This window comes from Dendrobates tinctorius, unplaced genomic scaffold (assembly GCF_039654945.1).
Source record: "Dendrobates tinctorius isolate UK_male_01 unplaced genomic scaffold, ASM3965494v1 ptg000040l, whole genome shotgun sequence".
Classification (NCBI taxonomy): Eukaryota; Metazoa; Chordata; class Amphibia; order Anura; family Dendrobatidae; genus Dendrobates; species Dendrobates tinctorius.
The window spans coordinates 35,431,415-35,497,433 of NW_027361708.1; the positions used below are offsets into that span (position 1 = coordinate 35,431,415).

At 45.1% G+C, this 66,019-nt stretch overlaps 1 protein-coding gene across 1 annotated transcript; it reads right to left on the reverse strand.

Annotated features, from left to right (window-relative positions):
* Positions 1-24,971: 24,971 nt before the first annotated feature.
* Positions 24,972-60,017, reverse strand: PSAP (prosaposin). The gene is made up of 12 exons (XM_073574907.1): positions 59,862-60,017; positions 47,657-47,782; positions 47,329-47,523; positions 46,131-46,268; positions 45,475-45,531; positions 41,147-41,266; positions 40,953-41,048; positions 27,701-27,881; positions 27,103-27,266; positions 26,328-26,408; positions 26,124-26,231; positions 24,972-25,666 (listed from the first exon to the last, which is right to left on the reverse strand). Exons 1-12 carry the CDS (start codon positions 59,904-59,906, stop codon positions 25,631-25,633), a joined length of 1,347 nt encoding a protein of 448 aa, XP_073431008.1. The 5' UTR covers positions 59,907-60,017; the 3' UTR covers positions 24,972-25,630.
* Between the last annotated feature and the right edge of the window lie 6,002 nt (positions 60,018-66,019).

The following is a 66,019-nucleotide window of genomic DNA, read 5'->3' on the forward strand; positions in this document are numbered from 1 at the left end:
TGCCACTGTTGCACACGAGGTGTCCCCCTATCAAGCAGCTAGTGGAAAGCGTCAGCAGGCTGTGTTGCAGATGATGTGTTTGGGTGACAGACACACCGCCGAGGTGCTGGCCGAGTACTTGAAGCGACAAACTGAGTCATGGCTGGGCAGTGTACATCTTGAGGCAGGCAAGGTAGTTAGTGATAACGGCCGTAATTTTGTGGCAGCCATAGCCCTTTCAAAACTCAGCCACATACCTTGCTTGGCTCACACCTTGAACCTGGTGGTGCAGTGCTTCCTCAAAAATTATCCGGAGTTAACAGCCCTGCTCCATAAGGTGCGAAGACTGTGCGCGCACATCCGCCGGTCGCCTGTACACTCCGTTCGTATGCAGAAGGTGCAGCGATTGCTCCACCTTCCCAACCACCGCCTCATTATCGACATTGCAACAAGGTGGAACTCCACCCTGCACATGGTGGAGCGGCTGTGCGAGCAGAGGCAGGCCATAATGCATTTGTGGGAGGATACACGGCCAGGCACTTTGAGAGCAGACATGGAGTTGACCGGTGTGCAGTGGTCGAAGCTGAAAGACCTCTGTAAAGTCCTTCAGTGTTTTGAGGAATGCACACGGCTGGTAAGTGCAGACGACGCCATCCTAAGCATGAGCATCCCACTTATGCGTCTGCTCATGCAAACTTTGACGCACCTTAAGGAGCAGGCTTCTGCAGCCAATGTTGATGAGGAGGAAGAGGAGGAGGGAATCCTTGATGACATTCAGCCATTGTCTGCTCAGGGACCTCTCCTGGACGAGGTGGAGGAAGAAGAGGAGGAGGAGGAGGATGATGGGGATGATTACTTAGGGGAGGAGGATGCATCTCGTGGGGCAAGTGAAAATGTTGGCGTGGCAAGGTCTGATACAGGGTTTGTGCGTGACTGGAGGGATGTGGATTTGCCAGAAAGTGCTCCTCCAACCAGCACTCGCAGTGCATCATTGACACCGGGAACATTGGCCCACATGTCAGATTATGCCTTGCAGATCCTAAAAAGGGACCCCCGCATTGCCAAAATGATGAACGATGACGACTACTGGTTGGCCAGCATCCTGGATCCACGCTATAAAGGCAAATTACAAAACATCATGCCACAGGAGAACCTTGACCTAATATTGGCTAATAAACAAGCAACTCTGGTAAATCGGTTGCTTGAGGCATTCCCAGCACACAGCAGCGGTGATGGTTCTCACACGAGCCGTACGGGCCGGGGTCAGCTTGGCAGAGGTGTTCGTGGTGCACACAGCAGAAGTGGCGTTGGAGACAGGGGTTTCATGACAATGTTGTGGACTGATTTTTCAAGTACCGCTCACACAACTGGTAATACTGCATCGATGGAAAGTGACAGGAGACAGCAGTTGTCAACTATGGTTACAAACTACTTTTCCTCCCATATCGATGTTCTCCCACACAGGTCATTCCCCTTTGACTATTGGGCCGCTAAACTGGACACCTGGCCTGAATTGGCACAATATGCCTTACAGGAGCTCGCTTGCCCAGCTGCAAGTGTGCTATCGGAAAGAGTCTTCAGTGCAGCTGGATCAATCCTGACAGAAAAAAGGACCCGTCTGTCAACCCAAAATGTGGATGATCTAACCTTCATTAAAATGAACCACGCATGGATTTCCAAGGATTTTGTCCCACCTTCCCCTGATGACACATAGGGTGACAGAAAAATGGCTTGCTTTGGTCCACCTCTTCCTGGGACTTGACCTATTTCACCTTTTGCATCAGCTGAATGTCCAACATCAACATATGCCACTTTCTAAAACTCCTTAACTGTGCTGCCTCCCCCCCCATGGCCGGGGTCACCACCTAGCGCACGACACCATGCGAGTGCCGTTGCCCTGGACAGGTGGGTAGGCTGACTCTTGGGCGCGGGCACTGGCACAGGGTCCCTCATAGTGCAATCAAGTGTCTCTGACGGTGGTGGTGCACACCCGTCGTCAGACACACCGCCGTACTATGAGGGGCCCAGTGCCAGTACCGATGCCCACGAGTGGGCCCCCCTTGCTTGGGCAGGGCCCCAGCATTTGCAATCTTTACCTCTCCCTGCTCCTCCGCTGTGTAGTCTGGGCCGTCAAATCCATACTGGGCCTAACACCGTCTGAGCCTGCCTCCTGATGTATAGACATATATTTTGAATGTGCACGCTATACATACATGTTATCTGGGGATACGGTACCCTTTCTCACCTTTGTGCAATCACGTGCAATCCATACTGGGCCTAACACCGTCTGAGCCTGCCTCCTGATGTATAGACATATATTTTGAATGTGTACGCTATCCATACATGTTATCTGGGGATACGGAACCCTTTCTCACCTTTGTGCAATCACGTGCAATCCATACTGGGCCTGACACCGTCTGAGCCTGCCTCCTGATGTATAGACATATATTTTGAATGTGTACGCAATCCATACATGTTATCTGGGGATACGGAACCCTTTCTCACCTTTGTGCAATCACGTGCAATCCATACTGGGCCTGACACCGTCTGAGCCTGCCTCCTGATGTATAGACATATATTTTGAATGTGTACGCTATCCATACATGTTATCTTGGGATACGGAACCCTTTCTCACCTTTGTGCAATCACGTGCAATCCATACTGGGCCTAACACCGTCTGAGCCTGCCTCCTGATGTATAGACATATATTTTGAATGTGTACGCTATCCATACATGTTATCTGGGGATACGGAACCCTTTCTCACCTTTGTGCAATCACGTGCAATCCATACTGGGCCTAACACCGTCTGAGCCTGCCTCCTGATGTATAGACATATATTTTGAATGTGTACACTATGCTATCCATACATGTTATCCGGGGATACGGTACCCTTTCTCAACTTTGTGCAATCATGTGTAATCCATACTGGGCGTGAGAACGGCTGGCGAGCTGTTAAGCAAGCTACAGCACCTGTGGTTTGCACACGTAAGTTTTTCATTTTTTCAGGAATGACGGTTAGGCCTAATTCCGGAACTGCGGTTGACCTGCACTTACTGGGAAATCATCGTTCGCGGGTAATAATTGTAATCACAGATCCCCATCACTAACGTTGTTCAGCGGGTTATCTGCACCTGTAAGCGACAAACGCTGGCCTTTTCAGTGTAGCGCACATGAAGCCACGGACATGTAAGGGCATGACACACCAGTTATTGGCCAATCTCATGTGCCAGAGCCTCACGTGTCCCTCTAGTAAGCCGGACTCGGACCGCGGGGCATGACGGAGTCTCGTTCGTTAACGGAATTAAGCTTGCAATGTGTGCATCTGTTCTGTAGCTTGCATGGTTGAGGTTTCCCAGGTGGAGTCGAATTAAACCGTAGGCTCCACTCCTGGTGGTGCCCTTCTGGACATTCCTTTAAGGTTCAGCTTTGCAACCATACTGCCCACGTAAAACAAACACTTTGCCTTCATGAACGCTGTTTGGAGGGTCATGACTCATGGGAATAACGCCGCTCAATCAGTTAACCTGCTAGAGAGATCCTTCGTTGCTCCCAAGCATGACATCACACTCCCTAGGAGGAAGGTAATGCCACTGTGGCGACCGTACTCCTGGGGGCGACACAAGTGCACTGATGCCCAGCCACTGCTTGATGAATCTGCTGGTACATTGACCCAGACCACTACATTCCCCTCGCACGCTACACGGCCTGAATCTGACCCTGATGAAACTCAGGTTACCCTTCCCATATACAGTTCCATCTTACACGGTGACAAAGAGGAAGCTGCAGATGAAAGTGCAGGTTCGGCCCTCCTGCCATCAGACACACCACCGTACTATCAGGGGCCCTGTGCCAGTGCCGTCGCCAACGAGTGGGCCCCCCCTGCTTGCTCAGGATCACAGCACTTGCAAGGTTGAAATACTGTGCAGTGAGATGGAAGATGGGAACGACGAGGAGTCCAGACTAGTACAGGGATTCCCTAGCGAGGAGACTTATTTCATTGTTTTCAATGTTGGGACAGCAATTTTTGGGGAGCACTATACTCTGGAGAATGATAGATGGGGCCCACCATACACTGGAACATTCCAAAGGTGAACATCAGACACTGGAGCAGCATTTACAGGGCCCATTATACACTAGAGCATTAGAAATGGGGCCCATTATGTTTGGAGCATTATTTGGGCCCATAAGACAGTGGAGCTTCATCCATGGGGACCAACATATACTGTAGCATTATGTGGAGCTCATCATATACTGTTTCAAACATTATATGGGACCAATGATTCTGTATGGAGAAATAGATGGGCCTTGTCATGAGCTGTAAAAAGTGAAGTATTTTCATTAATAATAATTTTTAATAATAATTTTTATTTATATAGCGCCAACATATTCCGCAGCACTTTACAATTAAGCGGGGACATGTACAGACAATAAATTCAATACAAGTTAAGACAATTCAAACAGTGACATTAGGAGTGAGGTCCCTGCTCTCAAGCTTACAATCTACAAGATACATTTTCTACATTTTCATTGTACTATACCGCTATTTCTCTGCCGTATCGGAGCATGATGAGTTGTGGTATGTGTTAAAAGGGCGCTCTTTCGCCCAGGGCACATGAAAACCTGGATCCAGCCCTCCCCCCCCCACCACTGTAGCCAAATAACCCCCATTTTTCAGTGCGTTACTTGTATTATGAAGTTAATTAAGGTTGACAAGCTTAAGTAAGAAGAATTGATGCTTTTGGCATTCAAATGGGCACTGTTGGTGTGTTTCCTGTCCTCCTCTCACTGCCGACTTTTATTCCCCATTGACTTATATTGGGTTTCGTGTTTCGGGATGACCCCGACTTTTCCCTATAATCGGACGATCTTGCTCGACCCGACTTTTGGAAAAGTCGGGTTTCACGAAACGAAACGCGACCCTAAAAAACCAAAAGTCGCTCAACTCTAATAAGAAGTATTTACTCAGCAGACATACCCAAAAGAGACAGGTACATAGTGTGGGGTCCTGACTCCTGCCGTGACTAACTGCCGTTGTAATAACTGCATCATCAAGATACTTTTGCTGCAGTGATACTTATGCTGCAGGGAGACACGTGCCAGACCACACACGTGCCCTCCATGGGATGCTGCTAAATATATAGGACTGAGTAGAGGATCAGGTGAGAGGAATTGTGGGAACTAGTTTTGGATAAATAAGCAATTCGCTAGCACACCAGGGGAGGTAACACAATCAAAGGCACAGGGCCTGGCTACATCCATAGAATCATAGAATCGTAGAGTTGGAAGGGACCTCCTGGGCCATCTGGTCCAACCCCCTGCTCAAAGCAGGATTCGCTAAATCATCCCAGACAGATGTCTGTCCAGCCTCTGTTTGAAGACTTCTATTGAAGGAGAACTCACCACCTCTCGTGGCAGCCTGTTCCACTCATTGATCACTCTAACGTCAAAAAGTTTTTTCTAATGTCTAATCTGTGTCTCCTCCCATTCAGTTTCATTCCATTGCTTCTAGTCTTTCCTTGCGCAAATCAGAATAAAGATGATCTTTCTACAATGTGACAGCCCTTGAGATATTTGTAGACAGCTATTAAGTCTCCTCTCAGTCTTCTCTACTGTAAGCTAAACATTCCCAAATCCTGCAACCTTTCCTCATAAGACAGGGTTTGCAGACCGGTCACCTTTCTGGTCGCTCTTTTCTGAACTTGCTCTAGTTTGTTAATGTCTTTTTTAAAATGTGGTGCCCAAAACTGGACACAGTATTCCAGATGAGGTCCATATGCTAGTAACACCTTGCACCTGATAACATCTCTACTGGCCCCAACATGGATATACAGCAGTAAGTATTGAGTGCAATGCAACAGATGAATTTAGAAACATTCAATAGGCACTGGTATATACCATTAAAGAAAATGTTGCAGTAGATGACAGCAAGCAGGGATTGTAGCAGAGATTGAACCATTAAAGGAAATGTTGCAGTAGATGACAGCAAGCAGGGATTGTAGCAGAGATTGTACTATTAAAGGAAATGTTGCAGTAGATGACAGCAGTCAGGAATTGCAGCAGAGATTGTACCTGTGTGAAGAGAGGAGAGGAGCTGAATGTTATTTCTCAGCCGTTGGAATAACTGCATCGTCAAGATACTTTATCTGCAGTGTACTTATGCCACTTCTCTGGGCTCCCATTCTGGGTCCTGCCTGCCACATCTCTGCATGGATGATCTCATTTTGGTAACCCCTTTTCTGCTGCTACCATGCCTTGCACATTTGGGGCTGTCTTTTGGAGCTACACTTTGCCCATTCATCCTGGGCTAGGATTGGTTTTCTAATATATCCTGCACTTGGCCTTATAAGTTGTTTCAGTCCTAGTATATCATCTTTTATTATTATGTCATAATTTTGACTCCATTGCAACCCTTCAGTTATATCCATACAGGACTTTTGATATGTGGTCTTGACCCAAACTATTTATTATCGTGAGCCACATATTTACATGGCTTGTAAGGCTTTCTAGATTATGGATATTATGAGCTAAGTCTTTTTTAGGCATTGTTTATCTTATAAAATCCACCATATATGATATATTGAATTTTATATGTGTGCTCTGTTTTGTCTGTGCTTTGGCAGGTACCCGGTATTGGGTTCGCCCTTGGTTTTAATTATGTTTTATTATGCACTTGTTGGTACTGTGTGTCAATAAAGCTGTTGTTCACTTATCTTTCGTATATCATGGTGTAGTGTGCATACTTACGATAGTGCATTCCTTCCTTGTTCACTTATGCTGCAGGGAGACACGTGCCAGACCCCACACTTATTTGTGAACCATTCCATTGTAGATTTTGCTTTATGTCTGGGATCATTGTCTTGTTGGAAGACAAATCTCCATCCCAGTCAGGTCTTTTGCAGACTCCAACAGGTTTTCTTCAAGAATGTTCCTGTATTTGGCTCCATCCATCTTCCCATCAGTTTTAACCATCTTCCCTATCCCTGCTGAAGAAAAGCAGGTCCAAATCATGATGCTGCCACCACATGTTTGACAGTGGGGATGGTGTGTTCAGGGTGATGAGCTGTGTTGCCTTTACGCCAAGCATATCGTTTGGCATTGTTGCCAAAAAGTTCGATTTTGGTTTCATCTGACCAGAGCACCTTCTTCCACATGTTTGGTGTGTCCCCCAGGTGGCTTGTTGCATACTTTAAATGACACTTTTTATGGATATCTTTTAGAAATGGCTTTCTTCTTGCCACTCTTCCATAAAGGCCAGATTTGTGCAGTGTACAACTGATTGTTGTCCTATGGACAGACTGTCCCACCTCAGCTGTAGATCTCTGCAGTTCATCCAGAGTGATCATGGGCCTCTTGACTGCATCTGTGATCAGTCTTCTCCTTGTTTGAGATGAAAGTTTAGAGGGATGGCCGGGTCTTGGTAGATTTGCAGTGGTATGATACTCCTTCCATTTCAATATGATCACTTGCACAATGCTCCTTGGGATGTTATAAAGTTTTGGAAATCATTTTGTATCCAAATCCGGCTTTAAACTTCTCCACAACAGTATCACGGACCTGCCTGTTGTGTTCCTTGGTCTTCATGATGCTCTCTGTGCTTCAAACAGAACCCTGAGACTATCACAGAGCAGGTGCATTTATACGGAGACTTGATTACACACAGGTGGATTATATTTATCATCATTAGTCATTTAGGACAACATTGGATCATTCAGAGATCCACAATGAATCTGCTGGAGTGAATTTGCTGCACTGAAAGTAAAGGGGCCGAATAATATTGCACACCCACTTTTCAGTTTTTGAATTTCCACAAAGATTTAAAATAACCAAAAAATTTTGTTCAACTTCACAATTGTGTCCCACTTGTTGATTCTTCCCAAAAATTTACATTTGGTATCTTTATGTTTGAAGCATGATAAGTGGGAAAAGGTTGAAAAGTTCCAGGGGGCCGAATACTTTCGCAAGGCACTGTATATAATTGACCTTATCATTGGTCATGCCATATAAATATATATACATATATTAGGAGCCAGTCACAGATATAACAAATCAGTTCATGATTTTCTTTATATAATTTATATGTGTGAGCTTTCTTCAAGCAATTTGTAAATGCATGTACAGAGTATTTAAGGTATACAATAGTGATCATATTTAATTATTCTCTTAAGAGTGTGTTTCCATAGTTACATATAATGCATATGCAATATGCATACGTAAAGATGTATTGTTATTAGCAATATAAAATGCAAAAGGAAAGTGCATACAGTGCAAAAATTAATTAATAACTCAAAGTAAAGAATTAAATTGCACCTGCGCTGGCTGACTAAATCCTGCAATGACCACCTAAGTGGGTCATGAATGAGTATTGTACTTACTTCCTGTGAACTGTGGGGCTGCAGATGAATCCAGCATGTGCCATGTATGAAAATGGCTGTACCCTGTACGCGCCCCCTTCCCTTTTTTTCCCCGGTGACGTCACCTGGTTCTCCTCCCCCCTTGCCGCTGCACGCCGGCGGCGCCTCTCGGCCGGAGCGCGCCGCCATCTTTTTCAGCGTGTCCAGCGGCTGTCAGCTGAAGGGACGCTCCTACACCACCGTCTACAGGAGGGACGCCTCCTTGGTGTTGCGTCTCTGGTTTCCATCGGGGTACAGCCATTTTCATACATGGCACATGCTGGATTCATCTGCAGCCCCACAGTTCACAGGAATTAAGTACAATACTCATTCATGACCCACTTAGGTGGTCATTGCAGGATTTAGTCAGCCAGCGCAGGTGCAATTTAATTCTTTACTTTTCGTTATTTACTTTTCCTTGGGTGTGCACAGACCCTGGGTATTCGCCAGCAGCGGCTGTATTGCACATATCCATTATTATTTGTACTTGGTAGCGCCGGTGTATATTTGTTATTCGTAATTAATAACTCAATTGATGATCATAGGATCAGATGTCAGGAATTATTATAGATCATGACTCACCCCATTCTTATAAGCGCAGTGAGGCTTCCATTGGGCCACTCTGCCATAAAGGCCTGACTGGTGGAGGGCTGCAGCGATAATTGACTTTGTGTAACTTTCTCCCATCTCCTTACTGCATCTGTTGGGCTCAGCCACAGTGATCTTGGGATTCTTCCTAAATTATCTCTCACCAAGGCTCTTCTCCCACATGCTCAGTTTGGCTGGATGGCCAGGTCTAGGAAGACTTCTGGTGCTCTAAAACTTCTTCTATTTAAGGATTATGGAGGCAACTGAGCTCTTAGGAACCTTGAGTACTGCAGAAAATCTTTTGTAACCTTGGCCAGATCTGTGCCTTGCCACAATTCTGTCTCTGAGCTCCTTGGCCAGTTTCTTTGACCTTATGATTCTCATTTGGTCTGACATGTACTGTGAGCTGTGAGGTCTTATATAGACAGGTGTGTGCCTTTACAAATCAAGTCCTATCAGTTTAATTAAACACAGCTGTACTCCAATGAAGGAGTAGAACCATCTCAAGGAGGATAACAAGGAAATGGACAACATGGGACTTAAATATGAGTGTCTGAGCAAAGCGTCTGAATACTTATGACCATGTGATATCTGTTTTCCTTTTTAATAAATTTGCAAATATGTCAACATTTCTGTTTTTTTCAGTCAAGATGGGGTGCAGAGGGTAATGAGAAAAAAATAACTTTTTTTGAATTTACCAAATGGCTACAATAAAAACAAAGAGATAAAAATTTAAAGAGGTTTGAATACTTTCCATACCCACTGTATATGAGATCAAAGGTGGGTATCTATATTCTTGTATCTCTGGGAGACACTTCCCCAGCATTGACTAATGTCATTTAATGATGCTAGTAATTTTCTTACGCTCCTCACAGTAGGTGGTTCAATGATTTCTTCGTCATTTTATTCAAAAGAGTTGAAAGTCCTATACTTATAACTTTATCATTCCATTTATTCAATAGAGTCTTGGGAAATTTTCTATCTATACATCTTTTTGTCATCCCTTCCAAAGAGATATCTATTGTATCTACAGCACTAACAATCCTCCTTGTCCTTAAGTAGTGCGTGGATGGTGACTATCAAATCTTAATATGTTGTTCTTATCAGTGACTTTCACAAAAAATGTTGTACTTAATCCCTCCTTGTTATTTTTAACCAACACGCCGACAAACTGTATCTCTGTTCTTGAATGTGTTAAGGTGAATTTTATATCCTTATCCAAATCATTAAAGAAGTTTTGAAAGTCCACTAGTTTATCATCAGAACCCATCCATAGGAGGAAGACATCATCTATTTATCTCCATCACCACAAATCCTTGCTAAAGTGGTGGGACACATAGATAAGGTCCTCATCCATGACCATCATTGTTAAATTTGAATAAGCGCCCATTGTGGTCCCACACTGTTGCATGTAGAAAGTGTCACCAAATAGGAAGTAGTTATACTTCCAAACCACTTCCAACAATTTCAACAGAAATTCAACTGTTTTAGATGTATAATTTGTTTTGCGCAATTTCCTCCGTACTGCTGCCATTCCTGTCTCATGATTTATTGAAGTAAACAGAGATACTACATCAAAACATGCTAAAATGATTTTATCATTCATATTTGTGGCCTTGAGTTTATACAAAAAAATCGTAAGTCCCTAATATAAATGATGTGGCTTGTTTAGCAAGTGGGCCTAATATTCTATCTAGAAAAATTCCAATGTGACTGAATATGGAATCACTCCCTGAGACTATGGGATTCTATATGGATTCTCAACTTATATATCTTAGGTAATATGTATATAACCAGAGTAACCAGATTCTCCACTTGCAAATGTTTATATAACTCTTCAGTGATAACATATTTACCTTCCTCTAGTATATTCATAACTTTTCTAGAGATCATAAATTTAGGATCCCCATTCAGTTTTTTATATACCTCCAAATCAGATAGCTGTCGTTTGATTTCTGCTACATATTTGCATGTGTCCATGATGACAACAGCACCACCTTTGTCCGCCGGCTTGATGGTGGTGATGTCGTCATCATGGACAAGAGCATCTAGAGCCATACGTTCTACATTAGTGAAATTAGGGTACTTAAAATTACCTTTTTCATGTTTTCTTAAAGGGAACTTGTCACCCCCCCAGGGCGTTTTTCAGTTAAAGAGCCACATTCAGCAGCACTAAGACTGCATTCTGTGAAGGTAGCTCTTCTTTTTCTGACCCCTAGTAACGCTGAAATATCGACTTTTATAAATAGGTCCTCATACCTGTAATGTGTCCCATAGGTATGGTGTGTCCCCCTGTATCAGCCGCTTACCATCCATCCATCATGCCTGTCCGGTGTCTCGGCGCCGCCCACCATCTGTCCATCATGATGCCCCTGTGCGTCGCTGCATCCTCTTTTGAATGCAGGCGCCTGCACTGTGACAAGAGTTCTCGGGCATGCGCAGTGCGCGCTGCCCAAGAACCGACATCAGGCTATTGCGCCTGCGTGTTGTGGAGGTCCCAGATCCCTCCCCGCAGAGTGTTTTTTGAATACCAATATTTTAATTTTACTAGTCTAAAGAATCTAAACAGTTCAGTCTCCAGATAAAACCAATGAACATGTCTATTGAGGCTGTAAGAAAATCCCTTGGATAATACATTATTTTCATGAATAGAAAGAACTTTAGAGGATAAATTTACCACTAGATCTAGTCCTTTTTCTTCTATGTTGTCTTTTTCTTTTTTCTCCATGGTGGTGTTTTCTTCCTTCTCTTCTGCTCCTCTGATGATGTCCTCTACTTCATTGGTTGGGACCTCTAAAAAATATTTTCAACATGTAAGGGTTTATAATTTGTTTGTCCAGTTCCACATGAAACTGGATAACCACTTTCTTTGGATTGATATTTTTTTTTTATCTTTCATTGCTCTTTTCCCTCTTTTTGCCAGTTGTATACATTTCCCAATCAGTAATCTTCTGCATCCCTGTTCCATTTGTATTTTATTTTTTTCTGTTTCATCCCTTGTTTTTTTAACACGTACATTTATTGTCTCTTTGAACTTATCCCATACTTGGGGACCTAATCTTTCCATTTTGTTTTCAGTGTCAACAATAGTCACATTCAAAGTAGAGATTTACTCTGGTAAAAATTCCATATTAAGAGAATGTCCATAGCATACTTACTAGATAGAGCAGAAAACCGTTCACAAAAAGTATTATTATTGGAAAAAAGATTTTGTTGAATACTTGATCTCATACCTCTAGGTATTCTTCTCTTCATAAAATGATCTTTGAGTTATTAAAAATAATTGAGGAGTAATTAAAGGTTTTCTTTCAAAACTATACTTGCTTTTCAAATCCGTCATAGAAGTCATATTCAGGAATGCTGCATTTCCTTCGACCATCCACTATATCTAGAGAAAAGGTTTCTTCCAATCACAGAGTGTTATTATCTACTGTGAAGGCAATGAGACTATGGGTTCTTAATAGAGATGAGTGAGCACAAAATGCTCTGGTGCTTGTTGCTCGAACCGAGCAATTCCGAATATTCGAATGCTCCTTTCGAGTAATGAGTATAATGGGAGTTAATGGGAAAGCAAAGCTTTTTTACGGCAGTCCCTGCAAAGAGGTCTGGGGGGCAGTGAAAATGTTCAAATGGATGGGAAAAGTGCTGAATGGAAGGATAACAGCATGGGGAATATCACTTGAAGTGGTGTCACGCTTTTACTCCACTTTAAAGAGTGACGATAAAACATTCCAAACTGACGAGAAATTGCGTTTCATAGGTAAAAAAATGTTAAGAAACATTTTTTCCTGTATAATAACTTGTATACAAGGCAAAATTTAAAAAGGAATAAAAAAAAATGTAATCTTAATAAACCTAAATTGATTTATTTGTATTAAAAAAAATAGGACATTTCAGTTTAATGTAGGAAGGAAACAAGAACAAGCAAAAATTAGGGACTCAGATACATCCTGTATTAGACAAAAAGTAGGACCTCATTGACATTGTTTGAATTATCATGTATTGGTACTCCTACACTCATACAAGCTATGCACTTTTGAGGGTTATATACCAAGGAAATGTACTTCAGACCACAGAATAGTCTATAGGTGAGCAACATGATTACAGATACATATTTGAGCAAGTTTTGTGAAGGTGCTATACCAAGGAAATGTACTCCAGATCATGGAATAGTCTATGGGTGAGCAATATACTGTATTTTTCAGACTATAAGATGCACCTAGGCTTTAGAGGAGGAAAATAGAAAAAAAAAAAAAGTGAAGAAAAAAATGTGAATTCTGTACTAATATTCCCTATCCTGGTATATACACATTCCCAATTCAGGTATACATGGTCCCATCATCCCCTTCCTGGCATGCATGACCCCTCCTCCCTATCCTGGTATGCATGGCCCCCCTCATCCCAATCTTTGTATGCATGACCCCATTCCAATCCTGGTTTTCATGGCCCTCTCATTCCTATCCTAGTATGCATGGCCCAATTATCTATATCCTAGTATGCATGGCCCCCTCATCTCAATCCTGGCATGCATGGCCCCTCATCCCTATCTTGGCATGCATGGCCCCTCATCCCTCTCCTGGTATGCATGGCCCCCTTATCTCTATCCTGGTCTACATGGCCTCATCATTCCTATCCTGTTCTGCATGGTGCCCATCCGGGTCTGCATGTGCCCCTCATCCCTATTCTGGTATGCATGGCTCCCTCATCATAAACCATTCTACTTAACTTCCCTGCTCTCCCTCACAGCTTCCTGTTCTGATGCCAATAGCTGATTTCAGCTTGTAAGCAGCTCATGGCATTGACATTATGCGCTGCTTACAAGCAAAGGACAGCTGCCTGGACTATTAGGCATGGAGAGCGTGAATATTCATTCTCTTTAATAGCGGACACACATGATCGTGTGTGTGTTAAGGGCTGGCGGAACACACCAAATAATAAGATGGTGTTTAGGTGCGTTCGCAGCCCGGGGTCCACCGTGCAGAGGTGTTAACTGCTGCTCGGTAATGGCGGACGCGATATGGTGGTGAAATAACGGCACACACGGGGTTAACCTCACCCAAGGTGTACCGAGGCGAACTCTTATGACTTAGAGCCGCACTACCGCAAATAATAGATGCCGTAGCCTGTTTTCGCTCACAGAGCTCGGCAGAGTAAGCGCTAGCATAACGTCACAGAACTGTGGCCTACAGGCTAGCCACTAGCAGGCGCTGACTCAGTCTCTAAACCCTAACAACACACGTATCAAAGGGTAGGGGTTTCATAATGAGTCAGACACCAGATACATGCATCCATCATCATACACACCAAACTATTTGAGTCTATCTTAGCGCATGGCCGAGCGGCCATGCGAACCTTTTATAGCCGCAGGTGTCCGTGATCTTCCTTGCTTCTCGGATGGGCCAATCCGAACACGAGCAAGACCTGAGCACATGACCTTTGATCTCCAATGGGAGATCACTCCTCAGGCATGCTCAGTGGCCCGACATGAGGACTTAGTCCCTGGAGGATCTTGCTGCTGAGCAGCATGCGTTGCCAAAGCTGAACCAGGGGTGGCAGCAGCAAGCAAACCCACGGAGCTGGTCTGGACAGAGCGCCGGGACCGACGAGTTTGCTGAGCAAGCTCCGCTGGGGAGGAATGGGAGACCGTCGGAGGCAAGGCTCGGGATTCCCGCTGTGCAGCGCCGGAAATCCGACGCCTAACATTACCCCCCCTCCTAGGGCCCCCTCCTCTCTGAGCCTCGCACCGCTCAAACTCTGCAATGAGAAGAGGAGCGTGGATATTCTCCACTGGCTCCCAGGTCCGGGCCTCTGGACCATGACCCTTCCAATCCACCAAGTAAAACTTTTTGCCCCGCATCACCTTGCATCCCACGATGGCATTGACCTCAAACTCGTCAGACGACAGATCTGATGTTCTGGCAGCTGGCTCAGAAAACCGGGACATGTGAACTGGCTTGAGGAGAGACACATGAAACGTGTCCGAGATAGCCAAGTGTGGTGGAAGGGCTAGACGGTAGACCACAGGATTAATCTGCTCGAGGACCTTGAAAGGACCGATGTAGCGTGGTGCGAACTTAGCGGATTCCACCCGCAGCCTGATGTTACGGGCAGAGAGCCACACTAAGTCGCCAGGGGCAAAGGTCAGAGCAGGGCGCCGGCGGGTATCAGCGGAGGACCTCATTCTCTCCTTGTAGACCCGGATAGCATCCTGCGTGCGGTCCCAAATGTCACGTGCTTCCACCGCCCAGTCTGCCACCCTAGAGTCGGTGGATGACACGGGCATGGGCACGGGGACGCGCGGATGCTGACCGTAATTTAAGAGAAATGGGGTCTGACCGGTGGAATCGGCTACCGCGTTGTTCAAGGCGAACTCCGCCCACGGCAGTAATGATGCCCAATCATCCTGCCTAGCCGAGACAAAATGTCGCAGATATGTCACCAGGGTCTGGTTGGCTCTCTCCACCAACCCATTCGTCTCGGGATGATAGGCCGAAGAGAGATTTAGCTCAATGCTGAGCAGAGAACAGAGCTCTCTCCAGAACCGAGAAGCAAACTGGGGACCCCGGTCGCTGACAATCTTATCCGGCATGCCGTGTAGGCGGAAAACATGTTTAATGAACAATGCTGCTAGGCCTCGTGCCGACGGTAGCCGAGAGAGTGGTACTAGGTGCACCATCTTGGAGAAATGATCGGTGATCACCCAGATGACGGTGCTGCCACTGGACTTGGGCAGACCCACCACAAAGTCCATACCAACCATCTCCCAGGGCCTGTCCGCAACCGGCAGAGGATAGAGTAACCCAGCGGGCCGCTGCCGAGAGGGCCGATTCTGGGCGCAAGAGACGAACGCCTGAATATAGTCCTTGACGTCACGGGCCATATGCGGCCACCAGTACGTCCTCGCCAGTAGTTCAGTGGTCCGTTTGATCCCGAAATGACCTCCCACTCTAGACGAATGAGCCCACGAGAGGACCTCCGGTCGCAGATGGACAGCGACAAAAGTCTTGCCCGGAGGTACAGACTCAAAAGCAACCGGAGCCACGGTCCTCAGGCTCTCCGATGGGACTATCAGTCGAGGCTCCTCCTCCTCTGATGACACCACAGAGCGAGAAAGAGCATCGGCTCGGACATTCTTCTCCCTGGAGAGAAAATGTAGTGTGAAATGGAACCGGGAGAAGAACAAGGACCATCTGGCCTGACGAGAATTCAGCCGCTGAGCCGTCTGCAAATAGACCAAATTTTTGTGATCGGTGAACACCTGGAAAGGATGGCGAGCCCCCTCCAGGAGATGTCTCCATTCTGAGAAGGCCAGCTTCATTGCTAGCAACTCCCTGTCCCCGATGGAATAATTCCTCTCCGCCGGTGTGAAGGTCTTGGAGAAGAAGCATGGGTGCTTCCGACCTTGCGAGTCCTTCTGGAAAAGGACCGCCCCAGCACCGACGGAGGAGGCATCCACTTCTAGAATGAATGGCTTATCTACATCAGGGCGATGTAGAATGGGAGCGCTAGCAAAATGGGACTTAATGGAGGCGAAAGCCTTGGAGACAGTCTCCGACCACAGTTTGGGGTTCGCACCCTTCTGGGTGAGGGCTACCACGGGTGCAACCAAAGTTGAGAAATGGGGAATGAATTGGCGATAGTAATTTATGAACCCCATAAAGCGCTGCACCGCTTTGAGAGAATGGGGTTCCTGCCAATCCATCACCGCCTGTAGCTTGGCAGGATCCATGGCCAAACCCTGGGCTGAGATGATGTAACCCAGGAAAGGCAAGGACTCCTGCTCAAACACACATTTCTCCAATTTGGCATAGAGGGAGTTGGCCCGCAGAAGATCGAAGATCGAAGATCGAAAACTTTGCGAACATCTCTCCGGTGGGAGTCAATATCTGGAGAAAAAATAAGAATATCATCCAGATAGACTACTAGCGAGGTGGCAAGCATATCCCGGAAGATATCGTTCACAAAATCTTGGAAGACGGCTGGGGCGTTACATAGCCCGAAGGGCATCACCAGATATTCATAGTGCCCATCTCTGGTGTTAAATGCCGTCTTCCATTCGTCCCCATCACGGATGCGAATCAGGTTATAGGCTCCCCGCAGATCAAGCTTAGTAAACACTCTCGCTCCCCGTAGCCTATCAAATTCCGATATCAGGGGCAGAGGATACTTGTTCTTAACGGTTATGGCGTTAAGTCCCCTGTAATCGATGCACGGACGTAATTCCCTTCTTCTTTTGGACAAAGAAGAATCCCGCTCCCGCCGGGGACACCGACTTCCTAATGAAACCCCTTGCCAGATTCTCCCTAACAACAGACGTATCAAAGGGTAGGGGTTTCATAATGAGTCAGACACCAGATACATGCATCCATCATCATACACACCAAACTATTTGAGTCTATCTTAGCGCATGGCCGAGCGGCCATGCGAACCTTTTATAGCCGCATGTGTCCGTGATCCTCCTTGCTTCTCGGATGGGCCAATCCGAACACGAGCAAGACCTGAGCACATGACCTTTGATCTCCAATGGGAGATCACTCCTCAGGCATGCTCAGTGGCCCGACATGAGGACTTAGTCCCTGGAGGATCTTGCTGCTGAGCAGCATGCGTTGCCAAAGCTGAACCAGGGGTGGCAGCAGCAAGCAAACCCACGGAGCTGGTCTGGACAGAGCGCCGGGACCGACGAGTTTGCTGAGCAAGCTCCTCTGCGGCTGGGGAGGAATGGGAGACCGTCGGAGGCAAGGCTCGGGATTCCCGCTGTGCAGCGCCGGAAATCCGATGCCTAACAGTGTGGAACTATGATGTGATCACAGCACTTCAGAGAGAAAGAGTAAATGGACTATGTTATCCTCTGTCTGCTGGATTGTTGGACTCTCACTTCCCAGGGCTTTATCCTGTTACGGAACTGCATTTAGGTTCTGGACTATCTTATCCTTTGTGTGGTGGATTGAATATGGACCTTTCGTATTTTTGCCTAAATAAAGGTCTTGAAATTGTTCACTCTTCTCTTGCTCTGTTGATTGTGTGATACCAGAGAAGGACCCCCGTGACACTAAACTCCACACTGCTATTATTTTGAACAATCCCCTTTCAAATAATTATTCTAATACACATTCTCAAAAACCTGCAGATCATGAATGCTGTGTCTGTTAGTTTTCTTAGAAAATACTGCACCAACTGGTAAATTGTTTGACATGTGGTAATATCATTTATACCAAAATCAGTGATTAATCTGGTTAGTCATATTAGACTATTATTTTTAACATTACTGTATGAGTCCTTGTACTCTTATTAATAGGGAAGGTTATAAGCTTTCTCTCATCCAGAGTCCCAATCATTATGTCCGGTACAGATTTTTTTTATTATTTCTGGTTGATAAGCTCATTGAGAACATTACAGCTTTTACTAGATTGTCTACTTCCAGGGTAAAACAACGACCTGTCCATGAGTCTCTTTCGGCTGCGGATGAACTAGAAGAATCATCCAGAACCTCCCTCATCTGACTATGTAGCTGATAACATGGGAGGTATCTTGGTCTTGTGTTCCCAGAGTGGGATAGGGATCTTAATGAATTTTCCACCTGTTTTAATGAGGGATTTTAACCCCTTCCTGACATCCGACGTACTATCCCGTCCATGGAACCCGGGCCCTTATGCCCATGGACGGGATAGTACGTCTACCGCGATCAGCAGCGCCCACGTGGTGAGCGCCGCTGATCGCGGCCGGATGTCAGCTGATTATCACAGCTGACACCCGGCACAATGTGTCAGGGGCGGTCACAGACCGCCCCCGACACGTTAACCCATTGCCCACCGCGATCAAACATGATCGCGGTGTACCGGGGGTTAAAGGGAAGCATCGGCAGGGAGGGGGCTCCCTCCGTGCTTCCCTGAGCCCCCCAAGGCAGCGCAATGTGCAGCGCTGCTGCGGGGGGCTCCTTTCCTGCAGGCCCCCGAATCCAAGATGGCGACGGGGGCCTGCAGGAAGCTGGCTTCCTCAGTGCCTGCAAAGCGCAGGCATGAGGAAGCCTTCTGCGCTGATCTGTCACAGTGATCTGTGATGTGACAGATCAGCCATCTGTCACAGGACAGTGATGTCCCACCTGGGACTATGTAATAAAGTTAAAAAAAATTTAAAAAAGTGTTAAAATAATTTAAAAAAAATCGCCAAATAAATTAGAAAAAAAAAATATTCCCAATAAATCCATTTTTTGGAAATAAAAAAAAAAAAACAATAAAAGTACACATATTAGGTATCGCCGCGTCCGTAACGACCCGCCCTATAAAACTGTCCCATTATCTAACCCCTTTAGCGAACCTCTTAAAAAATAAAAATAAAAAACGAAGCAAAAAATAATGATTTATCATACTGCCGAACATAAAGTGCAATAACGCGCGATCAAAAAGACACATATAAATATCCATGGTACCGCTGAAAAGTCATCTTGTCCCACAAAAAACGAGCCGCCATACAGCATCATCAGCGAAAAAATAAAAGTTATAGCTCGCAGAATAAAGCGATGCAAAAATAATTATTTTTTATATAAAATAGTTTTCATTGCAAAAAACCGACAAAACCTAAAAAAAGACCTAAATGAGGTATCGCTGTAACCATAATGACCCGAAGAATAAAATCGCTTTATCAATTTTACCGCACGCGGAACGGTGTAAACGCACCCCCCCAAAAGAAATTCATGAAGCGCTGGTTTTTGTTCATTCTGCGTCCCAAAAATCGGAATAAAAAGCGATAAAAAAATGTCACATGCCCGAAAATGGTACCAATAAAAACGTCAACTCATCCCGCAAAAAATAAGACCTCACATGACTCGGTGGGTCAAAATACGGAAAAATTATAGCTCTCAATATGTGGCGATGGAAAAACTATTTTTACAATAAAAAGCGTCTTTTAGCGTGCGACAGCTGCCAAACATAAAAACCGCCATAAATAGTAAATCAAACCCCCCGTTATCACCCCCTTAGTTAGGGAAAAATATTAAAATAAAAAAAAATGTATTTATTTCCATTTTTCCATTAGGGTTAGGGTTAGGGCTAGGGTTAGGTCCAGGGCTAGTTAGGGTTAGGGCTGATTAGAGTTAGGGGTGTGTTGGGGTTCAGGTTGGAGTTAGAATTGGGGGTTTCCACTGTTTGGGCACATCAAGGGCTCTCCAAATGCAACATGGCGTCTGATCTCAATTCCAGCCAATTCTGAGTTGAAAAAATCAAATGGTGCTCCTTCCAAGCTCTGCCATGCGCCCAAACATTGTTTTACCCCCACATGTAGGGTATCAGCCTACTCAGGACAAATTTCAAAACAATTTTTGGGGTTCAATTTCTCCTGTTACCCTTAGGAAAATAAAAAATTGGGGGCAAAAATATCATTTTTGTGGAAAAAAATGATTTTTTTATTTTCACGTCCAAGCGCTATAAACTTCTGTGAAGCACTGGGGGGTTCAAAGTGCTCACCACACATCTAGATAAGTTCCGTGGGGGGTCTAGTGTCCAAAATGGGGTCACTTGTGGGGAGTTTCAATAGTTTAGGTACATCAGGGGCTCTCCAAATGCACATGACACCCGCAGACCATTGCATTAAAGTCTGCATTCCAAAACGTCACTACTTCCCTTCCGAGCCCCGACGTGTGTCCATACAGCAGTTTTCTCCCACATATGGGGTGTCAGCGTACTCATGACAAATTGGACAACAACTTTTGGGGTCCAATTTCTCCTGTTACCCTTGGGAAAATGAAAAAATTGGGTACTAATTGATCATGTTTGTGGAAAAAATACGATTTTTTTATTTTCATGCCCGGGCATTATAAACTTCTGTGAAGCCCTTGGGGGTTCAAAGTGCTCACCACACATCTAGATAAGTTCCTTAGGGGGTCTCGTTTCCAAAATGGGGTCATTTGTGGGGGGTTTCCACTGTTTAGGTACATTAGGGGTTTCCAAAGGCAACATTACACCCGCAGAACATTCCCTCAAAGTCTGCATTCCAAAACGTCACTACTTCCCTTCCGAGCCCCGACGTGTGTCCATACAGTAGTTTTCTCCCACATATGGGCGTCAGCGTACTCAGGACAAATTGGACAACAACTTTTGGGGTTCAATTTCTCCTGTTACCCTTGGGAAAATAAAAAATTTGGGTACTAATTGATCATGTTTGTGGAAAAAATACGATTTTATTTTCATGCCCAGGCATTATAAACTTCTGTGAAGCCCTTGGGGGTTCAAAGTGCTCACCACACATCTAGATAAGTTCCTTAGGGGGTCTCGTTTCCAAAATGGGGTCATTTGTGGGGGGTTTCCACTGTTTAGGTACATTAGGGGCTCTCCAAAGGCAACATGACACCCACAGACCATTCCATCAAAGCCTGCATTCCAAAACGTCACTACTTCCCTTCCGAGCCCCGACGTGTGCCCATACAGTAATTTTCTCCCACATATGGGGTATCAGCATACTCAGGACAAATTGGACAACAACTTTTGGGGTCCAATTTCGCCTGGTACCCTTGGGAAAATAAAAAAAATGGTGACTAAAAGATCATGTTTGTGGAAAAAATACGAATTTTTTATTTTCACACCCGGGCGTTATAAACTTCTGTGAAGCCCTTGAGGGTTCAAAGTTCTCACCACACATCTAGAAGTTCCTTAGGGGGTCTAGTTTCCAAAATAGTGTCATTTGTGGGGGGTTTCCACTGTTTTGGTACATCAGGGGCTTTCCAATCGCAACATTATGTCCGATCTCAATTCCAGCCAAAAACGTCAAATGGCGCTGCTTCCCTTCCGAGCCCTGCCATGTGCCCAAATAGTGGTTTACCCCCACATGTGGGGTATCAGCATACTCAGGACAAATTGCACAATAACTTTTAGGGTCCTGTTACCCTTGGGAAAATAAAAATTGGGGTGAAAAGATCATTTTTGTGGAAAAAATATGATTTTTTAATTGTACCGCTGTACGTTATAAACTTCTGTAAAGCCCTTGTGGGTTCAAAGTTCTCATCACATATCTAGATAAGTTCCTTGGGGGGTCTAGCTTCCAAAATGGGGTCACTTGTAGGGGGGTTTCCACTGTTTAGGTACATCAGGGACTCTCCAAACGTGACATGGCGTCCGATCTGAATTCCAGCCAATTTTGCATTGAAAAAGTCAAACAGCGCTCCTTCCTTTCTGAGCTCTGCCATGCGCCGAAACAGTGATTCCCCCCCACATATCAGGTATCAGCGTACTCAGGACAAATTGCACAATAACTTTTGCAGTCCAATTTCTCCTGTTACCCTTGGTAAAATAAAAAAAATTGAACCTAAAGTAATTTTTTTGTGAAAAAAAAAGTTAGATGTTCATTTTTTTTTTTTTAAATATTCAAAAAAATTCCTGTGACGCACCTAAAATGTTAATAAACTTCTTGAATGTGGTTTTGAGCACCTTAAGGGGTGCAGTTTTTAGAATGGTGTCACTTTTGGGTATTTTCTATCATATAGACCCCGCAAAGTGGCTACAAATGTGATGTGGTCCATAAAAATAAAATGGTGTTGTAAAAATGAGAAATCGCTGGTCAACTTTTAACCCTTATAACTTCCTAACAAAAAAAATTTTGGTTCCAAAATTGTGCTGATGTAAAGTAAACATGTGGGAAATGTTAGAGTTTTTTGTGTGCCGTATCTCTGTTATTTAAGGGCATAAAAATTCAAAGTTAGAAAATTGCGAACTTTTCGCCAAATTTCCATTTCTCTCACAAATAAACGCAAGTTATTTGAATGAAATTTTACCACTAGCATGAAGTACAATATGTCACGAGAAAACAACGTCAGAATCACCGGGATCCATGGACGCGTTCCAGAGTTATGACTTCATAAAGGTACAGTGGTCAGAATTGTAAAAATTGGCCTGGTCATGAACGTGCAAACCACCCTTGGGGGTGAAGGGGTTAAATTTGAGGCAAAATTCAGAGTCACTTCAGATATTGCCTTGTCATTACAAGACTGGCACATTTTTTTTTTTTAGGATATACCCTGGCTAACCCCTGAACACACAAACTGTGATTAGTTTTTCCTAAACATTTCTTAAGGGACTCCTAGCCACAGAGGTAAGAAGAAACCCTCATTAATAAGCTGACTTTCTCATCACTCACTCAGAGGAATAATGGGGTACCAGAACGGAGACTGGAGAATCTTCCAATCTGCTGGAGCTGTGCCGAGTCGACCTAGAGTCCCTCGTCCTGCATACTCTGCTCGAGCATCTGCCAATCCTGTCCTGGGATGGCTGCTGTTACTCCTGATGGAGCGTTTGATGCTAGGGCTGGAGATGCTGTTGCTGCAGCTGTGGAGACTGTCATGCCTCCATGGTGAAACCACATGCACCCGTGCCTGGCTGGCGATCAATCCTTACATATACTAACTTCAGGGAAGCGGACAGCATGCTCCTGCAGCTTCTAGTAGCCATCCCAGAAAGATTAAACCAAGTGAAAGGACCCAGCGTGCCTCATCAGGGCATGACTTCCAGCACGCACCCTGTGACTATGCTGGGACACGTGGCTGGTCACCATGTGGTGATGGCTTGCAGACATCCACCTAACGGACAAAACCACATCGGGCCCCTAGCGGTGCTTCCAGCTTTCCCGATGCCAGCTACAGCAGAGACTGCCCTGCACAAATCGATTGGCCCAGGTCTGGGAAACTTGCCATGCAAGAAGGCTCCCTTGTCAAGGACAGGAAACCATAAGTGGAGAAAGGCACCGCCTTTTTAATTTGAAGGCTTTCTGTCCTTAAAGGACAGATCCGCTGTCTCTCACTTGTCTTTTTCATGACAAGAAAAAAAAAATGTATTGGTATTGTCATAATGAGGGAAAAATCCTATTGCAAGGTAATTTTTACCACAAAAATTAAAAACTATATAAAGTCAAAAATAAATTTCACCACATATGGAATTCCCCCCTGTCCAGGACAGCATGTGGCAAACTGAGTGGTGTTATTCAAAAAGTACAACTTGTCACACAAAAAAAAAAAAAAGCCCCGATATGTGGTCAGAAAAATGAAAAAAAGTTATTGCTCTGGGAAGTAGGAAAAAACAAGTGTGAAAACTGCCCAATCAAGAAGGGTTTAATCAGCACCAATTGGCTCAGACCAGTTTTGGAACCAATGCCACCGGGTGTCCGCAGCTTTCACCCACAGGGAGCACCAGTTATTCCTCTTCAGTTTTAAAACTTCCATGAAGTAATAAAGACACCTTAATGGCTGTCGTTTTAATGCATATCTGATGTCGTACAGGAGTTAAAGTACTAGAGCGTTAAATATTGGTGGCATATCATAAAATGATTGTGTCAAGGCTGGAAAGAGACTAGCGTATGTGTCCTATGCAATAATGATACTCGGCTCCTGCTACGCTGCAAGTGTGAGATGAGTGTCTATTCTCTGATCTTCTTGCATCAGAGAATGCACAGTTGCAGAGGAGACTGATCGTAATTTCTCCATCTCCTCCATGGACTTACTCGACATATATTGGACTGCATTGGGATGACATCAGATTGCAGTCCGATGTTTCACACCCTCCCATAGACTTGTATGGGTGTGAGTGAGCATTCTTATTGCCAGTCACAGCATGCTGTAATTGCTCTCATGCAGAATCAGAGCTCTAAGCTGCCTCATAGAATAACACTGGGCTGAGGGCTATGCAATGTTTTATCAAATAACACTTGGCCGTGTTATATGGCCCAACAGAAGCTATAAGTTCCTGGAAAAAAAAAAAACCCTTATCTAGCCCCAACTATGCCACTAGATTCTTATGGCCTAAATCTGTGTTCCCCAACTCCAGTCCTCAAGAGCCACTAACAGGTCATGTTTTCAGGATTTCCCTTAAAATTGCACAGGTGAGATCTGCTCACCTGTACAGGCAATAATTCCACCACCTGGGCAATACTAAGAAAATCCATAAAACCTGACCTGTTGGTGGCTCTTGAGGACCAGAGTTGGGGAACACTGTCCTAAATGATCAAATATACTCCATTCAGAATCGAGACCCAAAAGATAGAATATTAGCTTTTATTATCCTTTAGTGCAAGAAACAAGTCAATCTATACTTTGTATTTAAAGTTTGACAGTAGTTCAAAAAAGTTAAAATGAATTCAAGTCTTAGCTTTAGCATGTTACACAAGCAGTAAAATTTTAAAAACAGTAACAGAAACTGATACATAAATGACCAAAGGAATTTGTTTTACAGTACTACACAACTAATGCCTATCAATGGAATATTTTATTAGATTTTGCTAGATAATTAAATTTCTCCAAACTTCATGGCATTTCATATAAACCACCTTTATATAAAAAAAAAAACCACGCAAGAGCAAAACTTGAGTTTTACCAATCAGAAAGCCAAGACACATTTAGAGATAGAAAGGTGTAGTGGAAAGAACACAGAACACAGTTTAGATGCTTTAATGAGAAGCTGGGTACATGATTGGCTTATATTACACAATGCACAAAATTATACTTATTAAGCTTAAATTTAATGAAAGCATCACAAATTTTTCATTTCCTATCCTCTCTAAAGAAAAAATATGTACATCTAGTTATTAATTCTCCACAACATTTTCCCTGCAATTCAATAGAACAGTAGCCCTGCAGAAAAAAAAAAAAAAAATTGCTTGATCCAGTCCACTATTCTTTTCGATTTGGGCACAGTGCTTTTTAGTTCCACACATGACGCTTGCAGTGCTCAATAGCCTAAAAAGGTATAAAAAAAAAACAAAAAAAAAAAAAAAACAAACAAATTTGATGAACACTTTGCAATTACAAATGTCACATGACAGAAGGAATATAAACTTAGTAAGAGCAGGAAAACACTAAACATTTAACTGAGGCTAGTTTCACACTAGCGTTTCCGGGCGCAGCGCACGGCTGCCGCTAAGATCTGCCTCTGGCTGCGCCCCCTCCGGTCAGCTCCTCCTCTAATCGCATGACACTGCATGCGATCAGCGTACCCCATATTTAGCGTTGGGTACACTGGTACACTTTTGCCGTCGCTTGCGCCCATTTGGCGCTGTGCTGACCGGAGGGGGCGAGGAGCTTAGCGGCGGCCATGCGCTGCACCTGGAAATGCTAGTGTGAAACTAGCCTAAATCATACAAAAAAATACTAATAAGTAGTCTTTCACATAGTTCATCCATTAGGAGTCACTTACATTGCAACTTCCTGCTGTTTCCATATCTTTGCACCAGTAACTTGGCCCCCACATACATTTTTCACTGCCCAAAAGCGGTTTTGCATTATTTGCACACAGACTCATTTTCTGTTAGGTTAAAAGAAGAAAACAAAAAACACATGAACAGCCTTTTCACAACTTAACTTTTAAAAATTAATGCAAATTACCATGTCCAAATCTTACCATACAAACAAATGTTGGGTCCAAAGTTTGCAGAAGCAGCTCAATGAATAAACTTTCATAGGCATCAACAAGGGCATCGCACTAAGAAAAAGCACAGACTATATGGTAAGGATAATCATGTAATATGTACAATTACATTAGTCTTGTATTGGTTTTAGATAATGTCAGCATTGAAACATTCAATACAGAAGTCTCATCACTGTGAAGGCTGAAGGGCTGTCACTTTGGTTCCCCATACTACTGACTGCAGTCTCAGCTTACAACATGTTCACCTGCATTTATAGCACAAGATAAATAGGCATTTATAAATAAGCTAGGGTGCGTTTACACTGTAAAATGTCCGAGCGATGTCTGATATTTTATTGGATGCATAATCTCACAGATTTGTGAAAATGACACAGCCGAAAAAGATTGGTGAAACGCAAAGCACGTACTGTTCTGTTGGTGAGGATTAGAATAGGGTGTACTCCGTGAGGCCTGAGAGTTGTCTGAAAACCCACATGTTTGGGACAATACATTAAAAGGGGTTGCCCACAACAGGACAACCCTTTCCTGAATGCTGAAAGACACAAACCTGGAGTATTTGTCCAGTCGTGGACAACCCCTTTAGTGCTAGTGTGAAATACACTGCTGACCCCAACTAGGCCACAGCAGAAGAAAGTACTAACACGTTAGTCAAGTGTTGTTTAGAGAAATTGGATTTTCCACTTGCTGTCGCTTCCCTTTGTTGACCAAAAAAAAAAAAAAAAAAAAAAAAAAGGTTGCAGCATTTTACCTCATCTGCCATTTTGTCTGACAGGAAATTGCACACCACATGTAGAGCAGCCTTAATTCTCTCCTGAGTAGCATTTTTCTCCAGAAGAGTGTCCATATATTGCACAATCATCTTGCAAACTGAACAGTAACCTCCAGACTGAATATGTTCGGAAGAGAGTTTCACTGTTAAAAAAAAAAAAAAGTTAAGTCGCTCAGAATATTATATATCTATATATATCTATCTCGGCATTGAGTGGATGGATGTCATCCGCTCAATGCCGACTTTTATTTCCCATTGACTTGCATTGGGGTCGGGTTTCGGACAAAACTGACTTTTTGTGCCCTAGTCGGACCAGTTTCATCTGAAACCAATTTTGTTTCATGAAATCTGATCCGACCAAAGTCGCTCAACTGTATCTATAACTAGTTCAAGGTCTTGACACAAATTTAAAATCCACAAAGCAAAACAATGGAAAAAGCACACAATCCCACTCTCTGCCTTGGCAGTGCATTCTAAAATGCTCTATGAAAGATTAAATACACATTATACATAAAAGGTATTACATTAATAACTTTGTACTCAACCATTTCTAAAGAAAAAAAATAAATAATTTTACCTGACTTGCGTTCTCGAGAACTGCAAAATCCAATCACCATACAGATTTCTCTTGGCGGAATTGCTTGCTCTATCAGTGTAATGATAGCTGCACTGTAGGTATCGATAAAATCTATGCATTGGTCATGATATTTGGAAGGCACAATGTTGCAGATCTTGTCAAGAACTTCCTTTATGTGCTCCTATAGTGGAAAGAATTATAAATCGCATTGTGTGAAGAGCAGTTACATTAACTTAAGTCAATAAAGATCTACTGACATGTAACGTATTCTGCGATTTAAAGCATAACAGTCACTATACTCATTTCATATAGTGCACGTGAAAAGATACTTTTAATATATCTTAGGCCTGTTTCACACTTCAGTTGTTTGAGGTCAGTTGAAATCCGCCAAAGAGTTAAAAAAAAAAAAAAAAAAAAAAAAGCATCCGTTTCTGTTTGAGAACAAACGGAGGTACTGGATCCTTTTCAGCCACAAACGTCTGAAATTTAAAGCAATAGGACTCGGGGGGAGAGGGGAACTTTTTTTTGGCTGCCAGAACGGGTTTTGGGCTTAAATTTCATGAAAATGAAATTCTTCCGGGCATGCAGATTCCATCAATTAACGGATCTGTCACCCATAGGCGTCCATTATAACGCATGGCGGACAGCGACAGATCCGTTGCTATCCTCTGTTTTAACACAGACAAAAAAAGTTTCATTATCCATCCACTCCAGACAGCGGACGTCAAAGTTATGACGGACCGTCAAAAAAAACTGATGCAACGGATGACCATCCATCAAAATCCGCCGCTAGTGCATGTCTATGGGAAAAAAGGCGGCTCCGCCACAAAAAATGGCAGATCTGTTTTTTTGTTTTTTTTTTCCCCCCCTTCTTCGAAAAATGGCGGATTTTGACTAACAAACAACTGAAGTGTGAAACAGGCCGAAGCCTTTTATTCCTCCTGGATTGATCGGTCACTCCCAAAATTCTCAATACACATGTAAAATCTGGATTCAGGGATGAGACTTTCCTCATTACTGAGATAGATGGCAGTTGCTGCTACTATTTCTACGTCTACATAGAATCTCATCAATAGCAACGTCATCTCATATCAGTAATATAACAATCTGTCTTCACTGGCTACAGATCGTACCCGTGAATTGAAAATAATTAACCCCTTTCACACCGTAGACCTTTTTGCATTTTCCGCACCCCTTCTTACCAGAGCCATAACTTATTTTACCACCAATATGGCCATGTGAGGGCTTGTTTTCTGTGGGACAAGCTGTACTTTTGAACGACACCATTGGTTTTACAATGTCGTGTACTCGAAAACGGGAAAAAAAAAATTCCAAGTGCAGTGAAAGTGCAATTCCACAACTGTTTTTTGGAATTCTTTTTACCATGTTCACCAAATGCCAAACCTGACCTGCCAATATGATTCTCCAGGTCATTACGAGTCAATAAATAGCAAACATATATAAAAATGGTTTATTTAAATGGTAAAAAAAAAAAAAAAAAAAAAAGGGGATTTTTGTGAACTCACTGTAAAATCCTTTTCTCAGAGCCAATCATTGGGGGACAGAGGACCATGACTATGGGGGGGGGGGGGGGGGCGGGGTTATGCTGCTGCCACTAGGAGGACACTAAGTGAAAAAACATTAAAAGTTAACTCCTTTGCAGTATACACCCACCCACTGGCTGAGATTGAACCAGTTTGGTAAAGCAGTAGGAGCTTTAAACAAATAATTATAACAATAGCCAATAGACTATCAGGGTGGGTGCTGTGTCCCCCAAAGATTGGCTCGGAGTAAAGGATTTTACAGTGAGTACACAAAAATCCCTATTTCTCCTACGCCTCATTGGGGGACACAGGACCATGGTACGTCCTAAAGCAGTCCCTGGGTGGGGAGCAACAACTGCTAATACCCCATGTACCACTGGCTTACAGGTGTGGTACTGCTGGTTGCAGAATGCGCTTGTTAAGAGCTGCATCTGCTGATACCTGAAAATGTATGTGATAGTTTTGTAAAGGTATGCAAGCTGGACCCAGGCACAGCTTTTAGAGGCCTATTCTGCTGACGCCCGTGTCGAACAGCCCAAGAGTAGAACACGCCTTAATCCCTACTGGGACAGGTTTGTCCCTGACACAGTAGGGGTCCTGAATAGCCGCATGAATCCACTCGGCTATTTTGGCGTTTGAAGCGGCTAAAGCCTTCATATGCCCTTTTGGAAGCACGAACAGGACATCTGACTTGTGCAAGGATGATGCACGTGAGATGTACCGTCTAAGAGCCCTTATAACAAGCAGAGTGTGTAGAGCTGTCTCGATACGATGGACTGGTGCCGGACAGAAAGGCGGCAAAACAATGTCCTTATGAAGATGAAAAGAAGAAAACTTTTGGCAGAAAAGATGGCAACGTCCTCAAAATTGCCTTTTCTTGCTGAAAAATCAGGAATGCAGGTTGGCAGGATAGAGCCACCAACTCAGACTCATCTGATTGACATAATTTCCACTAGGAGAAGACCACTGTCGAAGGAAGAAAAGTTAGTGGCAGGTTCTGCAGTGGTTCGAAAGGGAGTTCACGTAGATCTCAGAGGACCAAGTTAAGATCCCATAATTCCAATAGTACTTTATAGGGAGGCGTGTTGTGAATTCACATTCTGGCCTCCCTCTGGTTATTACTGAAGGTAGTGGAGCTGTTCAGATTGACAGAGGGGTTGCGAGTTCTCTTTCTGGGCTCCCTCTGGTGGTTACTGGAGGTAATGGAGCTGATCTGATTAACAGAGGCTTGCCACCTGATAATGAGGATGACTATTGGAGATCTGGGGTTTCAGATTGGGATTTAAGACAGCCGACACCCTCTATCCCTGTTGGTGATTTTCTTCCTGTGCCTCCTGAGGTCTGATGTTTCCAGCTCTGTCCCTGCATGTTCAGCTAAGCGATTCATTTGCTATTCTGCTTGCATTTGATCTGGTTTTGTCTATCTCTGCTTTGTGCGGGTCAGCCAGCTCCGGCTGGGGCTGTGCTGAATCAACGCCCATATGTTACTGCTTGTGCCAGTTTGTTTAGTCCCCTGTTATATTGGTCTCTTTTTGCTCTGCTTTCAGAATATACCTGAGTGCGGATATAGTGGGGGCGAAGTCGTGCAACTTCAGTGTTTTTGTGCGTCAGACGTGTTGGACTTTTTGCAGGGTTTTTTGCGTGATTGCAGACAGTGTCTTTCCTTTCCTGTCTAGTCAGTGTGGGCCCCATCATTTGCTCAGTCTCTTTTCCTGCCTGCGTTTTCATCTTGTCTCACCGACAATATATGTTTGGGGGCTATCTATTCCTTTGGGGTCTGCTCTGGGGCAGTTTAGATTTCCCCTTTCTTGCTTTAGGCTTAGATAGCTCTCCGGCTGTGCTGAGGCGTCTAGGATCATCGTAGGTACGCTCTACGGCTACTGCTAGTTGTGTGAATAGAATCAGGGGTGTGCAATCCGCTTAGTTACCAACCTCTGGTTTTCTGTGGCTTAGCCTGGGCCTGCTCTCCTCCTCGGTGACCCATTCATAACAGAAGTGCCACGCAGTAAACTACATGAATGAATGGCTTTCCCCGTAACCTGGTGGTAATCTTGTGTTGGAATAGAACTGACAAGGCCAAAAAGTGCCCTTTGGGCAAACTAAGTGCGAGACCTGCCTCTAATTCAGATTGCAGGAATCCCAAAATGTAAGGAATGAAGACCACCACCAGAGTAGATCTATGGGCCTTGCTCCATGAGAAGATTGTCCAGGTGTGATGAGAAATGCGAATGGACGCAAGATGCCTAGTACTAATCATGGTGGAGATTACAGAATGAGAGGATACAGCTAGGGCTAAAAACCAGGATTCAACGGCCCCACCATCAAAGATAGAGCCCCGGAGTTCTGGTGGTAACCCTGCCAAAGTAGATCCATGTGATCTAGTAGACAGCAGGGAACATCGGCGACAAGTTGAACTAGTTCCGCGTACCATACCTGGCACGGTCAGTCCAGCTTGACTAGAAACACTGGTACCCCCCCTTTTCTCCAGGGTTCTTGATGACCTTTGGGGGTAAAAGAGGGGAAAATATGTACAGGAGCCGAAACTTGATGCCGCGGCAGAACTAGAACGGTGGCTCTGATGGCGCATGGATCTTGTGATTGGGCAATGCACAGGGAAAAGTTGTTTAGCCTTGATGCCATGAGATCCCCAACCGGAGGCAAATATGCTGAAGAACTACCGGATGAAGAGACCATTCTCCCGAGGCAAGGTTCTGGCGACTGAGAACAGTCCGCTGCCCAATTCACTATACAGCCAGGATGTAAGTCTCCAAGATGGTTGAGTGGTTGCTTTCGGCCCAAAGGAGAATGTGACTCACTTCTTGCCTGCCTGACTAGCTGCGGGTACACCCCTGACGGATGATATACGCCACTGCTGTGGCGTTATCGGATTGGATCCTGATAGGATGACCTGCGAGGGGATGATGAAAACTGCATAGGCCAGCCTGGTCGCTCGTACCTGCAAACTGTTGATGGGAAGACGCAACACTCAATGGACCAATGTCCCTACGCCGTGTGCTGGCGAAAAGAACTGCACCCCGGCCAAGAAGGTTTGTGTCGATGGTAGACTGACCGACGTACTGGGAGAGAGAACTTTCCTTGGCTCAAAGAGGACTTCAGCGTCCACCACCTGAGGGTCTGTTTGACCCGCAGAGACCGACTGAACCGACAGTCGAGTTCATGTCCCAAGCCAACAGCGCATGTTGCAAAAAGGACGGAGATGGAACTATGCGAACGGAATCACTTCCATCGCCGCTACCAGTTTTCCGCGAATCATGAAGAACCATTTAGAATGCGGAATTGAACGAGAAATAATCCGTGACCCCTGTTGCAAGGCAAACACCTTTTCTGGAGAGAGAATGACCAATCCGCAGGAAGTGTCCTGGACCATTTCCAAGAAGAAAATCTGCTGAGTCGGTACAGAAGGCTGTTCAAGTTTATCTTACCCAGCCCATGCGAGAAGGTGTATTCACCGTGGTACTTACAGACCCCACGTAGCTTGGAAGGGAAGAGCCCTTGATCAATGGCCGTCCAGATGCAAAAGTACCGCCACTCGCTGATGCTGATGGACGCCAGAAAGAAAAAAAAAAAAAAAAAAAAAAAAAAAAAACACACGGGAAGCTCTAGTTTATATCTGGAGAACCCCAGCTGTCCGACCCACTCGTCTTGGGCGATCAAGCGTAGGCATGACGGACGAAAGTAAACTTCCGCCTAAGTTGTCGGTGCCCACTGGATGCCGCAACAAGTTATTGTGTAAAAGGTTTAAGGGATCTGGCTCCCTTAGTCTCAGACGTCCTTAGCCTTGATTTCCAGGTACAGTTAGAGCTGTATGAGACCTGGGAACCTCTGTTTGCACGCAGGGACCGTCTTGATTCAGACGAGAAGGTTGTAGAGGACCGACAGGAATTGTTGATTCCAAAACGGCTATGTGGCCCTTATTGAGGAAGGGATTTACTGTTCCCTTTGGTAGCGTAAGGTATGAGTTGGTCCAGTTTCTCTCCAAATAAGTGACCAGTCTGGTAGGGCAGAAAGGTTAACGATCTCCTGGAAGCAGAATATGCTAGCCAATGTCGAAGCCATAGGGCCCTTGTGGTGGAGATTGCATCTGCAACTGCCTGTGCAGCGTAATTGGCCGACCTAAAGAAGCACAAACTACAAAGTCCCCAACCTGAGCCATCTGATTAGCGACCATAGCCTTAGCTACCCAAGTCGCAGCAAAAGACGGAAAGAGTGCCGCTACTGAAGCCTCAAAGACTGAGCGAGTAAAGTAGTCAATTTTGACGGTCAGTGGGAATTTTGACTGAGAAACCGCCAGACAAGGGTAGGAGTGTTTTGGATGCAAGACGTGAAACGGCAGGATCCACTGAAGGGGATCCGGAGTAAAGAGGGTTATTTCGACATTATAGGCTTTTGACCCGAGAACCGTTTATCTGGCTGATCCCTGTGTTTCTAGACAATGTCCTTTAAACTTCAGGATGATTGGCAAATATTTTGTGAACACGTTTAGTCCTTTTAAAAGGACACTACATGTTCCAGAGGAGATCTATTTTCCTCGTCCATCCTCAGGGAATCAAGTGTCTCTTGGTAAGTTGCGAAAACCTGGACTAAAGTCTCATCAGACGTGTATACGTAGTCATATGCGCTATGAATCTCAGGAGAGGGGGAGCGAGAAATTAACTCGCAGACGCGTCATGGGTCCTTTTTCCAGAGACCTGGTGCCACTGACAGATTACAACCCCTGCTGGTGGACGGTTCCCAACCGTCGCCAGAGTCCTCCGCCTGACTTAAAGACGACCCCCGGGGAGAGTCTATTGCTTTTCTGACCGTGACAGGGAAGCAGCCCACACAGGGGGACTAGACTAAGTGTGGTCGGTGGCATCTGGGCACATCGTGGGTCACAATCTACGCATAATGGAACATTGTGAGCACGGGGCAAGGCTGTATTGCATATGGCTCATGAGGTGGAAAACACTGTATTAGTTGTTAGCCTCCTTGGACTCCTTATATTGAGAGCTCTAAAGGGTTAAAGGCAGAGTATAGTCTGCAGATGCAGAAGAGAGGGGGTTAAACTTTCCTTCCAAAGCTCAATACAGCTTACCCACTCCTGTGTGCAGTACCGATTAGTCCTATCCCCAGGGGAGAGGCTCTTCGTATCCAGCGTTCTAGCAGTGCTGCTGGCACTCGGCGCTGTGTCCCCCGCAGGTGACAGATAACAGGCCACATAAGAGAAGATGTCATGGCTCCCCGAGATTAGGAGGGTACTTCTCGTTTAGAACAAGAAGCGCCAGGAGTGTGGGGGTGGCAGCCTTGCGGTGGGCGGTGTCATGCAAATTTTGGGCTAGTCCGGCTGAAAAGCCAGGAGCTAAATTTTTTCAGCCTGCCAGCGATATGGTGGCAGCAGGGGCCGTGACGGGACACGACAGCCGCCGCTGGCACCGGGCCAGCGCTTCCACCCCCTGAAACCAGGACTCGCTGCTTCTGTCGCAGATAGCTCAGTAGAAAGACGTGCTGTCAGCCCACCATACTCAGACGATGCAGCAGAGCCAGGATTACTCTTAAAAGGTATCTGCCTCAATCCATCCTCCCTATAGATAGGGGGGATGGAGAGGATCCGTCTTGTGCCTGGCACAGTGGAGCTGTAGGGCGATGATACAGCAGAGCCGAGAATGTGCTGCTCTTGAAGGAATCTGCCTCAATCAATCCTCCGTATAGATAGGGGGATGGAGAGGACCACTTGTCCATCCGTTAAGTTTTGGGCCCAGGAGAAGGAACCTGAAGGTGACACTCCACACACTCGCCCTTTGTAGTTGTGGGGAGATCGCGACCATGTAGGAAGCGACGCTCCAAATGAGGCCAGGCATGCCCCAGTTGTCGCAGGAGAGGGTACAGGGAGGTATACGCCGCGTTCTTGCCGATTGGTGGTTCGGGGGGAGAACTGCCCCTTGAAATGGTCCGTCGCCCCCTTCACTCTGTTAACTAAAAATTTACAGAAAAAAAAAAACAAAAACATTGGGGTCTGAAACCAGACCCAAGTGCCTCCTACAGACACTAAGCAAGAACTGGTTCAATCTCAGCCAGTGGGTGTATACTGCAGAGGATGAGTTAACTTTTCTGTTTTTCACTTAGTGTCCAAGTGGCAGCAGCATAACACACCTCACCCCATGGTCATAGTCCTGTGTCCCCCAATGAGGCGAAGGAGAAATAGTTAAAAAAATATTTCGACATTTTCCAAGACCCATAACGTCTCCATTTTTGTGATCTGGGGTTGGGTGAGGGCTTATTTTTTGAGCGACGATCTGACGCTTTTAACTTTACCATTTTGGTGTAGATACGATCTTTTGATCGCCCACTATTGCATTTTAATGCAATGTTGCGGCAAAAAAAAAAAAAAAAAAAAAAAAACAAAAAAAAAAAAAACAATTCTGGTGTTTTGCTTTTCTTGCTAAGGCTAGTTGCACACTGGCGTTTTGAGGCGCAGCGCATGCTCGCCGTGAAGCTCCGTCCCCTGCCGCGCCTCTTCCGGTCAGCTCCGCCTATAGGCACATGACACTGTATGTGACCTGCATACCCCATCTTTAGCATTGGGTACGCAGGCTGTTTTTTCCGGCACATGCCTTCTTTTGACGGTGTGCCGACCTGCGCCAAACACATCGTGTTGCATTTTGGTGCGGCCGGCGCACTGTCAAAAGGACGCATGTGCCGGGGCAAAGCATACCTGCACACGGACTGTGTACCCAATGCTAAAGATAGGGCACGCAGGTCGCATGCAGGGTCATGCGCCCATAGGCGGAGCTGACCGGAGGAGGCGCGGAGCTTCACAGCGAGCATGCGCTGCGCCTCAAAACACTAGTGTGAAACTAGACTAAGCTGTTTACCAATCTGATGAATTCATTTTATAGCTTGATTGAGCAATTTTGAACGCGGTGATACCAAATGTGTATTTTCTTGTTTATTCTAAATGGGGCAATTTGATTTTTTTTTTTTTTTTATATATTTTTAAATATAACCCGATCGCCTCTGCTACACAGAGGTGATCATATCGCCTGTGTAGCAGACATGCTCACTTGCTATTAGAGCTGACCACCGGGCGGCGCTCTTAGCAATCTGGCTATGACAACCATAGAGGTCTGCTGAAGACCTCTGGTTGTCACGCTGAATCATAGGTGACCCGCAATCATGTGACTGGATCATAGATGGGCACTTCCAGCACAATCACACATTAAATGCTGCTGTCAGATTGACAGCGGTATTTAACAGGTTAACCTCAGGTAGATCGCAATTCTACCCATGGCTGTTTCAAGCACATGTGAGCTGTTCAAAACAGCTGACTTGTCACGAAAAATGTGGGCTCAGCGCCAGAGCCCACATCAATGAGGGACACGACATGCACAGTACATGTACGGCACATGCTGTGAAGGGGTTAATAAGTCCTGGCAAAGAAAGAAACAGATTACATAATAAAATACCTTATTTTCATGTGTACTATTGATTGATTAAACAAATGAAAGGTTTTTTTTGTTATCCACATTTAATTTGTTCAGGGTAAGAGGCTGCATTTGTATTATTGAAGTCGAAATTTCAACATTAACTGTTTATTAAATTTGTCAGCCGTTCTTAAGATATTCACCTTCATTACAGCTTGCTGTCTTGGAGACCAACTGCCACCACTAAGCAAACACATACAAATAGAGATGAGAGAACCTAAACCGTAGCATTCGGGGTCCATAATGAACACCTAGTGTTCGTGCATGGACCCTAAACCTCTCCAGAAGTCTATTACTGTTTGGGTTCGGCAACCCAAACATCGACTATTTCCCACGCAGTCATGTGCGTGACAGTGCGAGAAACACGGCAGCACTGATTAGCAATAAGATCATTACCGCCTGTCAGAGAGCTGAAATTCCCTCACTGTCAGATGACAGAAAGAGCCAACAGCTGTGAAGTTGTAATAAGGTTCTCTGGTCACAGGCATCGGCTGATGAGAGAATACCACCATCAGCTGTCGCAGATAACAGCGAGAGAAGGCACCGCTGCTGGGAGTATCAATCAGCTGGCACCTATCTTATAAAATTAAGGAAAAAAAATAAAATAAAAAAAACAAAAAAAAAACAAACAACATGGGGTCTTCAATTTTGATAACCAGCGCAGGCTGCAACCCTAAGCGATCAACATCATCTTGCTTGGTTGTCAAAAAATAGAGGGGTCCCCAAGCTGTTTAACGGTTAAATAACACTGGTCAACAGCATTTTTGGTGCCAAAGATATTTCATCGAATTTAGGGTATTTTTGGGGTGCTGATTCTGAATATGTCATCAGTTTTGCCAGATTGGCTCAAGTTTTTGAGATTTTTGGTATCTTATTTATAGCACTTGTTGGTAAATGCGACGCATCATCTCATTAATTTCTTTGGATTAGTACTTGAACTGAGCAGTTCTCAATATAGTTTTGTGTTAATTAGTGTTCTAAAAGTTTGTTCATAGCTTGATTTTTGCACTAACTTTATGTTGTTGTCTGTTTTCCAGTGAAAAGCATGAACTCATCATGAAGAAGTTGTCTTAACGATCCAGACTCATTCTGTTACATTTGTGGTGAATACACACTGCCAAAACATAGAAGAAACATAACAGACTTCGTAAAAAAAGTGTATTTTGCCTATTTTGGGGTTATGCTTGGGGACCAAGACAAGTTTTGGGCACCACACATAGTGTGCAAAGCATGTATCGAATTATTACGAAAATGGAGCAAAGGACAAAGAAAAAGCTTCAAATTTGGTGTTCCAATGGTGTGGAGAGAGCCAAAAAATCATCATGATGACTGTTATTTATGGTAAACACAGGTACAGGCACATCTTCACAATGAGGGACAGGCCTTCTTGCAGATTCCATGTTACTCCCATTTTCGTTTCTTATGCTTATTGAATCCTTGCACTTGCACTGCACAGAAATAACAGTCATCATGATGATTTTTTGGCTCTCTCCACACCATTGGAACACCAAATTTGAAGCTTTTTCTTTGTCCTTTGCTCCATTTTCGTAATAATTCGATACATGCTTTGCACACTATGTGTGGTGCCCAAAACTTGTCTTGGTCCCCAAGCATAACCCCAAAATAGGCAAAATACACTTTTTTTACGAAGTCTGTTATGTTTCTTCTATGTTTTGGCAGTGTATATTCACCACAAATGTAACAGAATGAGTCTGGATCGTTAAGACAACTTCTTCATGATGAGTTCATGCTTTTCACTGGAAAACAGACAACAACATAAAGTTAGTGCAAAAATCAAGCTATGAACAAACTTTTAGAACACTAATTAACACAAAACTATATTGAGAACTGCTCAGTTCAAGTACTAATCCAAAGAAATTAATGAGATGATGCGTCGCATTTACCAACAAGTGCTATAAATAAGATACCAAAAATCTCAAAAACTTGAGCCAATCTGGCAAAACTGATGACATATTCAGAATCAGCACCCCAAAAATACCCCAAATTCATTAAAATATTTTGGACACCAGAAAAAAAAATTTTTTTCGTTGACCTGTGTAATTTAAAGAAAACGGAGTGTGATTCACCCCCCCACCCTTCCCATTTTTGACAACCTGATAAAGCAAACAGCTGGTATTCTAAGACTGGTAAGGGGCTATGGATGTTGGCAGCCGCAGCCTAGAAAAAGCTGCCGGCACCCACCCCAGAAAAGCCGCATGTATTCGATGCGCCACTTCAGGCGCTTTGCCCGGCTCTTCCCACCTGCCCTGGCAAATGGGGTAATATTTGTGGGGTTGATGTCAGCTGTTTTATGGCTGACAAAGCCCACATGTTAATGGAGAGGAGTTTATAATCTCAGATTGTAAAAAAGACAGCCAGAATAAAGTCCTTTAATTGAAATAAAAAAATAAGAAAGCGCAGTCATACTCACCTTTATGCCTAATCCACCAATGCCCATGTCCACTGTAAAAAAGACCATATCCCTTCACCTGTCCCACAATGATCTGGATGATTTAAATAGCGGTCACATCAGTGATGCCACAACTTTCCCCACCACCCAAGACACTGACACAGGTGCATTATCGCTCCCGCAGTGTCTAGCACTGAGCCCTCATGAGAAAGTGCACCAGAGTTTAAAGCTAATAAACCATGGTAACCTCACTTAGGGGTTCCCAAATCCTTGTGTTACAGCATGGATTATCTTCAATCTGGACAGGTGAGGTATTTTCTTTTGTACAGGTGACATTGGCATCAATTGATTAGGTGTAAAGGAGAGTGTAAATTTGCTTTTTTATTTTAAATAATGGAGTGTCATTATTTCAATTAAAAGGATTTTATTATGGCCATGTCTTACAACCGAGGTTAGTAATGGGGGCACCTCTCCATTACTAAACGATGGGCTTGATGTCAGAGGCCATAGAACAGCTGACAAACACCACACAACTCCACTTGCCATTGCACCAGGCCAAAATGGAAAGAGTCAGGCAAATTAAAATTTGATACACTTTATCTGGGGCAGCTGCGTGCTGCTATTTTTTAGGCTAGGTGATGTAGCAAATATCCATTTTTTTTTTACCAGTCTGAGAATACCAGCCCCCAGCTGTTTGCTTTACTTTGGGTGGTTGTCAAAAATTGGTGGTGGACCTCATCTTTTTTTCATGTATTTATTGCTCAGGCACTGGCTGATGAATACTCATCAGCTGTGCCTGATCTCACTGTTATCAGTGACAGCAGGCAAAGGATGATTGGGGTAGTACTCTCCAGCAGCTGACTGAAAAGAGGTAACCTTTTTACTGCCAGTCACAGCTCCTGGGTCACACTCATCTGCCAGCCCGAGAACCGCAGCTCTGACTGGCAGTATTGAGATTACTGCAAATCAGAGCTCGTGTTTTCCACGCTGTCATGCAGATGACAGTGGCAATACAGATGCTCAGGCCTCAAATTCATCTGAATGAGACCTGGGTACCAAACTTTTTTTTTTTTAGCTGTTTGGCAGGACACAAACATTCACAGGTTCGCCCATCACTATATACAAGCTCTTTCCCAGCCAGCAGTGTTTTGAAGCTGGTCAGGATTGCTGGAATGCACTGTTACTCCATTTTTATGGCAGCTTCACCACTTACAAGTTAGACAGCAGTGATGTGCTGTTCAGAAATTTTAATAAGCGCTTGTTTCTTCATGCACTTTCCAATAATAATCATTTACAAAGTTTGGAACAACCCTTTAAAAGATTGATCACTCACATAACAAGTATTTTACCAGTCTCTCTGCCAAGAAAGCAGCTCAGTATGTAACCAGTTTGTCAGATATTAGTGCAACTCTAGTCTTGTTTAAAAGCGACTGTCGGCAGACAATGATTGTTCAAAGCAAATATAGGCGCTTGGTGCTCCATGGCGATGCAAATCCTTTAACTACACCTACCCACCAGTTTTCCCCCTTTATCACCACACCCCCTACCCACCTCTGACAGCTGTGGCTTCATAGAGCCAGAGAAGGGTGGAGACATTAACAAGCAGGTAGGAACGTGCACTTATTTGTCTGGCCCTGCCACGATGCATCAGACTCCTGTACTTTGGTCATTCTGTGCTAATAAAGTCCCCTTAGAAGCCAAGAAGATCTTCAAAAACCAGGCATGTTTCCAGTAAGACAGGCATGCTTTACTGTACGTCAGCCAGAATGCAGACAGTGGCCAATATACTTTTAGCTCCGTCTGAGTATAAAGCATACCTCTGTAGAATTTTTCGTTAGAAGGTCTTCAAGTTTTGTTACTACCAACTCGCAAAGTTCACAAACTGTATCGAACTGCACAGGTTCTTGTTTGATCTTTAAAGTAAGCACATTGAAATTAGTATGTAAGACACTACACAGTACATCTTACTGTACTCAATGATTCCTTTAAAATGCCGTAGTCCAGAACTTACTTTGATAGCAGGCTGAAGTTTCACAGCAGGAACAAGAACTTTAGCAGGAGTCATTTCCACCATTGGTTTAGACTGTTGCTGTGCACACAGTCCTGAAGAACAACAAATTTGCTGTGCTGGCTAAAAGGACATGAACAAAAAAAAAAAACACTTTAAAATGGTGCTATAGTTAAAAAAAAAAAAATCTGTGATTAGCTTAAAGAACTGGCCAAACACTCAGGGGGAGAAAAAAAAAAAATGTCATTTATAGAAACGGTACATATACGTTTTCATAACTAATTTTTTCATGTAGCAGATTTAAAGAGGAATGAAATGAGAGATGGCTCGGATGCACGTTTATGAACAGTGAATATAAAATTAACAACGAGGATTTCTTCATGTGAACATTTCAAAGGTAGAAAGTGGAAACAGAAATTTGTACAAACCGTTATGGATTTTAAAAGATTTCCATGAATTAAGTCCTTAACCCTTCCCAAAGAAATAGCATTCAATAGGAAAGAGGTCTTACGGATTTAAAGAAAAACTCTCCTTTATAAGGATTAGTGAAGATTCTAGTTGCTTGAATGGGTTACCAGTGTCAGCCAATTTCCTTTAGGCCAAGTTCAAATCAGTTTGAGGGTCTGTTACATTTAACTTTGTCAAAGAGTAACCGGTTTCATTTTGATTTAATAAACTAATTGTACACATGAAAATAAGAAATAGTATAACATTATTATTATTATTTATTGTTATAGCGCCATTTATTCCATGGCGCTTTACATGTAAGGAGGAGTATACATAAAAACAAGTACAATAATCTTAAACAATACAAGTCATAACTGGTACAGGAGGAGAGAGGACCCTGCCCGCGAGGGCTCACAATCTTCAAGGGATGGGTGATAATACAGTAGGCGAGGGTAGAGCTGGTCGTGCAGCGGTTTGGTCGATCGGTGGTTACTGCAGGTTGTAGGCTTGTCGGAAGAGGTGGGTCTTCAGGCTCTTTTTGAAGGTTTCGATGGTAGGTGAGAGTCTGATATGTTGTGGTAGAGAGTTCCAGAGTAGGGGTGATGCGCGAGAGAAATCTTGTATGCGATTGTGGGAAGAGGAGATAAGAGGGGAGTAGAGAAGGAGATCTTGTGAGGATCGGAGGTTGCGTGCGGGAAAGTACCGGGAGACGAGGTCACAGATGTATGGAGGAGACAGGTTGTGGATGGCTTTGTATGTCATGGTTAGGGTTTTGTAATGGAGTCTCTGGGCAATTTGGGAGAAGCTGGGGAATAGCAGGGGGGGGGGGGGGGGGGGAACAGGTGGATTAGTCGGGCAGCAGAGTTTAGAATAGATTGGAGGGGTGCGAGAGTGTTTGAGGGGAGGCCACAGAGCATGAGGTTGCAGTAGTCAAGGCGAGAGATGAGGGCATGGACTAGGGTTTTTGCAGATTCTTGGGTGAGGAATGAACGGATTCGTGAAATATTTTTGAGTTGAAGTCGGCAGGAAGTGGAAAGGGCTTGGATATGTGGTTTGAAGGAGAGATCAGCGTCAAGGATTACTCCGAGGCAGCGAGCTTGTGGGACTGGGGAGAGTGGGCAGTCATTTACTGTAATTGATAGGTTCGTAGGGGGGGGGGGGGGGGGGGGTCATGTGAGATGGGGGAAAGATGATGAATTCTGTTTTGTCCATGTTGAGTTTCAGAAATCTAGCAGAGAAGAAGGATGAAATAGTGGACAGACATTGAGGGATTCTGTTTAGTAGGGAGGTGATATCTGGTCCAGAGATGTAGATCTGTGTGTCATCAGCAAAAAGATGATACTGAAAGCCATGAGATTCTATGAGCTGTCCCAGGCCAAAGGTGTAAATAGAGAACAGCAGGGGCCCAAGGACTGAACCTTGTGGGACTCCGACAGATAGGGGGCGAGGTGAGGAGGTGGTGTGTGAGTGGGAGACGCTGAATGTCCGGTCTGTTAGGTATGATGAGATCCAGGATAGGGCCTAGTCTGTGATGCCGAGGGATGAGAGGGTCTGTAATAATAGGGAATGGTCCACTGTGTCAAAGGCAGCCGACAGGTCCAGGAGGAGGAGGACAGAGTAGTGTCGCTTGCTCTTGGCGGTTAAGAGGTCATTGGTGACCTTAGTAAGGGCAGTTTCAGTGGAGTGGTGTGACCGGAAGCCAGATTGTAAGCGGTCGAAGAGGGAGCAAGAAGAGAGATGGGAGGACAGTTCAAGGTAGACGTGTTGTTCCAGTAGCTTGGAGGCGTAGGGGAGAAGTGATATAGGGCGATAGCTAGATACAGAGGATGGGTCAAGAGAGGGCTTTTTGAGGATAGGTGTGATGGAGGCATGTTTAATGCTTGAGGGGAAAACACCAGTTGTTAGTGATAGGTTGAAGAGATGGGTTAGGGTTGGGATGAAGACTGTGGTGAGGTTTGGTATGAAGTGGGATGGGATTGGGTCGAGTGCACAGGTGGTGAGATGTGATCTTGAGAGTAGAGTGGAGAGTCAATCTTCTGTAATGGTGGAGAAGTTGGTTTTGAAGGTGGAGGGCTGGGAAGTCAGGAGGAAGGGCTCTGGGGGTTGTTGACCAAAACTGTCCCTGATGTTATCAATTTTCTGCATCTGATAAGAGAAATCTGATTCTCTACCCATAGACTTTCATTCTTAAAATTCTCAATTCACAAGTAAAAATCTGTATTCAGTGAAGACTAGCTTATCCCCCATCACTGAGATAGGAGATGACAGGCACTACTGATAAGATTCAATGCAGAGGGGAAGGAGGCATTAGAGACAAAGACCTCCCAGCCACCTTTCTAGAAAATCTCATCCAGTACCAGCTGTCATCTCCTATCTCAGTAATGCAACAACTGAATTCAGATGTTACTTTTAAAGCGAAAATGAATGACCAGTCCTGGCAGAGAAAGAAGAATATTCCTTATACACTACAAAAGTTTCTCATTTTCATGTGTACTACTAATCTATCAAATAAAAGTTAAAATGACAGTTACACTTTAAGTATTAGGCCAGACAGGAAATAAAACACAAAAAGTCAATACAGTATCCAATCAGCAGTGGTCAGCACCACAACAATGAAAGGTCAGGGACTCGCCAAGAACGTGGCCGTGGGAAAATATAAGGGAAAAACGGAATGCCTCACTGTGTCAATGTGCCTGGTAGCCTTGAATTTGCCAGCAGCGATCTAAAAAATTACATCTGATCGTCAGATCACAATGAGAGGAAGAAGAAAAAAAAAAAAAAAGTTGTCGGATCACACAGCTGAATAATCAAAAACTCATATTCATATATCTACACGTTTTTATGATGTGTGAAATAGAGGTTTGTTTTTGATTATTCAGCTGTGTGATCCGATAACTTTTTTCTTCCTCTCAACGTGGCCGTGGGCTTTAGACAGCCTGATCAGAATGCTAAACAAAAACCTTGTGCTCAGTTTTGTCAATTTCTGCCTTGTTGCAACAGATCAATATATTTGGATGAGTGGTCCCTCCCCCCCCCCCCCTACAAATATGGCATTAAAATCCAGCCATCAAGAGCACATACAAAGTTTATGAAAAGCAGTCCCCAAGAAATCTAGAGAGCAGGTTAAATATGGCACAAGTCAATCACACCAAATCTTGGTTAGTGGAAAAAAAAAGCCACAAACAAGAGGTTAAGGTTATCAGAAACCCACACCACCAGCAGTTTAAGGTGTTTTTTTCCCCCAAATGTGCAGTTTGTAGGGTGCACGGTAAAATACACATACCTGATCCTGATCAGTTATAGAAACCAAAAGGACCAGCACCAAAGAGAAAGGAAATATCAGTACAACATACAGTGAATGAAAGAACAATGCATGAAGAAAACAAAGATCCACTCATAGAACATGTCACAGTAGCACATAACGAGCATATTGTAAGCACAAGTATTTCCTGGAGTTCTTATTTTTATTACGCTAAAACTAAAGGCTGTCACAATAAAACCCTTGTCCACATGTTCTGTTAGACAATCAGAAAGTTACTCCAAGACAATCCCACCCCAAGCCAACACATCCATGCATTACACCAGGGTTCCCCAACTCCAGTCCTCAAGGCCCACCAACAGGTCATGTTTTCAGGATTTCCTTTGTATTGCACATGTGATGCAATTATCACCTGGGCAATACTAAAGAAATCCTGAAAACATGACCTGTTGGTGGGCCTTGAGGACTGGAGTTGGGGAACCCTGCATTACACCACCCAGCATTCAGAGGAACGACCAGCATGTAAATCTAGTTTTTCCCTGCAGCACATGTGTGCACACCCCGATTCTTCTACAAAACAAGGCAATAGATGGAAACAGTTTTTGATAATTGTTAATGATCTTACCATTTGGATAATCATTTGTATTGCAAGTTCAGCATACTGATTAACATAGGTCTTGCACTGGGTGTAAAAAAAAAAAATAAAAAAAAATTAAATAAAAATTAATAAATAAGCACTCCATCAAAATTTTGATCCTCTTAATATATTGCCCTCATATTATATAGCACTGTGTGCTTACAATTGATCATTTTGCCTTTCTACCCAGCTAATTCTTCCCTTCTCCATAAGGTCTATGACATGTGATAACTGACAAACTGAATCATTTTAAGAGACTGAAGACTCCAACATAAGTCAAGGGAGAGAAGCATTGGATATGTTGAACACTGACTAATCATTTGTTTCCTTGGATGAGAAGCCAGATATGTAGGACAGTGGCTTACTATAGCTGTCCATTCAGCACACAAACATAGCAGTGTGGTTATGCCTGGGGGAGTCAGAGGACAGTGGGGACCGAACAAGAGTTAGACTGACTGCTGTATAAACGTGTGAGGGAACCTTCATATTAGACGTTTATAGGCACCTTGCTTTTGACCAGTGACATAACTACGTTGTGAAAATAGTAATATTTTCTAATTCAGGGTGCAGACAAATCATTTTATTTTAATGAGAACATGTATAAATAACAGATATTAATACGTTACCTGAAGGGAGATACTTACTATTTCACTTATGCCACCAAGCAAATCACATTGTTTCAGAGCATTTTCAATGAGAGATTTGCCAAAAGAGGAGTTGGTTTTAAGTGACTCTTGGACATCGTTGACAAGCTGAAGACAGTCTTTGCACACATCACCGTTCTAGACAAGAAAAAGAAAAAATCATCCACATACCATGAATGTGAGGGGAAGGATTCCAAGTAGCTAAACACACAAAAAATATAATATAGAGGTGGTCATTTAGGTAAAAATCCCTCAAGGATGACTATGCCTTAAATGACTAATACCAGAAGTCTGGAGATGCAGCTAAAATGAATGTGTGCTAATTTTGTTTGTATTAAACATTTAGTGATTATATAATCCATTATTTTGAATAGGAAATGACAAGTTGCATTTTAACAAGTATTTACTCGTTCGATTTCTCTGCAGCTGCTGGGGCGGCCATTTTTCATTGCTGGTGTGCAAGTGTCCGCGGCACACCACAAATAAGGCAGGAAGGTGTAAAACAATTGGCATTTTCTCTAGGAAGTATTCTTGTATTTTTTTGCTTCCTTCTTATCTATAGTGCATGACAGCTGCTAAACTGTGCCACTGGGGCCAGGCAAGGAGCAGAGCCGATCAGTCGCCATTCATGCCATTTGTATTGGCTACTGTGCAGGTAGACAATCAATTTGCAGAAACCTGGCTGTTGGGGAGACCATAGCTTTAAGGTCTACTGACCAACAAAGGTTAAAATTGCTATACACTTTGAACACTAGTTGGCATAGTACTAAACGTCATTACTTTACAGTAAACATTTGATTTTTTTTTCCACTTTCATATTACTGAAAAAAAGAAACTTTTCACAAAAGTGCTATGGATGGGTACTTTCTCTATTTTGATGTCCTCCCCTGAAAGCAGAAGTCCTTCGTGAAGAAGCATGCAAGATCACAGCAGTATAAAAAGGGAACTCTAAAGCAATCTGAGATGGGACCATCTCCTTGTCACTCATGTGTGAAGTTCATTCTGCAGCGACAGCTTAACACACCTTTACCTTCAGTGACCTCTATAACGCATTACACCTTCTAAACGCGGTTATAAAAAATAAACAGATATTGCATTTTTACTTCAGAATCAAAGTTTGCAGTCTTGTACAGTAGATGAATCAGATGCATGAAAACAGATCACGTCTCTTCTGCTGTTGCGACCAAAATTTTGTTACCTTAGGTGCCTCCTGAGCTTTATCCTGGGGCGTCAGCAGAAGGGGAAGGTTTGCCATAAATGGGTAAACCACTTTGGACATATCTTCGTCAGGAATCTCATTGGAGACGAGCTGCTGAGACTGTTTTAGACTAGCTAAATGTTGCTGCAGAGACGTGCAAAGATGAAGTGCAGCGCAGGCAACTGATGGATTACCCTGAAGAAAATACAAAAATAATGACATTCATAAGAATGCTACAATTGTCAGCAAGTTAAAATTAAACCACAGCAGAAAAAAAAAAAAAAAAAAAAAAAAAAAAAAAAAAAAGCAACTGTAGTATATAAGTTACCAGTTCATCTTTAATGATGTTCAGTATAATAGAGATGTATTCCGCAACCTTTTCTTTACATTGAGAACTTGCTGAAGGGTCCGGAATAAGTTCACACAGCTTGTTTAAGTACTCCTGGATTTCACTCTGAAATTATAAAGTTTACATGGATTACAGCTTTGAAAACACTACTTAGAAATGATTATACTAGATGGTGGCCCGATTCTAACGCATTGGGTATTCTAGAATATGCATGTAGTTTATTTATGAAGATTTAAGAATAATGCAATGAATACACAGGATTTTCCAGGTAAAATATATACTGTACATTACCATTAAATATTATTCCTCATAGAACTTAATACAACTGAACAAAATTATTAAACAGATCAAAATATATAAACCATTACATGAATATCTGAGGGTTAAATTCTGTGCCAATATCGCCGATTTGGTCACGCCCGGCGACCAATCAGAAAAGCGTGGTTCAAATCCCGCAGCAACTCGCAGGCGGACTGCACCTGTCACTGGTCGGCCGGGCGCGACCAACCAGCAATGCGGAATTTCCGTTACAAACAGAGACAGACTTAGACGATTATATAGTAGATTGTACCTGAATCTGAAGATAAAACTCTTCATGCAATTCATAATTACGCATCGAGACGTATTCCTAGCTGCCAAACAAGGGATACATTTTCTGTAGTTTGTGAATTGATTTGCTGGACCTGGTTCATCAATAATGCCTGGGATAGGCACAAGCACCGAGAAATGCTCAACTCCCAGCAGTCATAGCACAATCTGCATTTGTCCAAATGATGTCAGGGACTCTTAAGCCCTTCCCAACATATATCAAACCTGTAAGTCACGGTGATCATGAGGGCCCAGGAGCAGTACCCGCACTATCGCTGCCAGCAGCTCAGTTTAAGTGACAGCAGAGCTCCAGCTATCACAGCTCACGGCTGTACCCACGGCTCTAATTGTCACAATAGATAGTGATTGCAGTATTGAGAAGGTTAAGCCCCCGTTACACATAACGATGTCCCAGCGATCCCACATGATGGGATCGCTGGGACATCATTTGGCTGATAGCTGGTGAGCTGTCACAAGACAGTCCCAGCGATGCTGGTTACTAATGTAAACAGCGGGTATCCAGGAGTCACGCTGCTCCTGGATACCCGATGTTTACATTAGTAACCAGCGTCGCTGATCGCAGGTCTCTCGCTGCCACACGCAGCGATGCGTGCTGGGCAGCGGGAGACCAGCGACCGAAAAACGGCCCTGGCCGATGCTGCACGATCAGCGATAACCGGCAGGGGCTTGATGTTGCCATAACAGTAGGAAGACAAATAATGACCCCCTAGACTGCCTGCAAGGAGAATGGTCTAAAAGGCATTGTCAGTAACAATGCATTATACCAGTGATCAATAAGTTTAAGGGGATTGCCTACTACTAAAAGAACCCCTTCTCAATCTGAATTTTTGGTGCCGACAAAATAAAATCCACTTACTCACCTTCCGTGCTGGTGCCATTCCGGCAGTGTCAGCACTTGCGTTCCTGGGGCTTCACATATAACCATGACACGTGAACCCTTCGCCCAGTTAGGGCAAGAATCATTGATCCCGCCATCAGAAAATCGATAAAGGGGAAGTGAGTGCAGCGCCAGCCCTGATTTACTCTTGATGTGAGATTTGTCCAAAGGTGAGAACAGCGATGATTAGGAGCACAACTCCTGTATCATAACCACACAAGAATCCTGGGAACGCAAGTGACGACATCGCTGGCACAGTAGGCAAAGTGTTTATTTTACCGGTGCCAAACATTCGGATCGAGAACAGATTAGGTTATCCATTACTGGGACAAAATCACTCCCGAGCCTGTTTTCACATTACTGACCAGGCCACATTTTACAATTTTCACCAGTGCAACTATATGAAGCTACAACTCTAACATTTCAACAGATCCCAGTGATTCTAACACTGTTTTTTGACATGTACCTCACGTCTGTGGAAAATTTTGGTCGCTATGATTTGAGTTTATGAAAATATATAAAAGAAAAAAAAACTTGATAGTGTGAAAACATTCGCAATTCTTAAACTGATTTTTTATGCCTTTAACCACTTAACGACTGCTGATATGCATTGTAACGGCGGCCAGTAAGGGGCTTTATTCCATAATTGCAGTTTTAAGGTAGCAATTGGGAATAAGGATCTTGATTACAGCCAATATTGCATTCAAGAAGTTAAACTCTGCTCCTTCCCTTCCCAGCCCTGCTGTCCACACAAACAGTGGTTTTTCCCCTCACATACGGGGTAACTGTTTTCTCAGGAGAAATTGCACAACAAATTTTGGGGTCCATTTTCGCTTACCCTTGTGAAAATAAAATTAATGAGTCTAATTTTTTTTTTTTTTTTACAAAATAAAAAGTTAAAGGATCATTCTTTCTTTCCAGATTGCGTCAGCTCCTGTGAAGCACCTGAAGGGTTAATGAGCTACTTGAATGTGATTTTGAGCACCTTGAGGGGTGAAGTTTTTAGAATGGTGTCACTTCTGGGTATTTTCTATCAAACAGACCCCTCAAAGTCACTTCAAATGTTAGGTAGACCCTAAAAAAATGGTTTTAAATTATATTGGAAAATGAGAAGTTGCTGGTCACCTTTTAACCCTTCAACTTATTTTTTTTAGGTTTCAAAAATTGTGCTTATATAAAGTAGACATGTGGGAACGCGTGTTATATTGTAGTGCAGATTTTGCAGTTATGATTTGCAGGTTGCTTGGTCACACTGGCAGAGCGCCTAAGGTGCCAGAAAAGTAGAAACCCAAATATGTGGCCCAACATTACAAGCTAAACCTTTCACTGAATTACTCTAGGAAGTGCAGTGATCACATTACATTACATTAAATTTATACCATTGGAAAGAAAAACAAACCCACACAGTAAAAATTTGTCTTCGCCCCAGATTTAACATTTTTCACATTGGGAAATGGGTAAAAATGGCGAAGTTTGTCACACAGTTTCTGTAGAATGTAGAAATACCCTATATATGGCTGTACAGTACTGCTTAGCCACACAGAAGACTCAGAAGGGACAGAGCGCTATTTAACTGAGAAAACAGGATTTTTGGGTTGCTTACCGTAAAATCTGTTTCTCGGAGCCTTCATTGGGGGACACAGAGACCTTGGGTGTATGCTGCTGCCACTAGGAGGCTGACACTATGCACAAAAAAAAAAAAAAAAAAAAAAAAAAAAAAGATAGCTCCTCCGCAGTGTACACCCCACCGACCGGCAGAGAATTCCTCAGTTAGTGAGAAAGCAGTAGGAGAAGTAACAGAATAGGTTGACAACAAACAACTCAACTGTAACCATTCAACCAAAGTAAGAACAGGAGCTGTAAAACATGGGAGGGTGCTGTGTCCCCCAATGAAGGCTAAGAGAAACAGATTTTACGGTAAGCAACCCAAAAATCCTGTTTTCTCGTTCGCCTTATTGGGGGACACAGAGACCTTGGGACGTCCCAAAGCAGTCCCTGGGGTGGGAAACAAACTTCCATCAGGCCAGCGGACTCATCACCGCGGCCTGCAGAATCCGTCTACCTAGGCTGGCGTCCGCCGAAGCGTAGGTGTGGACTCTGTAGAATTTCACAAAACGTGTGAACCGATGACCATGTTGCAGCTTTGCAAAGCTGCAGTGCGGAAGCTCTGTGGCGCACCACCCAGGAGGCACCCACTGCTCGAGTAGAGTGGGCCCTGATACCCGGAGGGGCTCCGCGACGCTTAACACGGTAGGCTTCCAGGATAGCCGATCTGATCCAGCGAGCAATGGTGGCTTTTGACGCCGGGTGACCTTTCCGCGCTCCATCAGGGATAATGAAAAGAGACTCTGTCTTTCGCAAGGAAGTCGTCCTAGACAGATAGACTTACCGCCCTAACCAGGTCCAGCTTGTTCAAGGACCGCTCTCGGGGATGAGTTGGATTCGGACAAAAGGACGGGAGCACGATATCCTCGTTAAGGTGAAACGAGGACACCACCTTCGGAAGGAACGAGGGCGGAGGCCGCAGAACCAGAAAGGGAGAGCGGCACGAAAAAGCTGCCAATTCCGACACGCGCCGGACGGAGGTGATGGCCACCAGAAAGGCTACCTTCCAAGAAAGGAGAGAAAGGGAAATATCCCTGAGGGGTTCAAAGGGCGGACCTTGCAGAACCTCAAGAACCAGATTAAGATCCCATGGATCCACGGGCGCCCGGTACGGCGGGACCGTGTGAGCCACGCCCTGAAGAAAGGTCTTAACCTGAGGATGGGAAGCCAACGTTTTCTGAAACAGAATGGACAGCGCCGAAACTTGACCCTTCAGGGAACTGAGGGCAAGCCCCGCATCCAATCCTGCCTGAAGAAACGCTAGGACTGAAGGGAGCGAAAAGGACATGGGCGCGACGTCATTGGTCTCACACCAAGTGAAATAGGCCTTCCAAGTACGGTAGTAAATCTTGGAAGATGATGGCTTTCTGGCTCGGATCATGGTCTGAATTACGTGGTCGGAAAATCCTGCTCGTTTCAGAACCTCGGTCTCAACAGCCACGCCGTTAAATTGAGCGGCCGAGAATTGGGGTGGCAAATCGGACCCCGAGACAGCAGATCTGTTCTGTCTGGAAGCTTCCAGGGGGCGTCCGCGAGAAGGTTGACAAAGTCCGCGAATCAAGACCTTCTGGGCCAATTTGGGGCGATGAGAATGACCGGAAGTCCTTCTGCCTTGATCTTCAACAGCTTGGGAAGAAGAGGCAGAGGAGGGAACAGGTAGGGAAGTTCGAACTGGGACCAAGGAACGGCCAGGGCGTCGGCGCCCACTGCCAGAGGGTCCCGAGACCTGGACACGAATTGTGGGACTTTCCTGTTGAGGCGAGACGCCATGAGGTCTACATCCGGGGTTCCCCACCGAAGGCAGAGCAGATGAAACACTTCCGGATGTAGGGACCATTCTCCCGCCGCGAGACCCTCGCGGCTGAGAAAATCGGCGGCCCAGTTGTCTACGCCGGGAATGTGAACCGCGGAAATTGTCGGGACGGAATTTTCCGCCCAACGAAGAATCTTGGACACCTCCGCCAGGGCTGAAACACTCAGTGTTCCCCCTTGGCGGTTGACATATGCCACCACTGTGGCGTTGTCTGTCTGAATCCGTACCGGCAGTCCCTTGAGGAGCCTTTCCCAGTGGACCAGAGCAAGATGGATCGCTCGAATCTCCAGAACGTTGATCGGTAGCGCTGATTCCCGATCCGACCATCGACCCTGAACAGTGTGGTTGCGGAACACAGCACCCCAACCGAGGAGACTGGCATCTGTGGTTACTATCTGCCAGTGAATGGGAAGGAAGGATCGACCCGATAGAATGAGAGGTGACGACAACCACCAGTTGAGAGACCGCTTGATCCGGTAAGAAAGATGGACAGGGCGATCCAGGGGCCGAGGCGACCTGTTCCACTTCGACAGAATGGCCTGCTGGAGAGGCCTGGCGTGAAATTGGGCAAAGGGAACTGCCTCTATCGCCGCGACCATCTTTCCCAGGACCCTCATGGCTGTACGGAGGGATGGGAATCGCGAGGTCTGCAGCGATCGTACTTCCTGCTGCAGAGAGAATCTTTTCTTGTGGGAGAAAGACCCTTGACCGACGAGTGTCGAACAGAAGACCTAGAAAGACCAGGCGTTGGGTAGGAACCAGACAGGACTTTTTCCTGTTGACGATCCACCCGAAATTGGAAAGAGTGTCCAGGACGATTGACAAACTTTGGTGAGCCTGTTGGAATGAGGGAGCCTTGATCAGAATATCGTCTAGGTACGGGAAAAGAACGAGGCCTCTGACTCTCAACAAAGCCATCAACGCAGCCATGATCTTCGTGAAGACTCTGGGAGCGGTGGCAAGACCGAAGGGCAGTGCGACAAACTGGTAGTGGTGCTGTCGAATCGCAAAGCGCAGGAACTTCTGATGTCCGGAGAAAATTGGAACATGTAAATAGGCATCTTGGATGTCTATTGAGCACATGAATTCCTGCTCCTCCATGGAGGCGATGACCGAGCGAAGCGACTCCATGCGGAAGTGGCGAAGGCGGACCCTCTTGTTGAGCAGCTTGAGATCCAAGATGGGTCGAACTGCGCCGTCTTTTTTCGGCACTACAAACAGGTTCGAGTAGAACCCCGTGAAGCGCTCCGATTCGGGAACGGGCACAATCACCCCGGAACTGAGGAGAGCGGCGATAGCTGTAGAGAACCCCGGGATCAAGGCTGGATCCTTTGGAGGCCGGGATTCGAAGAAACGATCCCATGGGAGAGAGACGAACTCTATCTTGTATCCTGAGGATACGACCTCCCTGACCCAGGCGTCCTCCACGGCGGCCAGCCAAACGTCCCTGAAGGAAAGAAGTCGACCTCCCAATTGGAAAGGCCCCTCGCGTGCCCGATGATAGTCATGCTGAAGTAGACCGTCCAGATCTAGATCTGGACGGTCTGCCCTGGGAGGAGTGGGGTCGCCAGGAAGGAGTGGGTCTGAAGGAAACTTTCCTTCTCTCCTGGCGAGCCTGCGGTCTCTGTTGGCTGGAGGAGTTGCCCGCCGTATTGAAACGGCGGAAAGTCCGAAAGGGTCGAAACTGACGCCTTAGTGGGGGTCTGAGTGGGGGTCTGCGAGGCTTGGACTGAGGGAGGAGTGAACTCGTGCCTCCGGTGGCGTCCTTAATAATCTGGTCCAATTGGGCCCCAAAGAGGCGCACCCCCTGAAAAGGCAGGTTAGTGAGGGACTTTTTAGAAGACAAGTCCGCTTGCCATGCCTTTAGCCAAAGTGTACGTCGAATTGCAATAACGTTGCTTGACGCCTGAACTGCACAGGATGCAGCATCCAAGGAAGCGGAGAGAAGATAGTCCCCAGCATGGGAGATCTGATTGGCGATATTGGCCAAATGCTCCGGTTGCGCCTTATCTAAGATGCCCTGACGAAGGTCGTCTGCCCACGTGGCTATGGTCTTTGCTGTCCAGGATGAAGCAAAGATTGGACACACCGAAGCCGCTTCAAAGGCAGACTTCGCCAGGGATTCTATAATCCTGTCATTAGAATCCTTTAGGGACGCCACGCCTGAAAGCGGGAGAACCGTGTTATTGGATAGCCTGGACATGGGCGGATCGACCGAGGGAGAGGCCGACCAGTTGTCCGTGAGCTCCTTAGCAAATGGGTAGAGTATGCCGAGACGTTTTCCTCTTTGAAAGCGTCTGGTCGGATCCTCTCTTTCCTTGGTAAAAATTTTCCCAAACTGGGAATGGAAAGGAAAAACCCTGGAGGGAGTTTCTGCCCGTCTGAACGAAACCTCCTGATCTGAGGATTTCGCAGGGGAGTCAGCAATATCGAAGGTATGATGGATCGCAGCAATGAGGTCCTGCACTGTGACCTTCATGCTTGCATCCTGGTCTGAATCCAGCTCTAAAATCCCCTCAGATGACCTGTCCGAAAGCGCTTCCCCTGACTCGGGAGAGGAGGCCCGAGAGGGAGACTGGTGAGAAGGGCTATGCGGTGAGATGGGACTGGAGAGGATTCCGGATGGGAATCTTGCCTGGGTCTTTTGCGACTACCGCTGGCTGATTCAGATGGAACAATTTGGGACCTGCTGAAGAGTCCAGGGGCAACTTATCAAGGACGGCCACCAGGGACTGAGACACCCTGGTGAGGTCTGCCACTGACTGAGATAGCGAGGAGGCCCAGCCAGGCATGGGGGGCTCACTCTCACCTGGGGCCGCAGATGGCTCCTGGACGGCGTCAGGCTGAATTGGATTGCTACAGTCCAGGCAGAGGGGAGTGGACTGGCCTGAGAGAAGTTTGCGATTGCACGAAGAACATGCAAAGTACTTGACTAAAGTGCAGGGGGGGCGGTAGAGCGGGTACGATCAGACTTAGACATAGTGAAAAGCTGAGGTAATGCCGGAAGGTTGGGGGACAGAGGGCGGAGAAGGGTCAGTCTGCAGTGCAGAGCTACTCACGGTCCGGTGTCCCCAGAAGCGATGCTCTGCGACCTGTCAGTGGATGCAGGTCAGAGCGAAATCCGGCCGACAGACCTCCTGGAAAAAAAAAAAAAAAAAAAAAAACAGCTGGAGAAGATGCTGTCCAGTGAGGAGCTGGTGCCCGGCTAACAGGCTGGGAAAATGGCGCCGTCCTGAGAAAAAGCGCGCCTTAGGAGAGGAGGGAGGGCGGAGCACCACGCAGGGTTAACGATTCAACGCCCTCTAGACAATAACAGGCTGGGCAGGTGAAGGACAGGCGGTGGGAGGGCCTGGGAAGAGCGGGAGAGAAGCCCGCTTAGAAGAAAGGGGCGGGTGGCGTGGCCGCGACGCAGCGGTAGGCCCGAACTGAAGCCGGGGCCTAAATTAGTTGCGGCGGCCGCCTGTCAGCAGGGGGTCGGCGCGGAGGTCCGAAAAAGTGGGACGCCGCAGTCGCAAGTCGCTCCCAATGGGAAAAAACCCTGTGCTCCCTGTACCCAGAAAGGGGGGGAGGGAAGGGGGGGATGCCCAGCAACATTGAGCTGCCTATAGCCTTGTGGCGACTGCGAGCGACCGCAGCGCCTACCCCTGTGACCATTGAAGAGGTGACCGTCGGGAATGGGCAGCCAGGTAAATAAATATGAAGCCGGGGCCTAATACTCACCCATCCACGATCCGTTACCTGTCTGAAGAAGTCTTGCGTCTCATCCAACCGACAGGCTCTGGTAGGCGAGTGGGAGGGAGACTGGCGACAAGGACCCCTGGAGTCGCTGGCACGTCTTGGTGTCGGCGTCCGTCTGGCTGGTCCTGCCGCGGAGAACTGCAAGGATACGGGGTGGCAGTACACGCCGTACTTGCAGACTCCATGTGGGAGTACAGATGTGACTTTTCACTCTGTATCCCTCCGTAGAACCTGAAAAGGAACGACACACGACGAGGTAGATATGGGTCTAATAAAAGACCCGTGTCCACCTCCTACTGACACTAAGCTAAACTGAGGAATTCTCTGCCGGTCGGTGGGGTGTACACTGCGGAGGAGGAGCTATCTTTTTTTTTGTGCATAGTGTCAGCCTCCTAGTGGCAGCAGCATACACCCAAGGTCTCGGTGTCCCCCAATAAGGCGAACGAGAAAAATTTTTTTTTAAAGAAATAGTTTGCAGACTCCATATACAGAGCCCCTAAATGCTAAAAGAGCAGAATAGCCCTCAAGTGACCCCGTTTTGGACATTAAGTCCCTCCAGGAATGCATCTGTTGTGGGAATTTGACTCCATGGATGCTTTCCAAAAAACAAGCAACAGTGGATATTGCATAGTGAAAATTGGAATGTCCAGTATGTTGTACCCAGCCCGTTAAGTCCATAGATATTTGGACAGACAACATTTTTCTTGTTTTGGTTCTAGACATTACCACAATGAATTTTAAACAATACAATTCAGATGCAGTTGATGTTCAGACTTTCATTTGAGGGTATCCACATTAAAATTGGATGAAGGGTTTAGGAGTTTCAGCTCCTTAACTAGTGCAAGACATGTGGACGCTAAATGTGGTTTAGGCACACTGTGGGGCTCAGAAGGGAGAAGGGCATTTGGGTTTGGGAGTGCAGAACTCTGGATCTCTTTATAGCATTTTTCCAGAGTCCTTGTACTACCAGTAACGCTTTCACACTTGCGTTCCTTGGAGCTGCGTCGGGCTGCGCACAGCCGCCAAGCTTCGTCCATGGCCACGCCTCCTCCTGTCAGCTCCGCCTATGGGCACATGACGCTGCATGCAACCTGCGAACCCCATCTTTAGCATTGGGTACGCAGGCCGGGGCGCAGGTATGCGCTTGCCGGCGCATGCGTCCTTTTAACGGGGCGCCGACTTGCGCCAAATGCAGAGTTGCATTTTGGCACGCTCAGCACACCGTCAAAAGGAAGCATGTGCCGGCAAAAGCATACCTGCGCACGGCCTTCGTACCCATGATAGGGTACGCAGGTCACATGCAGCGTCTTGCACCCATAGGTGGAGCTGACAGGAGGAGACGCTGCCATGGGCGGAGCTTAGCAGAGGCCGTGCGCAGCCCGACGCAGCTCCAAGGAGCGCAAGTGTGAAAGTAGCTTAACGTCGAAGCCTCCTATATTTTTTGTTGTCAGACGAATGACCCGAGTGTGTACTTGTTTTGTGGAATGAGTCGAAGCTTGTATTGGGATCATTTTACATAAAGTTTTGGATCATTTATCCTGTGCTCTATGCTGAGCACTTACAGTGGGTGTGGAAAGTAGTCAGACCCATTTACATTTTGACAACAGAAAAAAAAAAGTGTAGAAATGCTTGCAAATTAAAAAATAAAAAAACTGAAATATCATATGGTCATAAGTATTCAGACCCTTTGCTAAGACACTCATATTTAAGTCACAATGTCCATTTCCTTGTGATCCTCCTTGAGATGGTTCTCCTCCTTCATTGGAGTCCAGCTGTGTTTGGTTAAACTGATAGGACTTGATTTGTAAAGGCACACAACTGTCTATATAAGAACTCACAGCGCATGTCAGAGCAAATGAGAATCATGAGGTCAAAGGAACTGGCCAAGGAGCTCAGACAGAATTGTGGCAAGGTACAGATCTGGCCAAGGTTACAAAAGACTTTATGCACTACTCAAGGTTCCTGAGAACACAGTGGTCTCCATAATCCTTAAATATAAGAAGTTTGGGACCACCAGAAGTCCTCCTACACCTGGCCATCATGCCAAACTAAGCAATCGTGGGAGAAGAGCCTTGGTGAGAGGTAAAAAAAGAACCCCAAGATCACTGTGGCCCACGTCGGCGTAATACGCCCATGTCGGACTCCCTCACGTTGATGTGTACTCCGGCAATGAGCCCACATCTTTCCTAGCACATGTCAGCTGTTTTGAACAGTTGACATGTGCCTCTAACAGCACACGTAGAATTGCGATCCACCCGCGGCTGTTAACCCGTTAAGAGATTGTCAGCGGCATTCAACTCACGCTTCCAGGAAGAGAGATGGAAATCATGCCCATCAGTGACCCCGTCACATGATCGCGGGTCACAGATGAGTTGACATGACAAGAGGTCTCCAGCAGACTTCTATGGTTGTCATAGCCAGATTGCTATGAGCGCCACCAGGTGGTAGCAAGTGAGCATTTCTGCTACATACAGGCGATCTGATCAGCGGTGTGTAGCAGAGCCGATCGAAGTACTGCATCTTCTAGTCTCCCCTGGAGACTATTGAAGAATTCAAAGAGTAAATGTTTTTAAAAATATTAAATAAAAAGATCAAATCGCCCCCCGTTCGGCCCATTAAAAAAAAGAAATCACATATAAATGTGGTGATACCAAATATGTATCAATATAAAAAAAAAAAAATTAGCCTGATCGCTAAACTGTGTAATGAGAAAAAAAGATGCCAGAATTAAGTTTTTATGGTCGCTGCTACATTGCAATAAAGGGCTATCAAAAGATCATATCTGCATTAAAATGGTGTCAACAAAAACATCAGCTTGCAGTGGAAAAAAAAAAAAAAAAAAAAAAAAAAAAAAAAGGCGCTATATATATTTTTTAGCCATCTAGATAAAAAGGAACCTAGACTTATTTGGTGTCTAGGAACTTGTAATGACCTGGAGAATCATATCAGCATTTAGTGAACATGGTTTAAAAAAAAAAGTGGAATTGCACTTTTGCAATTTCACCACACTTGGAATTTTTTACCCCGTTTTCCAGTACACAATATGTTGACAACAATAGTGTCAAGTACAAGCGTTTGTTGGGCTCTCCATGCATGTGTTTTGAATGTCACACAGCCACACGACACATGCAGCTGCAGAGCCGAACAGTTGAGTTCCATTTTAGTTTTTTCCCAACCACATTGCTTTAATTCCTGTGACGCACGTACAGGGTTAAAAAAAAAAAAAAAAAAAAAAAAAAAAAAACTTCTTTAGTGTAATTTTGAGGGGTGCAGTTTTTAAAATGGTGTCCCCTTTTGGGTATTTTCGGTCACGTAAGCACCTCAAGTCAGTGTCCAGCTCCCATAAGAATATGTTGCGGTTTTATGGTGAATCATGGCCAAAACCGTTGAGGTGCAGCACAAAAGCCAGGAGAGGATAAAAAAAAAAAAAAAAAAAAAAAAAAAAAATCATCAATATTTTCTTTTGTGTGCCATCTGATTAATGTAGCATCACATTTGTACCTGATCAATAGCATTCTTGAGGCTCACTACTTTACACGTACCTCTGTGCGATTGTCTTTTAAGAAGTTTTCTACAATGGTTAACATCTCTTTACATAGGTCACATGGAACGGTTTTCTGGAAGACATCACAGAATGTAAAAGGTTAGCAGAAAGCAAGTATATTTCTTTTGACTTCTATCCTGTGGAGGATTACAATAGCCAAATTCAAAAAAACAAGCCTTTGTTCAAGCACAGCAAACCGTATACTGTAAATACTGCTTAGAGCTAGCAGCGCCTGTTCTAGAATCAAGCAGCATTTTCTGTGCATTTCTCAATTTTCTTAAGTTTCTGCCTATATAAACATATTGGAACACAGATTTTGTGTTTATTTTTGCAAATTATGTTTCAATTTTTCTATGGAGACTGGGAAAGTATTATGATTGAGAAAAGCCGGATTACTTACCGGTAATGCTCTTTTAATGAGTCCACGACAGCACCCACTGGAGGTATCGGATCCGCCCATTTGGAACAGGAAACCCTACAGGAAAGATAAAAGGGGCGGTCCGCCTTTCCTCCTCAGTTTTACGTTTCAGAGCACCAGAAGGACCGCCAAGGATTAGGCAATGTTCTCTTATTTTAACATCTTTCTTATCCATTATTTGGTTGATATACTTTAACTATTGATATCTTTAGGGAGGGAAGTGAGCGGGTGCTGTCGTGGACTCATTAAAAGAGCATTACCGGTAAGTAATCCGGCTTTTTACTCTTCGCCACGACAGCACCCACTGGAGAGATTCCAGAGACCATCACCTGGGTGGGACCACCGTGCCAAGGACAGTCCTGCCAAAGCTTAAGTCAGAGGTTGATGAAAGATCAAGTCTATAGTGGTTATAGAAGGTAGAAGGGGATGACCAAACTGCCGCCTTACATATAGTTTCAATCGGAACATCTCCCTTTTCCGCCCAAGAAGTTGCCATTGCCCTGGTGGAATGCGCCCTGATGTTCCCTGGAGGATCTTCGTTTTTTGCGGAGTAGGCTAAACGAATGGCCTCTCTGATCCACCGGGAAATGGTGCTCTTCTTGACTCCATACCCCTTCTTACAGCCCTGAAATGAAACAAATAGGGCCCTACTCTGCCTCCAACTGTTGGACCTCTCAATATATTTTAGGACAGTTCTTTTGACGTCCAGAGTATGGAACTTCTGCTCTTCCGGAGTAGAGGGATTTTTATAGAAGGTTGGGAGGAGTATCTCCTGAGATTTATGGTATTTTGTTGCCACTTTTGGCAGGTAGGCAGGGTCTGGTTTTAATACCAATCTGTCTTGGTATTCTTGAAAAAAAGGTGGATCTATTGACAAGGTCTGGATATCACCCACTCTTCTAGCTGAGGTCAGTGCTACCAAGAGGGCCATTTTAAGTGCTAAGTATTTGAAGGGTATTGTGTCGATCGGCTCAAAGGGGTCTACCGTTAGGGCGTCTAAGACCAGATTTAGATCCCATGTAGGGACGGAGGGTATGTGGATTGGAGCTATTCGTTCACATGCTGTAATGAATCGAGTTATCCACTTGTTGCCTGCTATATTATGGCCATATAGTGCTCCTAATGCCGATATTTGTACTCTAAGCGTATTTACTGCTAAGCCTTTCCCTTTCTGCAGAAATTCCAAGATTGGGATTATCGGAACTTCTGCTGTATGAGGTACTGTATGGAATTGAAGAAATTTTTTCCATATTCTAGTGTAAATTTGGGTTGTGGACTGTTTTCTACTTTGTAGTAGTGTAGTAATTAAAGAGTCAGAGAATCATCTTGTCCTCAATAACTGCCTCTCAAATTCCACGCCGTCAAGTGCAAGCTGAGCACTTGAGGGTGGAAAAAGGGGCCTTGGGAGAGTAGGTTGGGAGTCGAAGGAAGGACCCAAGGATCTGTTATTGACATAATTTGCAGCCACGAAAACCACGGTCTTTTTGGCCAGAACGGTGCTATTAAGATTATCCTTGCTTTGTCATCTCTGATCTTCCGAATTACTTGAGGTAGGAGGATCAATGGAGGGAACGCATACGCCAGGTTGAAATTCCATGGAGCTAGAAGGGCGTCTAGTATGTCTGGGTGATCTGATGGAGATAGGGAGGCAAATGTTTTTATCTGCCTGTTCTCCTTTGTGGCGAAAAGGTCCACCTCGGGTTGTCCCCATAGGGCTACTATGTCCCTGAAGACCTTCTGATTGAGGCACCACTCTCCTTGCCGTAGAGTGTGTCGGCTTAGGAAGTCTGCCTTTTGATTGCTCTCGCCTCTGATATGAAGGGCCGAGAGGGACAAAAAATAGTTTTCTGCCAAGTTTAAAATTCTTGCCGCTGAAGACATCAGAGTCTCTGATCGAGTCCCTCCTTGTCTGTTTATATAGGCCACTGTGGTGGTGTTGTCAGATAGGATCCTGACATGCTTCTGTTGGAGCTGCGGAAGGAAGTTGTATAGAGCATAGAACACTGCAGTCAGTTCTTTTAAATTGGATGAGTACTCGCATTCCTCTCTATTCCACCTTCCCTGATGAAACCCATTCTCCATGTGGGCTCCCCAGCCCTGGGGACTGGCATCGGTGGTTACGATACAGGATGGAACTATAACCCATGGAACTCCTGAACATAAATGGTCATCATCTAACCACCACTCTAGAGAAGTCAAGACTTCTTGTGACAGGGTTATCTTGCTCTGTAAATGACCACTATGTCGCTTATCCTCTTGGAGGATCTGGTGTTGTAGTGTACGGACATGGTACTGGGCCCACCGGACTGCCGGGGTGCAAGAATTTAGTGATCCTAATAGTGACATTGCTCCTCTCAAGGACACACGTGGTCTATCTATAGCTGCTCGTATTTTTTGTTTCGTGAGGGTGATTTTTACCTGAGGTAGTAGACATCTCTGGGTCAAGGAATCTAGTTGAAATCCTAGAAATGTCTGGAGAGATTGTGGATCGAGTCTGGACTTTTGGATATTGATGATCCAGCCAAGGCTCTGAAAAGAGGAGATTGCGTCAGTCACGCGTTCGGTACATTGTTTGACTGAATTCCCAACTATTAGGAAGTCGTCTAAATACGGCACGATCAGTGTGTCCTTTTGGCGAAGGTAGGCCATCACTTCTGCCATCACCTTGGTAAATATTCTTGGTGCCGTGGAAATCCCGAAGGGCATGGCCGCGTATTGGAAATGACGAATCCTGCCCTCGACTTCCACTGCGACTCTTAGGTATTTCTGGAATCTATTGTGAATAGGGAGATGATAATAAGCATCTTTTAAATCAATCCCTGCCATTACGCAATTTGGGAAAAGAAGCTTTATAGTGGATCTAATTGATTCCATTTTGAAGTTATAATTTTTTATAAATGAATTAAGCTTCTTTAAATTAATAATGGTTCTAAACGTACCGTCTGGTTTAGAAACCAAAAACAGGGGAGAGTAAAAGCCTCTACCCTCTTGTTCCTCAGGGACGTCAACTAAAACTTTTTTAGCTAGTAGGACTCGAATCTCGTCTTCGAGAGCCTTTTGCTGAACTGAGGAATTAAGGCGAGTTATAACAAAGAACTCATAAGGGATCTGAAGGAATTCAATCTTTATTCCTTCCTTGATCATGTTCAAAATCCATGGGCTTAACGTAATTTGTTCCCATTTGGTAACAAAAAATTTTAATCTACCCCCAACTGGTGGGTCTAAACTCTTAATTTTTATCTCTCCTATATGTTGGCCCTCTGAAGATGGTACCCTTCTGCTTTTCGTCTTTCGTGGCCCATCTATTCGTTCTGTCCGACTGTCTTCTTCTCCCGAATGGCCGTCTCTTAAAGGTTTTCCTATAAAATGGAATGGGAGAATCACTGAAGGCCTTTTTCCTCTCTTTTGCCTTGGCGAGAATTTCGTCTAAGGCTTTCCCGAAGAGGAACTCACCCTCGCATGGGGTTGCACTAATTTTGGATTTTGATTGTGCGTCCCCTTTCCAGCTTTTTATCCACAGCGCGCGTCTGGCGTTATTCACCAGGGCTGCAGACCTCACTGCCAGTCTTAGGGTGTCCGCTGAAGCATCTGCCATAAAGGCAGCTGCACCTCTTATCAACGGGATGGCTGCACGCAGTTTCTCCCTTGACACTCTTTGCTCGATCTGCTGATCTAATTGATCTAGCCATACCAGCATTGATCTAGCAGTACATGTGCTGGCTATTGCGGGTTTGAATACCCCGGTGGTGGACTCCCAGGACCTTTTGAGCGAAGATTCTGCCTTTCGGTCTAATGGGTCTGCTAACAATCCTGCGTCCTCGACCGGGATCGAGGTCTGTTTGGAAGTGGAGGCTATGACGGCATCCACCTTTGGTATTTTAGTCCATTTCAATAGGTCTTCATCAGTGAACGGATACTTCCGTTTTGAGGCTGATGGGAGAAAACCCCTCTGGTAGTGTTTTTCCCACTCTCTTTTGACGAGGTCCTTAATTGCCGGTATCACCGGAAATGATCTCTTTTTTTCTGCCAATCCCGCAAACAATGTCCTGCGCGGTTTGGGCTCCCCTTTCCTCTTCACACCCCATAGTATTTCTAACCGCTTTTACTAGGTTATCTACGCTGTCCAGTGGAAAACATGTGCGTCCTTCCATCTCCGAGGATGACGATGAGGACGTGAATGCGGAGCCTGAATTTAACTCCTGTTCTTCCTCTGACTCTGAACTAACAACGACCTGTTTCTTATGACTGGACTCTGAGGGAGTGCTGGCGCGGTTGATGGCTTGTATCTCCTCCCTAATTATGGCTCGGATATCTTTAGAAGATATCGTCGACCCCTGCCTGGTCTCTTTCATGCATTGTTTGCAGAGTTTTTTGGGGTAGGAGTCAGGGAGAGGCTCTGAACATAATGCGCATTCTTTGTTTAGTTTTTTCTTTTTTCTTTGACTGAAGTGGGAGGTCAAAGGTAAAGAGAGGGGGGGGGGAGGTTAGCTTAATAGGTAGAGTATACTTTGCACACTCACCCAGTGAAGCTTAATACCGGGTCGGATGGCTGAGACGGTCTGGATCTGGTTTCTGCTGCCTCGCTCCTGCGGGCAGTCTATGTCCTGGCGCTGCGGTCCCTGGTGGAATTGCCCCCAGCTGAATCCCCTGCTGGGGCCTGCGACTCCGTGGGGGACGACATGGATCCATCGTTACAGCGCTGTTTTATCTTCACTCCTGTCGTGCCCCCGGAAGTCGCCCTGTGTCAGGGCGCATGCGCCGCGTCATCGCCATCCTACCCCGGAAGTTCAACCATTACTTCCGGGGTATAGGAGCTTCGGCCGGCTCCTGCGCCACCGCTACTCACACTCGTGGTTCGCTCGCTCATGGCTTCACCTCCCACGCTGTATCCCCACCGATGGGGGGGGGGGGGGGGGGGGGGGGTGTTGTGCCTCCGGATGCCAGACCGGCCGGCTCCCTGGTAAGACCGGCCCGCTCCCTGGTAAGACCGGGCGGCCCTCCCTGGACCCAGTCATCACCGTTATGCCACCAGACGAGGGGGGAGCCGTCAAACGGAATCTCCCCCGACGCTGCTTCCGGACCGCAGCCCCTGCCGTTCCCGAGGAGACCGCACAGGCGGATGCATGGCCCAGGTAAGATCCTGCAGGATCCTGCTCCATTTGGAACAGGAAACCAAAACTGAGGAGGAAAGGCGGACAGCCCCTTTTATCTTTCCTGTAGGGTTTCCTGTTCCAAATGGCGGATCCGATACCTCCAGTGGGTGCTGTCGTGGCGAAGAGTAAAATAAATTATAAATATTGATTTTATCAAGGATAAAGTGACAGTACAGCTCTACTGTACTGAGACACGCCAATGCAGAAGTCTTCCTATGCAGCTCCCTGCCCATTGGGAGAGGGGATAAATATATGCCATTTCTTCAGACACCATTTGCCATTTTCATAGATTTTCAGTTTTGCCACGGTCTATTGCATGCATGGCTAAACTGGAAGGTAGAGTTCCAATTGGCATAATTTTGTAGACTTATTGGAGATTGTTTTATCAATGTAAACAAGATAATTCATGCACTTGTAACACCACTTTATATAGATAATAGAATAGGCTTTAAAAAAAAACAATCAATCTGAGTTCTGCGGTGTATGAATATACCCTTTCATTAATGGTGGGGATGCATGAATTATACACTCGTTTTCAGGTACAGCCCCGGAAGGATACGAGTAGTAAAGATTAGTGATGAGTGA

Coding starts and splice junctions, on each gene's coding strand:
- PSAP (XM_073574907.1), bottom strand. CDS start 59,906: ATGTTAACCATTGTAGAAAACTTCTTAAAAGACAATCGCACAGAG. Junction 47,783..59,861: donor TAAAAGACAATCGCACAGAG/GTACGTGTAAAG, acceptor TTATAATTTCAG/AGTGAAATCCAGGAGTACTT. Junction 41,049..41,146: donor AACTTCAGCCTGCTATCAAA/GTAAGTTCTGGA, acceptor CTTACTTTAAAG/ATCAAACAAGAACCTGTGCA.